We start from the raw sequence: 72,089 nt of genomic DNA, 5'->3' as shown, positions 1-72,089 counted from the left end.
ATGAAGAGATTAAAAATTGCATTTTATTATTGAAAGGTAATTATTTATTTTAACTTAGTATTTGTAAAATTTTAACCCAATGTTGCACAACAGCATAGCTCCCATCTATATTCCGCTCTTTTCTAGAAATTCATTATGATTTTAATTTTACTGAATCTGTTATTACTTTAGCTCCTTCCTCTGACTGTGAGTGCCTAAAAGTTGGGACTACATCTCCCTTAAAATATCAATGTCTAACACAGTAGCTCATCCCCAGAGCTAGTATTAATTGGGATTGTTTTAGATGCAAGGACAGCAAATCAATGCAAGAAAACAACCAAAGGGAAAATGTATTATAAGTGCACAATATCAGAAAACATAATGGTATGAAAGTAGCCAGGCCCTGGAAAATTCCAGAATTGGAAACTAAAATGCTGTTTGTTGTTAAAAACAACAAAACAAAATGAACAGAAGCAAACAAACTTATAGTCACTATCCACTCCTCATCTTTGTCTGTTTCTATCATGTCACTTTTTTCAATATTCATATCAGCTTTGGCTACACCCTAGCCCCCAGGGCAGAAAACTTGGCTGAGTTTTGACATTTTAATTATTCAATAAAACTTTCCAGGTATTCATCAAATCTTACTGCCAATTCTAAATTCATTATAATGGATTCTGAATGGCCCACCTTGGGTCAGGTGCCCACCTAGCATCTGCCAGATGTGGTCGAAATGTGGGGTCAGACTGCTCAACGACCGTGGGAGTGTGCATGAGAAGCAGCTCCCAAAGAGGGGGTACTGGAGATGTCCATGTAGTGCTCACATAGTTTTGATAAACTGAAAGAATGAATGAATGAACCACACTAAAGCATAAAATCCGTTTAAAAGTTCTCATCAATAATCTTTGATTCACACATTCTTGGAATGGAAAGTATTTTTCCCCTGGTGACAAGCAAAATAATAATTAAAGCAATATCTTGTGATTGACATCATTCTTTGATATTTGTTTTCCTTCCTTTTCCCTCTCCTGTATTTGTCTTGACTTCAGATTAGTCAAGAAGTTTTTAAAGTACAGAATTGGCTTTTCATCTTTTTTTCTTCTGTTCTGAGAAAATATGTAATTTTCACATAACAGGATGTTCAGTGTATGTTTTTAAAACCGCTATTTTTATTAGTATCCTCCAGTGATTCATGTTGAACAAAGATGTTTGTTAATGAAACATAGGAACTGTACAGAATACTGGAGTTCCCAGTTTCTACTTCCCTTAACTCCCTTTACCTAATTTAGTGATGTTTTCTCACACAGACTCAATAAGATATATAAACAATTTAATTAATAGTTCTATAAACATTCTATAATTTTTCAAAGCTGTTTCTTGAGGTTGTGGTGCACTGGGCCAGGATGCAGCATAGGTTAAGTAGGTTAAGTGACTTCAAAAGCAACATAAGCAAAACAAAACCAATAAGCATGCCAAGAAGTGAGTGAATAAGCAGGAAGTACAGGGCGTAAGCAGGAGAGTGATGCTGGGTGAATATCAGAATTGCATCACGAACCTGCAGCTTGTGATTATTTATTTGATGTGCCAAGGCGAATGTACGGACTACCTGGTCCATTTAAAGTTTTAGGCTAATTTCCTCCCCGCTCCACCTTTAGGGCTCATCCAGCAGATTTATACACAATCCAGGGCACTCCTGAGGTTACAGGCAGGTTTCCATCATAGTTTTATTTTACTATACCCTTTCCACAAAATCAAAATTAGGAGCTTGCAACAGTGTTCATGGGAGGGAAATACTTCTTTGATGATCTACTCAGATTCCTTCTCGGTAATTCAGTGCTGGTTGCTGGGGGTGATCACAAGCGTGGAAGCCTAAATCTTATCAGGATTGCAGGAAAACATTTATATAGCAAACACAAGTGATGTTGAATTTTTAAAGGAAAATTCTTAATTTTTTAAACAGTAAATTTACATATTTGCCCTGTGATCCTTTCTTCCTTTGACATCCTTTGTCATCATTTGAGATCAACATTATAGATATGCTACATCATTTTCAACTTTAAAAATGGGTTTACTTCATAAAACAGGAAGAATCATTCACTGCTGTTAATTTACCATGCCAAAAGTGGTCTTCAAACCACAGTTAGAAATTTCCTTATGGATTAAATGATTTTTAATGGTATCATACTCATAAAATCAAACTTTGTTGAATATATTGAATAGTTGTATTAACTCCATTTAAAATAAGAAAAAACAGTTAATTTTTAAACTTTTTAAAACAAGCTTCAATTTTTAAAAAAAATCTAAACCCTTCATGGATGTCAGGGAGTAAACACTTACTATCCAATTGTTTTCTGAGGTTTAGTACTAGCTACAGATTAGAAAACACTGTGTAGTGCAAAAGGGACTAATTTTAAAAAATCAGGAGATTTGAGTTTATTCTTGCCTTTCAGTAACTTTTGTCCTGTAGAAAAATTATACAATCTCTCTAGACATTCCTTTTCTCTTCCACAAAATTTAGGTGATTACATTTATTTCTGTGGTCCATTATATGTAATTCTTAGATTCTACAAATATATGAAAATTTAGTGTTAATTTTTTTCATTCAAATAATGGAATCTGATTAACCTGAAGAATTTGCGTTATACCTTTCCATCTTTTTTATTCCTCAGAGAGTTGTGATACTTGAATAAAAGAAACATTATGAATATTATTCAAAATTAAAAATCTTACTTTCTTATTGTCTGTAAATTAATGCATATTTATTGAACATCAACCACGTGCAAGCACTCCTGTTAAATACCAAGGCAGTTACAAATTCCTGCCCTCGAAGAACTTACACAGAAGTTTTATACTGCCTACTAATGAGCTCTACTGTTTACAGGTATATTTGATTTAGTCTTCAGTGCTGACTGCATGGTGTTTGCTATTTTTATATTTTTATTTATTTTATTTTCTAATTGTAAACTGATTTTACATAAATATATATATATATATGCATTTCTGGTTTATTTAAAAAAATCAACTTATGCCTTTTATTTTTGTGTGATGAAAACTGACTAAAAGTAAGTAACAACTTCTACTTTTATCATTCGCTAATTGACTATATGCATTTACCTAGCCCTCCTGGCTTCATTTAGTTTCAACCTTTGGTCTACAAACATAAAAGTAGTTGGGAAGATATCTCACTGAGAAGCCATACTGAGCTCAGTCTGCCATAGAGTTTCATGTTAATGCTAAGATAGCCAACATATATACCTAAGAGATGATTTGGCCAACCCTGGCACGCTCCACTTTAATGGCCCGGGTTAAGTTCCCCAGTGCGGACCTACACCACTCATCTGTCAGTGGCCATGCTGTGGTGGTGGCTCACATACATAACGAGGAAGTTTGGAAAAGAGATAATTTTGACAGGAGATAAGCATAAAGAATAGGATAAAGAGAAAGACATAATACAGTTGATAAGCTTGTGAGAATCCAGGACACAAGACAATTTGATAATTTGGTTTATAAGACATTTCACATCGTGTGGATTAATTTTTATGGTAGGCTATTTATCTCTGTATTGAGCCCAAGGAAATTCTATGCAGGCACTTTTCAAATATTAACAATATTGGGGTAAATACAGGCCATTTCCTCCTCTTTGAATTCTACCAAAGTGTTTAAATAAACCTTCAGGACAAGCTTAAAGAATTGATAGGACAGAAGGAAGAAGTGTAACGAGAATAGTAAATATTTATCTGAGTGAAAGGAGGAGGAGAGAAAGAGAAGGGAATGGTGTATGGAGAGAGAGAAAGAAAATAAAAATCATGACAGAGAGATAGTAAGGACTACTTTACATGCCCAGCTAGCACTTGATAGCTATCTGGTTTACCACCAGCTAAAAAAATGCAGGAAAATAAAATAAAACAATAATTTTAGTTTAGAAGGTGGTACCATTCTAAATGAGTATGTAAATATTAATTATGTTTGGTTGCATCTTTTTGTTTAATTTATGGTTTAGAAACTCCATTTACTATTAAACAAAAATCAAGAAGTTTGGAAACAACCTAAATGTTTATCAATGGGGAGTTGATTAAAATAAACTAATGCCCTTATTATGGAAAACTTAGTAGTAATAAGACCAAAGCTGACTTCTCTCTTAATTAGTCACAATAGGCAAAGTGCCTAAGGTTCACAATATTTTTAGGGACCCATGAAAATATTTTAATTTTAATTTCTTTTAAAATTAGAAGAAATAAATATAATAATAATAAATAATAATAGATCCAGCCTGGATTATATTCATCTTTATACCAACATAGTCATAAAATATAACTTTAATTTCTTTTTTTATGCAGAAAGGGGCCAAAGAAGGCAAAAGTGCCTAGGGCCCACAAAAATCATAATTTGGCCCTGAATAAAACAATATGACAAATCTCTTGATGTACTGATATGGAATGATCTCCAAGGTATAACAAAAACAACAAAAAAACAAAGTACCATTTCATTTGTGTTAAAAAGAAAATGTTTACATAACTTGTATGTGTACGAATATCTGTGGAAGATGCACAAAAAGCTGAAAACATTCTTAGGCTTTGAGAGAGGAACTGTATATCTGGTGAATAGGGATGGAAGAGAGTTTTTCAGTAAATACCCTTTTATACATTTTGAATTTTGTACAATATAAATTTAATATCTGTCCAGATAAAAATATTTAAAAAATAAACTAAAGCAGGTTTTCATAATATTGAGGCAACTGATCATTAGGAAGCATTTGTCGCTCTTGTATGGCATCAAGTATATCCTTCCAAATTAATGATCCATTTTATTTATTTATTTATTTTTGCTAGGAAAGATTCGCCCTAAGCTAACATCTGTTGCCAACCTTCCTCTCTGTTTTTTTCTTTTTTTCTTTCCCAAAGGCCCAGTACATATTTGGATATTTTAGTTGTAGGTCCTTCTAATTCTTCTATGTGAGTCACCACCACTGCATGGCTACTGACTGATGAGTGGTGTGGTTTTGCGCCTAGGAACCTAACCCAGGTTGCCAAAGCAGAGTGCATTGAACTTTAACCATTAGGCCATCAGGGCTGGCTCCCATTTTAAAATATAGTGATTACTATGCAGATATCACATGCTCTTTCTGGAATTAAAAACACAAGTACCGTGTCTCCAACAAATTCCGAATTTGGCCTCAGTTCAATTAAAGAATGGCAAGATTTGTTCACAAAGACTTACATACTCAATTGCCTTCGTGAATTTGGTTTTCTTTTCTGAGGTGCCTGTCCTGTTTCTTGGTTTTAAAATACAAATTTCACTTCTAGCCCTGCCTCCTACTAATATCAACCACCAAACCCCACACTGTATTGAAGAGGCCCATAGAAGTCAGCTGCAGACATATCTGTTACAGATTATAAACCCTATGGCCTTTAATCCCAATTGCTCTTCAGTTCTTCAGTAAATTCCCATTGCCCAATAAGTGCTGTTTTATACCCACTTTAAACACTCATGCTAAGGAAGATTGTGCAGTGCACACACAGAGCCAGTCATAACTGCCTTGTCTCACAAAATATTAATTTTTTCCATTTTCCCTTCAAACTTGATACTGACTTCTTTTAATTCACTGCCAATACACTATCCCTTGTCTTAGGAACACTAAATTACTCCATAGGATGAAATGTTCATTGATATAATCCTCCTGTATGAGGCCTAACCTTCTCCTGAGTGATGATGGCAGGGAGTGAGAGGCAAAGGTGATATTCCTCTACTCCATATCTGGCTCTGCTCTCAAACACTGCCCTCCTGTGCTCCTGACTGTACTTCGACCACAGTCTGGGGGTTACTTCCCACAGCTATTATTTGCTAGGTTGGATACTCAGCTACAGCCAATGAGAGCCATTCACCATTTAGTACTTGCCTCAGTAACATCCACTTCTGCTTTTCAACGGACACAACAAAGTTTCTTTTTAATCTTTAAGACAGAGAAACTCCATATGCATAATACCCTAAAATGAGGTTATTGGCACACATTCCTTTAAGAAATAAATCATTGGCAGAGATTCAGGGAATATTTAAATAAAATGATACCATAGGAGTATTTTTATTACTAGTATTCCAGCTAAAGGAGAATTGTCCAATATAGTAAATGTATATCATAAATTATTAAAATTCATGTTCACAAAGAGATTTTAGACAAATAAAATAAATTTATGATATAAAAATAGAATATAAATTATATACTCTATTGGTCTAAATATATAAGCAAAAATTATATATATACATAAACAGGCCCATATACAATATTGGAATATTGAGAGGAAATTCTTAGGGTGGAAGAATTATTGCCTCTTTACACTGAAAATTTCCAAACTTCGATAATATCAATATATCACTTTTATTATTAGAAAAATGCCATTTTCATGATCCACTAAGAAATACCTGACAAGGATATATTTTTATTCATAGTTATTTATATCATCTTTTCTTAGATATACCTCTTTTCTAATTGTTGGCTGGTTGCTGTAAGTCTAACAATATTCCTCATTATTTTTTTAATGACGTCTATTTAGCATCAATATTGTGCCACTTCAATTTTCACTCCTAATCTTTGGAGCTTCCTACTTCACAAATCCCACTTCACACCTGACATTTCCCACCTCACACTTCACAAATGTAGTAGCCTTACAATAGGTGATTCTATTTATAAACATCTCACTTCACACCTAACATTTCAAACTTCACATTTCATGTGTCATGTTTCACAAATGGGAAAGAGTATATTTCCATTTACTGCATCTCTCTGGTCCCTTACCTTTATGATCTGCTGCCATATTTTTATTTGTACATGCTTCATAAAGGTGGCCTTATAATATTATTTTGCAAAGCATTAAATTTTTTTTAAGAAAATTAGAAGAGGGTAAAACAATAGGTTTTTGTATTTACATATTGATTTTTCATTCCTGCTTGCTATTCTCTCCCTCCTGTAAATCAAAATTTCCATCTTGTATCATTTCAATTCTGCCTAAAAAATATCCTTTAGTATTTCTTGTAGTGAATCTGCTTGAAATGAGTTTCCTCAGCCTTCATTTGTCTGAAAATATCTTTATTTGGCCATGTTTTTTGGAAGATAATTTTACTAGGTATAGAATTCAAGACTGATAGCTATTTTTTACCTCTTTTAGCACCTTACAGATGCTATTGCATTATCTTCTGATCTCCATTGTTTCTGATGAGAGGTATGCTTTCATTTGTATTATTGTTCTTCTGCAGTGCATCTTTTTCCTATGGCTCTTTTCAAGATTTTCTATTTTTGACTCTGATATTTGTGACTCTGTGTGACTCTGATATGCTTAAACGTGGTTTGCTTTGTATTTGTCCTGCTTACTGCTCTCTGATCTTCTTAGAACTCTAAGTCAAAGTTTTTCAGCTATCATTTTTCCAAAATATTTTATTGACTCATTAAACTCTGATTTTTCTTTTGCAGCTCCAATGCATACATATTAAACTGTGTAATATTGTTCCATAAGTTCATGGGGTTCTGTTTATTTTTGTTGAATCTTTTTATATCTCTATTCTTTAGACTGTATAATTTCTGTTTATCTGTTTCCCACATCTCTCTAAATTGGAAAAATTCAATCTCCAAATTCTATCTCCTCTAAGAATCTTGTTAGGGCTTGGTTTTAAGCTTCCTTAAAGTGGTCTAGAGTGGTCCTTTCTCTGGGTGTGGTCTTTACCATAAAGCAGTGATTCATTTTGATTCTCACATTGTTAGGAGGTGTCACAGAGGTCTATTCAGTATGTCTGGGCCATAATTCCAAAGTCCCCAGCACTGCTTAATGTCTAATATCTCTGTCTGCACTCACCTCTGTAGCAGCCACTCTCTTGTAAGCCTTGAGTGGCCATGCCTGTGGTGGTACTGCCCAGCTATCAGTCAAGGACTTGTGGGGAAGCCCCACATGAACTTCACGACCTCCACAGACTCCTTCTCTTAATACCCTGCCCCACAGATCCCAATTACTTCAAAAACCCAGAACTCTGATCTCTGCCTCTTTAGATAAGAGAGACTTCCATATTCTGATTGACCTCCAGGTCACTGCACTGACGCTGGGAAATTTCCCCCACGTAGAGATCCAGAGCAACTATGGGGCTTACCTTGTTTCTTCCCTCTTAGGAACCCTAGCCCACGTGTATGGTTATTTTCTTATAGATATGTAATCCTAACATTTATTCATGTTCCTACTTGGTTATATGGTGCTACCCCAACAGCACTGTCTCCTTCTTATTTTTGAACTGTTGCTCTTTAGTCATCTCTCTGACATTCCAATTCTGCCTTCACATTCTAGCTTTTAGTACATTCTCTTGGCCTCCTGGTTTTGTGATCAGTTCATATTCTCTTTTCTGGACTGTTGAACTCTGTTTCCTTTTGGACTTCAGGGAACACAGACAGCTCCCTGACGCGGAAGTTTCCTGCCACTGAAAGTATAAGAGATTCCTTCTGTCAGATATGACTGTGAATGACCATTACAGTTGAGCCAGCCTCCTACCTTCGCTCATCTTTAATGGATAAGCAAGCGAATTCTGACACCAGGGAACACTGATTGAGCCTTGTTCTTTGTTAGAATGAACTGAAAATGAAATGCCTATCAATACAAACTTTCCTTTTTTTCCTTGCTAAACATGATTTCGCTAGAGACTAGAATATGTCTATCTAAATATTAAAATTCCCAGATTTCTGGAAGCTAGAAGTGGCCATGTAATATACCTTCTCTCCAATGAGATGCATGTCAAAGGCATCAGGTGGGACTTTGGGGTAACCAATTGTTTAAAAAAATGACATGGCCTCTCATTTTGCCTTATGCCTATTCCACATCCCCCTACCACTTACCCACTCTGCCTCAGAAGTTCTGATCTTAGACTTGAGAAGAACATGGCACAGACAGCTGTCTGATCCCAGAAGAATGAGAGGTGCCTGGAGTAAAACTGAATTAAACCTGTGGCCTGGAATCAAGTCTACAGAAGATCAGCTTAAATCAGTCAATCCCAGCTTGACCAAAGACATGTGAGAAATAAATGCTTATTTGCTGTAAGCCACTGAGATCTTTTTGGTTATTATTTTATGTAGCATTATTGTAGCAATAGCTGATTGAGACAATAAGCTAGATTCAAATCATGGAAACCTTTAATTAGGAGAAAATAAAATGTAGCAGAGAATAGCTCACCTCTGCTGCTAGACTGCCTGGGTTCACTGCCCAGATCTATTGTTTTTACTCATGTGGAGTTTTTGCCAAATTGATTACCCTGTGTCTCAGTTTCCTTCATTGTAAAATAGGAAAGATAATGGGGTTTTTTTTGGTTAGGATTAAACAAAGATAATTGTTTAATATTTGATATCTGGTACATAATAGATTCTAAATTAATATTCAAAACTATTATTCAATACCAGACTGAGGGGTTTAGATTTGACTCAGTAGGCCAGTGTTTTTAAATTATATATATAGATTTTTTTTTTTTTTTTTGGTGAGGAAGACTGCTCTGAGCTAACATCTGTGCCTATCTTCCTCTATTTTGTATGTGGGATGGTGCCACAGCATGGCTTGACGAGCAGTGAATCAGTCCGTGACCGGGGTTTGAACCTACGAACCCTGTGTCACTGAAGTGGAGTACACGAACTTAACTACTACACCACCGGGCTGGCCCTAGTTATATTTCCATGGAAGACTGTTGTTCTGTCAGCTGAGGTGCTCCCTGATAAATTAGAATAATGGTAGTCTTTTCATAGTATGCAGATAAATTTAAGTAAATTGATATAGGGGACTAAGTCAAGATGGCAGCGTAGACAGACTCTGAACTCACCTCCTCCCGCGGACACAGCCAATTTACAACTACTCGTGGAAAAATTACCCCTGAGACAGAACTGAAAACTGCATAAGAGGAACTTCTGCAACAAAGGACAATCCTAATTGAGGTGGAAGAGGCAGAAACTACCTTCTGGAGAGGAAAAATGCCGCCTTCACAAGCCACAACGCCTCACGGCCGCCCGGGGGCAGCCCACAGGTAGGCAGCCCTCCCTGGAGGCAGGGGGCCCTGAGCCGGGGAGTGCCCCTGCTCTGGGCATTTTGTGGACCCAGCAAAACCAAGACAAGTGGCATAATATCTGACTTTGCCTGCTACTAAAACATTGGGGAATACCCCCAGAAAAGCTGGTTCACAAAGAAATAGAGAATTTGAATAGACCAATCACTAGTAAGGAGATCTAAACAGTAATCAAAAACCTCCCCAAAAATAAAAGTCCAGGACCAGATGGCTTCCCTGGTGAATTCTACCAAACATTCAAAGAAGACTTAATACCTATCCTTCTCAAACTCTTCCAAAAAATTGAGGAGGGGGGAAGCTCCCTAACTCATTCTACAAAGCTGACATTACCCTGATACCAAAAGCAGACAAGGACAACGCAAAAAAAGAAAATTACAGGCCAATATCACTGATGAACATCGATGCGAAAATCCTCAACAAAATACTAGCAAATCGCATACAACAATACGTTAAAAAGATTATACACCATGATCAAGTGGGATTTATTCCAGGTATGCAGGGATGGTTTAACATTCGCAAATCAATCAACGTAATACACCACATTAATAAAATGAAGAAGAAAAATCACATGATCATCTCAATAGATGCAGAGAAAGCATTTGACAAGATCCAGCATCCATTTATGATAAAAACTCTGAATAAAATTGGTATAGAAGGAAAGTAGCTCAACATAATAAAGGCCACATATGAGAAACCCACAGCTAATATCATCCACAATGGTGAAAAACTGAAACCTATCCCTCTAAGAACAAGAACCAGATAAGGATGCCCACTGTCACCACTCCTATTTAACATAGTACTGGAAGTCCTAGCCAGAGCAATCAGGCAAGAGAAAGAAATAAAAGGGATCCAAATTGGAAAGGAAGAAGTGAAACTGTCACTATTTGCAGATGACATGATCTTATATATAGAAAACCCTAAAGAATCCACCAGAAAACTTTTAGAAGTAATAAACAAAAATGGTAAAGTTGCAGGATACAAAATCAACATACAAAAATCAGTTGCATTTCTATACACTAACAATGAAGTAGCAGAGGAGAAATTAAGAATACCATCCCATTTACAATTGCAACAAAAAGAATAAAATATCTAGGAATAAACTTAACCAAAGAGGTGAAAGAGCTGTACACGGAAAACTATAAAACATTGCTGAAAGAAATTCAAGAAGACATAAAGAAATGGAAAGATATTCTGTGCTCTTGGATTGGAAGAATTAACATAGTTAAGATGTTCATACTTCCTAAAGCAATCTATAGATTCAATGCAATCCCTATCAAAGTTCCAACAACATTTTTCAAAGAAATAGAACAAAGAATCCTAAAATTTATATGGAACAACAAAAGACTCCGAATAGCTAAAGGAATCATGAGAAAAAAGAACAAAGCTGGAGGTATCACATTCCCTGATTTCAAAATATACTACAAAGCTATAGTAACCAAAACAGCATGGTACTGGCACAAAAATAGACACACAGATCAATGGAATAGAATCAAAAGCCCAGAAATAAACCCACACATCTATGGACAGCTAATCTTTGACAAAGGAGCCAAGAACATACAATGGAGAAAAGAAAGTCTCTTCAACAAATGGTGTTGGGAAAACTGGATAGCCACATGCAAAAAAATGAAAGTAGACCCTTACCTTACACCATACACAAAAATTAACTCAAAATGGATTAAAGACTTGAACGTAAGACCTGAAACTATGAAACTTCTAGAAGAAAACATAGGCAGTACGCTCTGCGACATCGGTCTTAGCAACATATTTTCAAGCACCATGTCTGAACAGGCAAGAGAAACAATAGAAAAAATAAACAAATGGGACTACATCAAACTAAAAAGCTTCTGCACAGCAAAGGAAACCATCAACAAAACAAAAAGACAACCTAGCAATTGGGAGAAGATATTTGCAAACCATACATCTGATAAGGGCTTAATCTCCAAAATATGTAAAGAACTCATGCATCTCAACAACAAAAAAACTACCAACTCAATTAAAAAATGGGCAAAAGACCTGAAAAGACATTTCTCCAAGAAGACATACAGATGGCCAAGAGACACATGAAAAGATGTTCAAAATCATTAACTATCAGGGAAATGCAAATCAAAACTACAATGAGATATCACCTTACGCCTGTCAGAATGGCTATAATTAACAAGACAGGAAACAACATACATTGGAGAGGATGTGGAGAGAAAGGAACTCTCATACACTGTTGGTGGGAGTGCAAACTGGTACAGCCACTACGGAAAACAGTACGGAGATTCCTCAAAAAATCAAGGATAGAACTACCATATGATCCAGCTATTCCACTGCTGGGTATTTATCCAAAGAAATTGAAAACACCAATGCGTAAAGATACATGCACCCCTGTGTTCATTGCAGCGTTATTCACAACAGCCAAGACTTGGAAGCAAACTAAGTGCCCATCAAGGGACAAATGGATAAAGAAGATGTGGTATATATACACAATGGAATACTACTCAGCCATAAGAAACGATGAAATCCAGCCATTTGTGACAACATGGATGGACATTGAGGGTATTATGCAAAGTGAAATAAGTCAGAGGGAGAATACCATATGATTTCCTTCGTTAAGTAGTAGATAATAACAACAATAAACAAACACATAGAGACAGAGATTGGATTGGTGGTTACCAGAGGGGAAGGCGGGAGGGAGGAGGGTGAAAGGGATAATTCGGCACATGCGTGTGGTGATGGGTTGTAATTAGTATTTGCGTGGTGAACTTGATGTAATCTATGCAGAAATAGAAGTATAATGGTGTACACCTGAAATTTATACAATGTTATAAGCCAATGTTACTGCAATAAACAAAAAATAAAAATAAATAAAAATAAAAAAATAAGTAAATTGATATAAATTTCCTGTTCTAAGAATTTTTCTCCCCTCTTTTTAAATCTCTAGCACTTGGCACAACTTGTTTGCAAGCCAACTGAAAACAAGTAAAAGAACAAGTAGTAGTATTATTAATCAAAAAATTCAGAAACATCAATTATACTTAGTTTGACAACTTGTCTTTTAAATAGACACATGTGCCCCAAATTGTCATTTCATATTACACAAGCAAAATACAATATTTTCTTCCAGGAAACTTGCTTCTACTTCCTGTGATGGAGTTGAAAATATTGTTTTATGACACTTTATGAATAATATGGTATTCTGCAAAGAATACAATAATTTGCAGGTGCTTTGCCTGCTTCAGATCAGTGTTGTTGAGGACTGAAAATCTCTGGAAAAAAATCTATTTGTTTGTTGTTTGTTATTTTAAGAGAGATCTGAGCTTGAAAGTTTACCCTGGCAGTAACATATAGAGTTTAATTGAAGGTAGAAAGAGCTGGGGGCCATGCAGCCTAGTGTACAGCCCTAGCAACATAAAAATGATTCCTTGTCAGAAGCAAGGAACAGAAAAGAGTTGATTTATGAAAAAGACATTAGGGAAGTGGAGAAGATTTGACAACATATGGATACAGGTGGTGAGGGAAAGAGATTTTTAACCTTTAGTGTAAATGAAAATCACTCTGAGAGCTTAATAAAAATGCATACATAGTCCACATCACCACTCCCAAAAATTCCGGCTAAGAACCTAGAACCTGCATTTTTAAAAAATCCTATTTCTGATTCTAATTCAGGTGGCTGGGAGTGACATCTGGAGAAACATTAGAACATGATATGCTCCAATCTTTTGGAATGATAGTTTGACTCCGCTACTCAGAATTACTGAGCACTTGGCATGTCCCAGTTACTGGCAAGGACTTCTGCACACAGGAAGCCAAGTGTAAAGGATGCCTCCAAGATTTTATGCCTGAGCATGTGGAAGAATAATGAATTAATACCGATAATCAAGATGAGGAACACAAAGGGTAAAATGAGATATTGTAAAGAAAGACCATGCACTTTTTTGTTTTTCAACGTGTTGAATATTGGACTTTTTTGAGGGGTGATGGGGAGCGGCATTAAATACCCGGCCTCTTCCACGTATAGCTCTGAACAAGGTTGTGAATACGGGAGATATGAAACCCAAAGAGCCAATTTATTACTGATAAATGCCAGGTTGGAAGCTAAAATTAGGGTGTGTCACCAATGGTCTTCCTCACACTGGAAGTCAGCATTGAGATGCCTAGTCCCTGCAATTCTACCAGGCAGGAGCAACTGCATTACTCTGTTACCCCCAAGCAGCTAAAAGGCACTATCCCATCCACCCTACCTACAATAGTCCTTTACATAATTTTTGCTGTAGATCCTGTACTTGTCATTTGTAACACACTTCAGAATTCAGAACGAGTACAATTGTTTATCATCTCCATTTGAACCTAAGTGGTATGAGAACAAGGATCACATCTTATTTGTCTACTATTCAATACTCATAATTTAGCACTGGGCTAAGCAAGGAGTAGAAACTCTAGACAATTTGTCGAATAAGTTTTTTTAAAAGAACAAATATTAACTTCGGTTTCTGATCAGGTGGGTTTTTTGTCTGTTAGTATCTGCTCAAACCAAAGTTCCATGCTACTGATGTCAAAGTTAAACAGGCAAGGAACACTTTAATGTTTAAGAATATCACAATAGAGGAGAGAGGCCAGAACCGTGTCGGAACTCAACTCCCCAGAAAGAAACAAAGAGCCGGAGAAATTTTAAGACCTAGGGTAGGGAGCATCATAGGCTACCTATGTTTACTAACTGAACTTACCCAAAGGAAAACTTAACTTTTTCTCGTAGCTTCGTGACAAGAGGTAGTGTTACAGTTTGGAACACGGCGTCTGCCTAAGTTAGGCTCCTACACTTCCACAGAGAATGAGATAGGGGTGCTATCTTCTTTGTGGATTGTATTTCAAAAGGATGGCTCCAGGTCCTTAAGAAAGACGGGTCCTGGGTTGTAAAACTGGCAAGAGCTTTTAAAAAGATTTATATCTCAAAAGGGCAGAGAATGAATTTACAATTACAAGGTTTCTAAAGTAAATGCTCTGAGGAAAGGGAGGTCAGGGACCTAGATAGAGGCAGGAAGAGACCTGTCTAAAATTTGTACCCTAGCTGAGGGAAATGCCAAGCCTGTCTTCATCAATGATTAGCCGTGTTTCTGCAGTTTTGTACCAAGGAACTGAAATTATGAGCTTCCAATTCCTCATGGTTCCCTCATGCAAAGAGTTGCTGCACACTTTACACAATCCCTTGTTTACATTCTTACTCGTGACCCATCCGCAGACCTCTGCGCACGCCTTCCGGCAGGGCGCGTGCGCAGACGGTCGTGCGCGCCTGACGTCACTGAACGCGCCTGCCTCTACATGTTAGCAACCCAGGGCGTCCGTAGTAGCAGTGGCTGCTGAGATGTACGAACTTCCGGTTCTCGCAGCAGCTGTCGCCGCTGCCGCCTCTGCCACCTGCCGCGGCCGAGCCTCACCCCACGATTTGGTCATCTCTTCCTCGTTCTCCACTGCGCCCATGATCCCTCCTGGAGCCAGGGCGGCGGGCCCGGCGGCTCCCGTGTGGTGAGAGGGCGGTCGGGGACGATGGAGGCCCCGCACTGCAGCTGCTGCCTCAGCCGCCTCCTGGCCTCCGCCCTCCTGCTGCTGCTACTACTGCCAGGGTTCAGAGGGCCCTTGGCGGTGCTGCTGCAGGCGGCCGAGGCCGCGCCGAACACCAGGCCTCCGGACCGTGGGTCGCGGACCCTGCAGCCTCTGCCGCCCGGCCCCACCGCCGCCCACTCACCGGGCCGCGCTCCGGCCGAAGCCGCGGGGCCGAAGGGCGCTGAGGGCGGCAATGGCAGCAGCCCCGGGGCGGGGCTTGCGGCGAACGATCAAGGAGGGAAGGCGGGGGAAGAAGGCTCAGTGGGTGGCGGCCTCGCTGTGAGCCCCAACCCCGGCGATAAGCCCATGACCCAGCGGGCCCTGACCGTTTTGATGGTGGTGAGCGGCGCGGTGCTGGTGTACTTCGTCGTCAGGACGGTCAGGTGAGGCGAAGCCTCGATCAGCCTACCCCGCAGGCCTGAGATGGGCTGCCTGGTGACTTAGCAAGGCAGATTTTTGTGACCCGGCATAGTTGCCCCATTCCTGCCTCCAGTATCAGAGGTGCCTGCCTGAGTGAGACTGCAAAGATGACTGTCTTAAAAGTCTGTGGTACCTCTGGGAGAGATTTGGGAAAGTTTTTTCTTACTAGCAGTTTCTTAGTATTGGCCTTGTTTCTGCCACCTAAGTAATTAGGTTGTGCCATAAGAAGTTTCCTACATTCCACCGTTTTTGACCTCGAAAAGTGACAGTTTTGTATAGTTCAATCTATGACAGAGTCCCCGTTAATCAGAAACATTTAGCATTCATTTTGCATGGCACAAAGTGTTTCAATGCAAAGTGGTATCAGTTGCATGATAAAATGGAAAACTGATACCTATGCAGCAAAGGAAAAAAAGTCGTAAATATCCAGTTTTAATATTGGAGCAAATGTTTAATAGCCTAACAAAACTATATCTAACTTTAAATTTACAAAAATTTGAAGTAATACATGGATGAATTTGATATTTCACATACAAAAAAAAACTTTCTAAAATGAGTTCATCTGTAAATAATTCTAACATTCAGAAGTTTAAATTTACAGAATAGGTTTTTGAGTCTGTTCTTACTACAGAATACTAGATCATGGAGTTATTTAAATTTCAGATTTGGAACAGATATGATGACTTAAATGACACTTTTCACTTTACATCTAAGGAAATTGACTCAGAAAGTTAAAGTGATTTATCTGGTGTCCCATGGGGTCTAATGATAATGTATGATTGTACAATCCACTGTTTACTTTGAATTTTTTTTCCCGTTAACAAGATATCTGTGTCCTGACCTCTGATCAACCTTTTGAAGAAGTAAACTGGGTCATTATGTTGTAAGTACCAGGTTATGAATAAAAGCAGATGGTTGCCACTTATTTTTCCATTCCCCTTAATGTCTTATCAAGTAGAAAAGGAATTACATAATCCACTTAGTGATATTTGTTGTGGTTATCAGTAATCTCCATTTGATACATTCCTTTGTTACTGAAGTAAACTTTTTTTATGACATCAATCATGATGTTAAAATATTCCAACCATGTAATCAGATTGATTTGGAAAAATCTATAATAAAGCCTCTTTAAGCTAGTTAATTGGGGACCACTTCTCTGAAGAGCTGACATACAGAGCTAAGATGTTGCTTGTAGAAGGAGCTAGCCAAAAGAAGAGCTGAGGGACGACTGTCTAGGTAGTTTCCTCCTCTATAAAATAGAGTAGAGGGTAGATTTGCACGAATGCACTGTTTGTTGTTTTCCAAACTATTTCACATTTTTTTCCCATAACTACCTACCCTCTATTATTTCGTATATTTCTTTAAATGTATTATTTAAGCTAAAAAATTCCTTTTAAACAAATCTGTTTATTATTTTGTGAATGGAAAATAACATCCCTTGCTTACATAGCTGATTGAAAAAGTACAGTGTAAGCCACTGGTTCTAGACATGTGGTCCAGGGAACCCTGGGAGTGTGGAAGGTTCTCTGAGACCTCTTCAAGGGATCTGCAAGATCAAAACTGTTTTCAGAATAATACATTCTCTTACAAGCTTATTGGGTACAAGAAGTTCATTGATAAAGTTTTGAATTCTATATTGCAACTAACTTTTAAGAGACTACCTCTTGTTGAGTTCTGGTGTCGTATCAAAAAGGAATAAACACTAGTATCTGAAAGGGCTATTAAAATGCTCCTTATTTTTCCAGGTTCATGTCTGTGTGAACCTGGATTGTCTTCATATCCTTCAACCAAACAACACATTGCAAATGATTGAATGCAGAACCAAATATGGAAATCTTGCTGTTTTCTGTTTCTTTCTATTTTCCATCTAGTTCTATCTGTTTAAGCCATACATTAAAAGGATTTGAAAAAATCTAACTCAATGCCATTTTTCACCTTTTTTTGTTTTCCTTTTGACAATGTATTTTCCATACAAAAGTTATGTTAACATATAATGGATTTATTAATATTTTAAATCAAGTGATAAATATTTTAAAATTTTCTTAGGTTTAATTAACACATTAAGTATTAATATATATAATCCACATAAATATAAACTTTTTGGGGTCCTGAATAATTTTTAAGAATGTAAAGGAATCCCAAGACCAAAATATTTGAGAACCACTGGTGTAAACAATATTATTTGAGCTAGATACTATTGGTTCACAAAAGCTAGCAAATCTAGGCCCACTTTCTGTTAAAGGGGAAGTTAGAAAATGTTTGTGAGCTGTTAAAGACATTACCATCAAACTGAGACTTGCTTCTTGATAGAAAGATTAGAAGAAAATTGAAGCAGAAAGTATTTTTCTCACTATATAATTGGTATTTAATGCTGTCTGTGTATTCCTATATAGATCTAGAGTACCCTGAGTATTATGTTTTTTTATACGTTTAAATTATAGGTCTGATGATAACACTTTTGGGAAGATCCTTTTTCATTTTGCTTCCACCTTATTTATAATGTTACATATAAATGTTTATGCCATTGATTTTATCTTCATTTCTATAAAGCTTGGAAGGGTACAGTCCTTTCAGTCTGTTTCTAGTGGATGACTCACTAATGTGTTGTGTGTTAACAGCCAAATTCTGAACTATGGCTAACAAAAACTGCATCTTTAACCCGTGTCTGGTACATCTATTTAGTCGAAGTCCTAGATTTAGTTGGCTACCTGAGGTCAAAGGTTGATTGATGCTAACAATGCTGGGCAATGTTCAGAATTCATACTTTTTGCTTCCAGATTATGGGATGAAAACCATTCATTTTGGTGAATGCCCGTTTTGGCCCCCCACTTCCAAAGTATGTGTGACAGCATACCAACATCAGTTATTTGTGCCAAGGGGGAAGAATGGGCTAAAATCATCATTTTATTGACTGATATGAGGTAACACAGAATATTTTACCTGTAAAATACTTGACCGCCATGAAACTTCCAAATTGTTTTGTTTCAATCTAATTCAGTTATAATGAATATGTGACTAGAAATAACTTCCACTTTGAGCCTGGAAATATTCCAAAGAACAATTCGATTCTCTGTAGAAATTGAAAAATGTATACAAGGAACACAGTAGGAACAGAATAGGCTTCCTAAAAATACCTTATCTCTGTGAGAAGAGACTCATTGTCTGTCTTATTCTCTACTGTATCCCCAGTGCTAAACTTTATGTACAGCATATGGTAGGCACTGAATAAGTAGCTGCCTAATGAATGAGTGTTCTTAGTTAATTCTTTATATTGCTGTGTAGGTAGGTGGTGAAGATTTGGAAATTTAGAGCTAATTGCTACTTACTGATAGAACAAAGTGTGAAGATCTCAATTAAGACTTAGATTTCCTTCCTCTCTCTAGGGCATTCTTCTCACAGTAAAATCTATACAGCAAGAAAAAAAAATTACTCTATAAAATCATTGTTATTTTTTAGCATGTATGTTGATTATACAAAAGCAATTTCTGGTATAACTTTGTGAATAATGGTCCTTGCCCTTAAAAGTGGAGAATTATTTCTTTTTTCATACTGTAGCATTGCTGCTTTTTCATTTTGTATTCAGTATGATGTATTGGAAGGAGACCAAGGCTTAGATTCCAACCCTGACACTTTTTTCCTCTGTGATGTTTAGCAAGTCATTTAACCTTTCCAGTTTAAGACTCCTGTAAGTGGAGATAGAAAGCTATTTTATATGGTGGAGATGAGCATGGAATTTAGTATGCTAGCCTCTGTTCAGGTAGTGAGTATTTATCCAGCTGCTCAGAACTGGGCACTGGGGAACAGTTGTGAAAGAAATAGATATTTCTGCTTCCATGGCACTTACAGACTGGAGGATCAGAGAGACATTAATCAAACAATCTCATAGATAATAAAGAATGTACAAAATGCTCTGAAAAGGTATTAAAAAGCAGATCCTACTAATACTTAGTGTGTAGTAAATACCTGATATTAATTTAATTTTAATGATTACCACACCTATAAGCTAAGACACAAAATTAGGTTTCATTAAAAGAAGGAAACTTACTATGTAACTTAAACATTATTTTTGAGGTTTTACCATTATAATATCATTTATTAATTGCTCATTTGTCAGATACAATGCCGCATACTTTACATGCATTTTCCAATTTAATTCTTGCAAAAACCTTCAGAGTAGGTGATGCTATTCTTGTACAGGTGAAGAAATTAAGGCTGAGTATAGTTAAATAACTTGTCCAAGGGCACACATATCTAGGACTTGGCAGAACTGCATTGAAACCCAGCCCTGTCTGAACTTTCTCAACATACCTAACCACGATGCTGCTTCCTGTGATTATTTAAAGTAACCAATTTAAAGTGATATTGCACTTAAGGATGGCTATGGAGAAAAACCAAATGGATATTATGTGCACAGTGCTTTTCTGTTTAAAACGTAATGGTTTTTGTGAATATTAAATGCCCCAAATTTCACTTTTAAAAAGTGAGTCAACCTTAGCATTTATTGATCATTAAGTCTGTGCCAAGCTGAAATAATTTAGTATTCTACCTCATCCTCCTACCTCCCTTTCCTCATCCAAAAATTTTCTTGATGTCTTAGATGTAGTCAGTGGTGATATTTTAAAGCAACTTCTGTTAATCTGATCATACGTATTTCTACCTCAGCTCCTCCTGGAGCAAGTCATTATTGGATTATGAATGTGCGAAGTTAATGATAGCTTTCCCATCTGGTTGCTTAAGAAGAAACTCAGTTAAGAAATTTATTTTCTTTTTCTCCCAGAAGACATTTTCAGCACTACTTGTAAAATCATAAGACATCAATAGAATCATTCAGTTTAGGCAAAAACAGGGAATACTTTGACTATGTAACATTTATGTATTTACTGCCATTTATTCAGTAAACACTATCAAGCACCTACTGTGTGCCAGTGCTTGGCCCTGTGATGAGATTAGCAGTGCTCAAGATGGGAAAAGTCCTCCCTGTGGACAAGTTATCATATGAGCCAGCTTTAAATTCAGTCAAATCAGTTCGTGATCAATTTTAGTAACACTTCTGTCATTCAGACTGTTCTGGGTATTGAGACTTCAAAGATAACTAAGATGTCATATTTTTCCTCAAGATGCTAATGGAGGAATGCCATTGCTTTTTGTAGTAATAGATTGAACTTTGAGGAATATGGTGGCAAGAGATCAAGTTAGTCAGAGGAGGCTGCTTGGGAATCTCATTCCCATAGATAAGGCTATTTGGAAAGTCATTTAATATGGCAAAAACTGTTATATTTGCATAGAAGACTGAAATCTTTATCTCTAATCAACATGAGTGATCTAAGAACTTTCCCTGTAACTGAATCCACTTTTCATTTGGCCTTTTCTCTTTGGTTATTTTTTGGTCAGTCTTTTTTTTTTTTTTTTTTCACTGTTAATATATTTTTTATTGAGGTAAAATTGGTATATAACATACAATTTTCAGCTGTACAGCATTATAATTTGATGTCTGTATACACTACAAAGTGATCAGTCTTAATCTTAGATGTGCAGTCAGGGAGAAATATTGGTTGGGAGAAAGAGGAATGTCCATTTAAGAACAGAATATCCGAGTATATTCAAATGTCAGTAGTAGGGAAAGAGCCAGTAGAAAAAGAAATACTGAATTAAAGGAAAGAAAGGTCCTTGAGAAGATATAGAGAGAATCTAAATAAAGCCCATGTGGTAGGAATAGCATGGGCAGGAGAGGAGAGATATCCTCCACTGAAATGTCCCTATTACACATGTTTCATTCCCTCCTCTGCTTGTCAGTCTGGTTTCTACTTCCACCACTCTAAAATTGCCCTTGCAGGGCATAGTTAATAACCACATCATCTCAATTTTATGGACATTTACCTCTCTTTCCTGTAGCAATCAATGTGTTATTTCTTACTTTGGATTCTGATTTTTTTCTTAACTTTTATGATTTTCTTCTTACCTCATCTTCTCCACGAACTTCTTTTTCTCCATAGACTCTTCCTACTATTGGGATTCTTCTATAACTGTAACCTGCTAGAGAGCAGGGCCTGTGTCTTATTCCTCTTTGGTCCCTAAAGACCCTGCCCAGTTCCTGCAAGATAGAAGGCATTTATTAAATGTTTGTGAAAGAGAATGACTTTCACCTCCTAAATTTCAATTTTCTCTGGGCCTTTTCCTTAACTTTTTGTGCTTTGACTGTACATGTTCTCTGAGTGAGGCATCCAAAGTACAAACTTCTTTAATTACCTCTAAGCTGTTAATTGCCTTCTGAGTTTCCATCTTGTATAGCCAGCGAACTTCTTACAGGATAGCTGATTCAAAGTCATAAAGTTTAAGCTTTAAACCATCATTTTTATCCCCAAACTCCCTGCATTGCTCTCTAAAGGTAAATGGCATCAACATATGTACAGTTTCTCAAACTAGAAACCTGAGCTACCTCAAGTCTCTCCCTTTTGCTTACCGTCTACATCCAATCATCCATTTTCAATTTCTAAATATTTTTGATTACATTACCACTTTGTGTGCTCCAGTGACATCACGTTAGTTTAGGCTTACATCATTTGGCTACTGTTGGTCTCATTTTAACTTGTTTCTCTGCTCCAGATATGTCTTTCTTTCAATCTGCCTTCCATACTGAACAACTAGTGTTGCTTTAGAAATATCTATCTGGTCATGCTCTGTGTGTGCTTATAATCCTTTATGGCTGTCCAATATGGTGGCTACTACCTACATGTGGCTTTTTAAAAATTTAAGTAAATTTAAATTAAATAAAATTAAAATCCAGTTTGTTAGATGCACTAGTCACATTTCAAGAGCTAGAAAATCACAGTCTGGTGGCTACTGTATTGGACAGCGCAATATAGAATATTTCTACCATTTCAGAAAGTTTTATTGGGCTGTGTTATTCTATGGCATCTGATGAGATAAGGTTTATACTCCTTAGCTTAGCATTTAAGGTCCTCCTCAATCCGACTCTTTTTCATCGTTTCTGTATATATCTTGTGTTCTAGCCTCAAGCATGCCATATTTTTATGGAGTGCGTTTTTTCAAGCAGAGGGATTGCATACATTCTTCTTTCTTTTATCTAACTCCTAGTTGTCTTTGAAGATAAAAATAAAACATCAACTGTACCAGAAAACCTCTGTGATCCCAGACCTCCTGTGAATACCTGTTGTCTTAGTCTGTTTAGGCTGCTATAACAAAAGTACCATAGACTGGGTGGCTTATAAACAATAGAAATTTATTTCTCACATTTCTGGAGGCTGGGAGTCCAAGATCATGGTACCGGCAGATGGCAAATTTGGTGTCTGGTGAGAGCTCTCTTTCTGGTTCATAGACAGTGCCTTCTAGCTGTACCCTCACATGGTGGGAGGACAAGGGAGCTTTCTCAAGCCTCTTTTATAAGGGCCCTAATCCTATTTATGAGAGCTCTGCCCTCTTGACCTACTCACCTCCCAGAGGCCCTACCTTCTGATACCATCACCTTGAGGGTTAGGTTTCAATGTGAATTTTGGAGGGACACAAACATTCAGGCCATAGCACTTGTATTATGACATTATTTCTAGTGAACTGTAATAGTTTCCTTGTCTGTCTCCTTTTCTACATTATTTGTTCCTTAGGGCTTTTTGGAAAATAGTAGATATTCAAATGTTTCCTGAATAAATAACAGGAAGAAAAAGGAAGGATGTATGGAAACTAAAGCAAAGCATGGAAATGAAGATTAGAAATATGAGGTAGCTGTGAGAGAGGTATTAACATTAATTCTGTAGTAATCTAATCATTTTAACTCATTTCAAATACTCTCCATACTTGAAAAGCTGTGGAACTCATGATCTGTGGCTGTGCAGAAAAGTCAACTGGAGTTATTTAAAATGCATAAATTATTTGCATGTATTTACCCAAGATAATATGCAAATTATTTGTTAGTGTCTATCTAAGATAACTGCAATAATCAGGATAAATTGTAATAGAGGGCAACCAGGAGATGCATTCGCTGGTAATTTGAGGGAGGTTGGATTTGGAACAAAAAGGAGAAAGTGGGTTGAGATGCATCTGGTTAGTTATTATAGAGTTTTTCTGAAAATAAAATAGTCAACAAATGTGAATTAGGAAGGTTCAGTACTAATATCAGGATGGTATATACCAGTACACTCCACCAGTATACCTGGACCAGTTGTTACAGCTAGTGTGTATTTTGATTAGTTGATCCTTATGTCTTGCAGTTGTTAAATAGCTAAATATCTTGAATATCACCTCTGCTTCTCCTACTCTTCAAAGTTCTTGAGTTCTTTTGTCATGAGCTCCATTGCCCATATTGGTATTTCTCTTCTATATTACAACATTTGTCTTTAATTTTAATTTTGGTAAAGATACTGTTAAATCTATATTTTTAAAATTACTTATACTCTGTCTTTTCTCAAATATGAGAAATACAGTAAAAGGTTGAAATTGGGTTGAAAGATATATTGGTAAGTTGCATTGTTCAGTATAATATAGAACATAGCATGAAAAATACTTCAGTCATAAATTGGGAATCTTATAGTAATTAAAATCTTATGAAATCATTTAGGTTTTCCTCAGTTACTTTTGAGAGATATTTATTGCTGTTTTCTTTAATACTCTTTTTTTCTATTAAAAAAAAAGCATAGATTTAATGATTCTTAGAATAACATGAAGATATTGAGTCTTCTTATGAGATTTTGATTGGCATGTAATATTATTTCTTCTATGTAGCCAAATTGTGTTTTCTAAAGTAAAAGTGTTCAAATGTACTGTGGTTTGACTTTAGTTTATATTGTAATTTTATTATTCACCAGTCTTCTCAATAATATGACAAAAGATTAAAAAAAGTTTACCTTTCTGTACTGTTAATTTACATATATATGTGTACATGTGTAATATTCTATATAAGCCCCTACTCTCCCAGTTAATATGATAGTTTTAGTTTTAACTTTCTTTTATTACTGAAGTCTGTAGAACATTAATTCAAGTTAGGAACATGTTATATTTTGAGTAATTATAACCTTATGTTATCATTTATACATTATTTTCTCTTTCATTAGGCATATTAGACACACCTTGAATTTACATAGACTTATACAGAGTTTTTATAAAGTTTTTTGATAAACATTATCTTACGTTTTCCTCACCTCTGAGGTAAATAGATGATTTTACAGATATCAGAACTGATATGAGAAGAAAAGTATTTTAACTAGGGCAATATAGATTATGCTGAGGTAGCAAACAATCTCAATCTCGATGGTTTGAAGTAATAAAAGTTTATTTCTCTCTTATGAAAATTCAGCGGCAGGCTTGGACTGTCCTCCAGGACAGCTGTCCTCCATGTGGTAACTCAGCAGTTTGGCTAGCCTTAATCTTATGGTTTTGCCATTTCAACATAAGCCCTCCACAGTTGTGAGAACTTGGTAAGAGAGACTAAGGGGCACAGGGTTTTTGACTGCCTCAGCCTAGAAACGAGCCTAGCTGTGTGAAGAGCTGGGAAGTGAGTCTCTGTGTGTGGATGTGTTCCAGATTTGGCGAACACTAGGAATGTCTGTCATGTGAAGTGATACACCAAAGGTCATACAGCTGGATAGTGTCCAAGCTCCTGCAGAACTCAGAGTCTGAATTCTGCTTTTGGCATTCTTTCTGTATTGCTCAGTGAGTTCTTGAAGTGATTGATTATATTTTTACTCTTTCATTGGGATGAATTTGCGTTTTACAGAATAGTAGAACAAATTCTTATTGATACTGAAAATAATAAGCAAGTAAATAAAGTTTTTGCAGTTAGTTTGGTCTGCATGATTTCCTGATGCTTTCTTATATATTATACACATTATAATGGATGCACATCTATACCGATTGCAAAACTATCCCGGCTCTTGAAAAAGTAATGCTGCTATATAAATTAACAAAATGTATTTACTGTTTAATTGCCTGTCCTTTTTTCTTCTTGATCTTAACTGGCTTACTTATTCACAATGTATATATTTTCCTACTTCATAGCTTCTGGCTTCTCCTACGTTTTACTTTCTTATAATTTAGGTCTGCTATGACCCATCATTTCCTTTGCTATGCCTTGGAGTATCTTCATGAATCCTTTTCTTCCATCACCCCTTCAAACTGCCTCATGTTTGTGTTTGCATATATGTGCCTTTGTTTTCTCCATCAACTTCCTAAAGCAGACATTCTGATTGGTTTATCTGATTGGTTTAGACCAGGCCACATCATAGGTCACAATCCAATCTAGAGATTGACAGCCCTGGCTTAGTGGTAGGGCCCCAGTATGTAAACTAGCTAAAAGCAGCACTGCACTGATTGGCCACACTTCTACTGAAACCTGGGACTCTGAGGACACCAGTTTAAAAACAGTCATGTTCATGAATTTGGGTTGCTGAATCTCTGAGGAGAGAAAAAAGTGAAAAGGATGTGATGATCTAGATGGAGATGGGACTGCTGAGCTAAGCTGGAAAAACCAGTGCAGAATGAAACTAGGAAAAGTTAGTGGGCTTTTTTGTGGCACTGTGATTTTTTTATTGAAAACTACTAAGAAAAAAATGTGATTAAAAAGTTATTCAGAGTGAAGTGTTGCTAGTAGAACATGCCTGAAAGATTCTTAAGAAGAGAATCAGAAGGAAATATACATCTGAATGATGGAAGATTGGCAACCTAACTCAGAAGTTAAAATGTTAAGAGCCTTTATCAATTAGGAGGTTTTTACCTATAAGTAATAGAATATTCAATTAAAAGTGACTAACATAAGGAAATTGTTGTTGTTGTTTACTTATCGTGAATATGAGCAGGCTCAGGCTTGGTTCAGTGTCTTGGTGAGACTATCAAGAATTCTGGCTTTTCTATCCTTGTCTTCATAGGGTGACTGCCTCACCTTTAAGGATTGTGTTCTCACACAATAGTGTCTCAAACAGGAAAGAGGGAAGGAGGCCTGAAAAGAGGCCTTCTTTTCCTATGTTCTTTTTTTATCAGGGAGAAAAATCTTTATCAGAAACCCCATTACCAGAGTCATCCCCTTCTGTCTCATTTGCCTGAACTGCTTCATCTGCTCAGCCCTAGTCAGTGACTGGCAAAAGGAAAATTATGTTTTCGTGATTGGTTTACACCGATTTTTTTGATCATTATGTATCTCTTAGAGCTGGGCCCAGTTGCTCTCTAAACAAAATCATGGTTCTGTTAAAGCAGAAGAAGAGGGTTTCCTTTTAGATAAACAAAAAGCAGATTCTGCTACTGTGATCAACACTAAGAGATGGCCTAACTAGAACATGAAAGTACATGTTAATGCACGTAGCTACCAAGTTATTAATTTTTACCACAAAAGGATGAACGAGAAAATACAGTTCACTCAAACAATATATCCAATCTGTTATAATGTAAGATCATTGTATTGGGGATCAGAAGACTGGGTAACTAATTTTGTGACCTTAGTTAAAATTACTTTGATTCGTTAGGGAGACAATATAGCTTAATGTTTAAGAACCCAGGCTTGGGAGTCGAGTTGCTTGTATTTGAATCCTAGCTCTACCATTTACTGTCTCAAATTTAATTTTTTCCAAGCTCTGCCTCTCTATGTATAAAATGAGGGTACTCACAGGATTGTTGTGAGGATTATATCAGGTAATGCTTGTAAACTGCTTCCTGACATACATGCACACTCGGTAAATACTAACTATTATTAGTAATTTTCTATATCTAGAGATCCTTTGTAATATATTTTGGGGGTTTTACTATAATATATTTTCTAATACCTCCCCCACACCATACTCTGTGTGCTATCTGACCTCAGAAACTATAATCAATAAGAGGGTAGGTCTGACAAAGCTAGAGATGGGGTGGGAGCTGGGGAGATTGTAAGAGAAATCTGCTGGAGGGGTTGGTCATAGAGCCAGTCAGAGGCGAGGTGGAATGAGTCTTGGGTTGCTGGGTTGTAAATAGGACTTTAAAGTTGGTAGAGAAATAAACCCATGCTGAAGTCTGAGAAGTGGAGGTCAAAAGAATTATTGAGCCTCACATCTCAAGCTTTAGGGTATAAAAGAAAACACGGAGATCCATGTAAAGACAGAGAGGAGAGATGACAAGGGAGCTATGTGCTATGCACTTTCATATAGGATACTTCATAGCTAAGCTATATGACATTTACTTAGGATTTACTTCACCTGGGCCTCTCCACCAAAATACCATCAAATAGGAGACAAATCCAAGAACTGATTGTACTGAATTGCAGGGAGCTGGATGAGAAAAGGGGTCTATCAGAGAAAGCAACATTACAAATATCCTAAACATAGATGAACATGCATTTGATCTCTTCTTTTTTAACTTTTGTGTGTAGCAGTGAACTTTTACTGGAGATGAGCAGTGACAGGATACCTTTTTGGGGGAATCTTCTCTTTAGTGCTGCACTTGGTCAAGGTTGTGATGGTGACAGAGCTTGGTAACGGATAGGCCAATAGAGAGGACCCGAGAATAATTATGAAAAGAAGCCGAAAGAATTCAAAAGCACAGTAGTCCGAGAACTTCAATATAGGGTCAGTAGCTCCTGAGAGCACCATTGCTTTACATCAAAGTTGAATAATCAGGATGATCCTGAGAGATCAAAAGGTAGAATTAACTCTAAATTTAATCCTGTATGATAAGGCAGCGGTATCTCTAGCATTGGGTGTGGTTCCATTAGAATGCTGAGAATTTGAAAGAAGAAAAACAGAAAGTCAGTTTGGCTTTTGAAAGGATCAACTTCAATTATTTAGAGAGTAAATGAAGGATAACTGCATGCTATAATATGGCAAATTCACATACCCACAAGATGAAAATGAAACTCCTCAGCACAGGATGCAAGCTGAGTATTGGTGGCTCTGACTTGGGTAGCATATGAGAGTTACCTAAGCTTTACCCAGAACATCCTAAATGAGTCTCTTAGAGGTCCTGGAGTGAGTGTGTGTTTAATATGTTTAATTGTTCTAGTACTTTTTTTTTCCTGAGCCAGAAAGCTATTATCCATATTATGATTTAAAAATTGGCTAGCTCCCCTAGGTTTTGCTACGGTATGTTTCTGGAAATGATGTTCTTTCAGGCTTCTCTTATCCTAGAGGTGATGCTTCATATATAAAATTATAGGTATCTTTGTTATACAGAGAAAATGTAAGATATATTGTGAATCCATACATTTCAGTTAATTAATTTATTTAACAGATATTAGGCAGATATCTGCTTTATACCAGTCCCTGCGTGCTATAGATATAGTGGTGCACAAGAACAGATCTTTTTCCTGCTCCCATGAAACCAGTAGCTTATTAGGGAAGACGAATAGTTACACAAGTTACTATACAAGTACATCGTTGATAAATACTTTAAAGAAGATTTACATGGGTGCTATGGGAGCCAATAATACCTGTTTGGAACCTAGCTAGGTAGATTTCGGAAGGCTTTCCTAAGGAAGTGATACTTGAGCTGGAGCTGAAAGATGAATAGGCACTAACACGGCAATATTGTGGTGGGTGGGGAAGAGTGTGAGGCTAGCGACAGAGAAACCATGGCCATTATAAAGGAATGAGAGAAGGCTTTGTGTCTGGAGTGCAGAAAAAGGAAGTAGAATGTTGGGTGAAGAGGAAGGTGAGGCTAAAGAGATAGGTATGAGCTATCTTGTGTTGAACTTTGGAGGCCATATTGCGGAATCATTACTTAATGCTGAGCAGCAGGAAAGCATTGGAGGTTTTAGAGGATGGAGGAGAGGTCAGTGGGTGACCAGGGTAGATAGTGGTAGACAGTTACAAAGCTATTTTAATAGTCAAGGCAATTGATGATAGCAGTGGTGAGCACTATAAGTGAACTTTAGTGATTCTCAGGAAGTAGAATCAATAGGACTTTGTGATTGTGGCAGACATGGAGGTACACTGATCAGACCTCCCTTTAAGAGACCATGCTGTGGGAAACATAGTTGACTGACAGCGTCCAGCTGCCACAGCTTTGGATCCATCACAGCATCCATGTGAGGGCCATGATTCCTAGGCATGTTCCCAGCCAATTACTGAGTGTGGCCAAACTCAGCCATCCTGACTGACAGAGGACTCCCTCCTCTAATGGGAACCTTTGCTTGAGGGCATCCCATTGGCTTGGTCAAAACTTTCTTAGAATTGCATTGCATTCTACTGCTCTTCCTACCCAATCATCCTTCCTTTCTACTCTCTTTCACACATGTCAGACCTGCATCACCCTCTGTAGGATCTCCTTATCTTCTCCTGCTCCCTCCCTCTTTATCCTTCAGAGGCCTTTCCCCTAATACGTCTCCTGCACTCTGTATTAGTTTACCAGGGCTGCTATAACAAAGCACCACACACTGGGTGACTTAAACAACAAAAATTTGTTGCCTTACAGTTTTAGAAGCTAGACATTCAAAATTAAGGTATTGGCAGGGTTGGTTCCTTCTGAGGGCTATGAGGGAATGTTCTGGACTAAGTATTTATGTCCTCCCCAAATTCATATGTGACTGTATTTGAAGATAGGGCCCGTGAGAAGATGATAAAGGTTAAATGAGGTCATAAGGGTAGGGTCCTCATCCAATAATTCTGGAGCCCTTACAAAGAAGGGAAGCAACACTACAGCTCTCTCTCACTGCACACACAAAGAAAAGGTCATGTTAGTACACAGTGAAATGGCAGCTGCCTACAAGCCAGGAGAAGAAACCTCAGAATGAAATCTACCTTGCTGGCCTCCAGAACGGTGATAAATAAATTTCTGTTGTTTAAGCCACCAAATCTATGATATTTTGTTATAGCAGCCCAAGCAGGCTAATATAAGGAAGGTTGTGTTCCAGGTTTCTCTCCTTGGCTTGTAGATGGTCATCTTCTTGTTCACCTGGTATTCTCTTTGTATGTGTGTCTGTCTCCAAATTTGATCTTTTTATGAGAACACCAGTCGTATTGGAATAGGGCCTACTCTAATGACTTCTTTTTAACTTGATTGACTCTGTGAAGACCTTATCTTCAAATAAGGTCACCTTCTGAGGAACTAGGGGTTAGAATTTCTACATAGGAATTTGGGGGGCAGACACAATCCAACCCATAACATACTCTTAGCTCTTATTGGTGTCTGATTCTTGAAGAACTTGGAATGACAACTGATGGATTGGTTTTTGGGAATGGGGGATAAAGATGAGAGAGATGTCAGATAAAAGAATTTTCACAATAAATTATATATCCAATTGGGTTGGATTTCTTAATGAAAATAATGAAAATCATAGAGAGCTAAAATTGTGGCTCATTAATTTTTATTTGTTATATTACAATGGCAAAATAATTAGTTTCAAAATCATTCTTGGTCCCTAATTCACTTTTTTTACCCAAAATAGTCAAGATAAAAAATTCTGTATCAGTAGTTGTGCATTTATTTATTAAGCTTTACTTTGCTTTCTCATTATGTCTAATCATATAGGGGAGTGTATGTATCTAAAGTATACAGTAAATAATATATTCCTCAGTTTAGTTTTAAATGTGCTATAGAAGAAATTAAGGAATAATATTACTCATTTTATTTCATACTTAATAATACTCTATAGGCATTCAGTTAAAAGAAAACAAAAAGAATAAAATCAGATAGGTACAGCAAGTTACATTGATCAGTTTTCTCCCTTTCATAGAGTAGTGAAATGAAATGCAGTTTTACTCTGTTGTGTTTATTTTATGTGGCATCATACATTTTTATATAAAATTTTATCAGGCTTACTTAGTAGTTTAGTTTTATTTTTCTACTGTAGTTTTTACGTGTTATTTAAACATATTCTTACCAACCTGAGTATAATGGATCATTGAGGAATCTGCATCTATATTAGACAGCTGTTTGAATAATAACTTGAATACCTAGAAGGGATGTGATCAAGATCATTTACCTGTGCGTGCCACGTGATGAGTGAATGTAATTCAATGTAGTAAACCATATAGCTGTTTTCTTTTGCCCTCTTAGGCTTCCGTATTTCCCTCTCTACCCATTTATAGATAAAGTGCTTATTTTTTTTTTTTGTTAACTGAGAGCCAACAAAATTTGTTTTAAGATTGCAATATGGGGCTGGCCCCGTGGCTTAGCGGTTAAGTGCGTGTGCTCTGCTGCTGGCGGCCTGGGTTCGGATCCCGGGCACGCCCCGACGCACCGCTTCTCCGGCCATGCTGAGGCCGAGTCCCACATGCAGCAACTAGAAGGATGTGCAACGATGACATACAACTATCTACTGGGGCTTTGGGGGAAAAACAAATAAATAAAATTAAAATTAAAAAAAAAAAACATTAAAAAAAAAGATTGCAATATGCATTTACTATGTCTAGTAGAAAAGTGTGTGTATCTGTAATTATTTTTGTAATTATCAACACACAGACAAGTTTGGGTGTCATAAGCTTAATAAAAACATTCATTTGTAGGAAAAGAACCATAGCAGTTAAAATCACATGAATTTTAAAGCCTCCTTTACTCTTTTGTTTAAAAATAATGTACCCTGCATATTAAAAGACAAAAGTAGTCTTTTTACTTAAAATTTCAGTGTATTTTTATATGTATTATATTTTACACCTAGTATTTGTTAGTTTTAGGTAGATGGTTCATTGAATCAGCCCAATAATTTTAAAGCTTTACAAGTGTTTTTGGTGTTTCCTGAGAAAAATCACTGCATATGGATATATGTATATGTTTTATTATATTTGATGTTTTTATGGCTATATAGCTGTCACAGACATGTAGCCATCACTGGCTATATATCTTTGGACTTAGGGAAGACGTTTTTGGGGAAATTGCATTTCAAATTTAAATTCAATTTAACAGTATACAGTTTTTTATTTGACTTATTCTTATATAAATTAGTAACATTTACTAAAATACTAAATTCATTTAAATTAAACTGCATTCCCCAATTTTTTTGGTGCCTAACAATGCACTTTCTCTGTATATGAAATAGGTTCTCGTTTTTAGAGAGTTTGGATTCATGTTTGGAAGATAGTATTTATATACATGATTAAAGGACAATATAAGCTAGGATAAATAACAAAGTGCTCACACCAATGCAGTCAAATGTTTACACTATATGCGGATAAAGAAAATAGCATTATTAGTCAGATTAGTTTAACTACTCATTGAAAGATTGGGAATTCATTCAAGATATAATGAAAACCTTGGGAGTAGAGGAGTGTCAGCTGAGATAAACTTCAAATGCCCTGAATTTCCATGTTCGTATCATTCTGTTTTTACAGACTTGCCAAGGTATCCTGTGACTGGCAATGACCAGGTTATTAGCATATTGACTATTTGATATACAATATATGACCTGGAAGAATCTGGTCTATTTCCAAAAATAATTTCACATAGCATTAATTTCTTCTTTGTTAATTGAAAATGCCAGAATGTTTGGAAAGCCATATGGTTTAGAAAACTGAGCAACAGACTGGCAAAAGGGAAGAGGAGAAATTGTAACTCTGAATATCCTTAACTTATGCTACCAAGTGTATTCACTTGTGTATTCACTTTTTTAAATCAAAGGAGTGCATGCAAATGTGGTTCATAAGGATCAGTAGTGAACTATGACTCCCTGTACTTTCTATTCCTACTTCCAGAATCAATACTTTTGTCATTTCTGTTCCTAGTTTTTCTGTGAATTCTTTCATAGGTCTAAATCAGAGATTGGCAAAATGTGGCCCATAGGCCAGATCCCATCCACTGACCTGTTTTTTTAAGGCCTGTGAGCCAAGAATGTTTTTTTTTTACATTTTTAAATGGTTGTAAAAAATCAAAACAAAAAAAAAAAGTTAAGATGAATATGTGACAGAGACCATATGTGATCTACAGAATCTAAAATATTTATCTGTTCCTTTCCAGAAAAAGTTTAGACCTCTGGTCTACATGTGTGTGTGAGTACATTTGTGTGTGTGTGTGAATGCACACACATAAAAACATGCACACATATATATGTTAATTTAGCAACCTAAACATATTTAGTTTCTCACTATATAAAAAAGACCAGCTTATATTTCATACTGCTGCCAGTCTACCTCATTTTTGCTAGTTCTGATATTAGTATTAACTTTTACATTAGTTACATCTGTAGTTTTAAATACTGTACTTAAACCTCTGTTTGCTGTTCCAGCACGTTTGGGTGGGCATATAGATAGATCTATAGGCAGTGATTAGTAGAAATTATCTTGATTTTTTTCCTGGCTTAGTAATATTTTCTAAATTTTGATCACTGAAACTGGGTACTTTACACCCAGAAACTAGCACAATGCCTGACACTTAGTGAGACTCAAATATTTCTTGAGTGTGTGTATTGTATGTATGTATTGTATGTATGTACGTATGTGTAGGACAGTGTGTCTCCCAGGGGTCCCCACTGTCATGTTTGCAGAGGCTTGTATTGCTCTTTATAGTTGGTGCTGTAGTCATAGTATTTCTTACCACATTATGTGTATTTCTTATTATGTCAAACAGAGTGAATCAGAATTTAAGTAAACTTATTTGTTATTATTTGCTGAAATATGTTCTGTTTTTTTGTGTTTTTTTTGTGAGGAAGATCAGCCCTGAGCTAATATCTGCCAGTCCTCCTCTTTTTGCTGAGGAAGACTGGCCCTGAGCTCACATCCATGCCTATCTTCCTCCACTTTATGTGGGACGCCGCCACAGTATGACCTGACAAGCCGTGCGTCGGTGCGCGCCCGGGATCCGAACCTGGGCCGCCAGCAGCGGAGCGCATGCACTTAACCGCTATCCCATGGGGGCGGCCCCTGTTCTGTTTTGTTTTTAAGCTCCTATAGAGCTTAAAAATATGTGTAAAACATTTTCCTATGGGTGGAGTTGAGGTTGTTGCATTGGAGGTGACTTAGGCATTGATTGCAGGGTGAGATTTGGATCACTGAGCTAGAATATGGTATTACTCAGACCCTGAACAAATATTTAAGGAGCATCTTAATCAGTCGGACACTGTTACAAAGTAGTAATACAGTGGTGAAGAAGACAGGCATGGTTGCAGCCCTCGTGGAACTTAGTGGGAGAGAGAGGCAAATAAGCACTCAAACAACCATATAGATAAGCAAATAAAAATGCAAGTTGAGGTAAATAATTTGAAGGAAAAGGAAAAGTTATTTGAGAAGCAGAGTATAGGGTTCTAAATCATGAGACCCTTTCATATATATACAGATAATAATTAATGTTTAGCACCCTGAAATATTTTCATTCTTCTAGAGCAGTGGTTCTCAAACTAGAGCAGTGGTTCTCAAACTTTAGCATGCATCAAACTCACAAGGAATGTTTGTTGAAATGGGGGTTTCTGGGCTTCATGTTCAAAGTTTCTTATTCAGTAGGTCTGGGTGGGCATGAGGATTTAGGTTTCTAATGAATTCCTAGATGATTGTGATTCTTCTGATCCAGGGAACCATATTTCAAGAACCAGTGATCTAGGATAGTGGTTTTCAGCACGTTGGAATCAGTTGTAGAACTTTAACAAAATGTTGATGCTTAGGTCCTATCCCTGGAAATTCTGATTTAATTGTGTGGAGATTTGGCCTGAGTGTGGAGCTTTTAAAAATATCCTAGGTGATTCTGATGGGCAGCCAGGATTGTAAGCTACCTGGTTAGAAGTTGAGTACGTATATACATAGAGTTTCGTAGTGGGGAAGAAAATACCTCATCATGCACAGTGGTAAGAAGGCATGGAGGAGGTGGGGAAAAGGCTGGAATAGAAGGCTTCAGTAAAAATATAGTACCTGAACTAAGGCTTAAAGGATTATCTGTCAACACCATAAGCTGAAAGAGAGAAGACAGTATGTCAGACAAAAGAAATGGTGATGGCTCACAAACATGTAGGAGTAGGTTTTGTTTCATAAACAATCACAGGTGGTAAATCAGTTGCTTTTCTGAAATATAGCCATTCTGATATTGAGTGCCTCCTGTGTCAGAAATGGGGATAACTTATTTTTAATTTACAAATAAATATAAAATAAGGATCATCTATACCATATTCAAATAATTTTTTTATTCATTAATTGTTCTATTTAATAGGATGAGAAGAAGAAACCGAAAGACTAGGAGATACGGAGTTTTGGACACTAACATAGAAAACATGGAATTGACACCTTTAGAACAAGATGATGAGGATGATGATAACACATTGTTTGATGCCAATCATCCTCGAAGGTAAGTGTTGAGCAGTTTAATTCCATGAATCAGGAGGCAAGTCCGTGATAAGTAAATTGAAAAAATATAGTAGAATTTCATTTAAACAGTTTTTATCCTAACAGATTTTATTCAATTCTGTTTAATAAAGTTCTTTGCGCTACCCAACCAATAGCTCACATTCACATTGCTTTGCTAAAATAGACATAAATAATAGAATACCATCCCAAAAAGAAATCTTTATTGTAGATCTCTTTGCAGAGCCTTGTCCTGTTAACTGCTGCATACTGGTGAGATGCATTACCTGTGTGTGTGTGTGTATGTGTGTGTGTGTGTGTGTGTGTGTGTGTGTATGTGAGAGAGAGAGAGAAATCTTAGTAAACTTTATTTTCTTTTTGCATTCTGAAGATATTTTGATTTTAGTCTGGGTTATTCTATTTGTAAACAGTGCTCTCTGTCAAAATTGTGGGACTAATGGTCTATGTTCTAATAGTGTAGTTATAATGTCTACTCTCAAATCTATTCTCACTTTTAAGTTAAGACCTTTCTCACTTTTATAATTATATAAATATCATTTATAATATTAATATTAAAATATTAATAAGTAGTAAACATATAAATAAAAATATAATAATAAGTATCACTTTTTATATAATTATTATTTTCTGAAAAGCTTTTATAGTATTTAACAAGTATAGTATTTGTAGTATTTTAAAAAGCTAAATGGGTATGAGGCACCTCTTCTGTACATACGCAGAAAGGGAAGACAAAAAAAGAAGTTGTTAGCTTAGGAAGTCAGGATTGTTTCCAAAGAAGAGCTGAATTTGAACCCCAGTTAATCTATTTCAAATGTGCTTGACTAAAGACACAGGCGTTATAGGCAGAAGCAACTACTCAAAGTTTAGTAGTTGTGAACGATGATGTTTCTTTAGGGAATGCAAGCAGCAAAAAATGTCTAGAACGCAGCCTGGAACGTTGTGTGTGCATGTGTATTTACACGTGCAAGGTTGAGAGGATACAGGGATGTGCAAGTTTTTTGAGGGAGATACAGAGTTTTGTAATATGTTAAGAAGTTTATTACCCTTCTGTTGTTGGAGACCTATTGATACCATTTGTCTAGAGTGTATGGAATTAGATAATCAGATTTGTGTTGTAGAGTGATACTTCTTGTGGTAGTGGGGAAGGTGGCCCAGGAGAGATGAAGAGGGACAGAACTAGGGAAGGTAGGAGGGGCATAAAGAAGGGGACAATTTCCATGACATATAATTAGCTGTAGCTATCTTTTATTCTATATCCTGCCTCATCACAGACCTTTCTTCAATATGCATCCCTCTCTTATGCCCCACTTTTCATGAATTTTGCGTTCCATTAGGGAACGAGACATTAATCAGCGTTATATAAACAGAGAAAGAATAAGTATAGGGTGATGTGAGAACTTATAGCGGGGACATAAAACACTTAACCAAAAACTAATGGTCCAGAAAACCTTCTAGAAGTGATATGTAAATTGAGACCTGAAAAATGAGTAGAAATTAGCAAAATGAAAGGTGGATATAGGGGCAGGTTGGAGAGAGAACAGCAGGCACAAAGTACCAGAGGCAAAAGAGAGTGTAGAATATTCAAGGAATTAAAAAAGTTAAATAGATGCTATATTAATATACGTGAGAATAAATGAATGAGTGAATGAATGATTTTTGAGCTTTGAATGCAAAAGTAAGAGTGATGGGTAAGGTAGAACAAAGAAATCAGAAAGCAGATCCTGATCCATATTAATCAGTTTGAAATTATTCTACATGTTACGAAAAGCCGCTTGGAAAAATTTAAGACAGAGAGAACATAATCCAAGTTGTTTTTTGAAGATTACTGTGCATGGATTGGAGAAGAGTAAGATAAGAAGTAAGATGATCAGGAAGAAGACCAGCTAGATGGTGCAAGTACATGGGGTGGCCTGTACTAGAGTGATGATAAGAAAAGTAGAGAGGAGTAAATTATTCTAGAGGCTTTGAAAGGTATTATATGAACAAGATTTAGGCATTGTGTTTGGAGAGTAATGAAGGGAGAAATCGTAATAATAATGGAGAAGTAAATTTCAGGGGTAGTGATGATGATAATTATCCATGATAATTGATAATGAAATCTTCTTGAGTTTTTAGTAGTATGACAGCATTTACTTAAAAAAAACTTTAATATAGATATGTCTAGATAATATAAGGAGAACAGCAAATTGTTAACTGTGCTTACCTATTCATTCATTCATTCATCCAATAAATGAATGATGTAGCAGCTATTTATATAGCAACTCTTTAGTGCCAGGCACTGGTCTAGGTGCTTGGGACACCTTAGAGCAACAAAACAGAAAAGGAAAAAAAAAAAGTCCTGACTTTGTGAAGCTTAGCTTCTAGTGGGGAAAAGGTAAGATTGGGAGATTGACAGTTCATTTTCATTTTCACTTTTCCTTCTATATCCTTCTATGTTGTTTGATTTTTTTCTTCCAGCAAAGAGAGTATGTTCATGCATTACTTTAAAAAAAAAACTTTTTGGTGGGGAATAATTTCAAATCTTCAGAGAAGTTACAAGAATGAAAATAGTACAGGGCCGGCCCCGTGGCTTAGTGGTTAAGTGTGCGCGCTACTGGGGCCCGGGTTCGGATCCCGGGCGCGCGCTGACACACTGCTTCTCCGGCCATGCTGAGGCCGTGTCCCACATACAGCAACTGGAAGGATGTACAACTATGACATACAACTATCTACTGGGGCTTTGGGGAAAAAAGGAGGAGGATTGGCAATAGATGTTAGCTCAGAGCTGGTCTTCCTCAGCAAAAAGAGGAGGATTAGCATGGATGTTAGCTCAGGGCTGATCTTCCTCACAAAATAAATAAATAAATAAATAAAACTGTTAAAAAAAAAAAGAAAAGAAAATAATACAAAGAATAGCCTATAATTTTTTTTATCTAGATTCATCTATTCTTAACATTTTACTTCATTTGTTCTCCTGTGTGCTCTCTTTCTCATAATAAACAGAAGAATGTATCTCTTTCGTTTTATATTTATCTGATGTTCTGATGTTTCCTTATGATTAGATTCAGGTTATGCATTCTTAGCTGAAATATACATAGGTCATTCTGTCTCCTTCTCAGGATATCATATCTGGAGACACACGATGTCCATCTATCCTTCATTAGCAGTAGTAATTTTGATGCACCTGTTCAAGGTTTTGCCAATTTCTCCAGTAGGTTACTGTTAATTTCCCCCTAGGTCTAGCACTCATTCTTAATGATTCTTGCCTGATCTAATCTTCACTATGGTAGTTGCAAAATAATGATGTTCCAACTTCAACATTTTCTCATATTTACCAATCAGCATTGATGTTGTACTCTAAGCAAGAGCCTTTCCTCATTCGTTCTGAATTTATCTCTTTATTTATTGACACTGTGGAATCAGGATTTTCTCTTTTTTCAAAGGTTTATAATTCATTGCTGTGCTTGCCAGTGGGAGCCTCTTCAAGCTGGCCTCTGCGCCCTTGTGACTTAGTCCCATTTTTTCTAAGGACTCCCTTACTTTCTGGCCTAACAAGATGTTCCATGCTCATTTTATGTTTACACTGCCCCAGCCGTGGAATCAGCCATTTATCCAAGGAACCTTTGTTCCTTTGAGTGGGCACTAAGTGAGCTCTTTGCTAATGGGGTGTCCTTGCTTCTTGGCCGTTTCAGCAGACAAGTCTCTGAAATGTATGCATGCACACACACACACCCGTATACGTGAATACTCACATGTATATGCATACTTTAGGTGTTATTACTTCGTATTTCCAATTCTGCCATTCCAGTCTATCCCCACTGGGTTCTTTCTTGCCTTCTTCCTTTTCCATAATTGTGTTCTCCTTATTCTGTCATGAGAATGACTCCCAACAGCATTCTGGCTCCCAATAACATTAACACTTTTGCTTCATTTGCTCAATCCTATAATAAAACTAATACAGTTTCAGCATTGCTGTGCCTATAACACTGAAATAAACAAACATACTAAGAAGAGTTTAGGATTTTGTTTGCAGTTTTCTCCTCACAACCCCATCCTGCCCAAGACTAAGAGTATACAGTCAGATACTGTAAGTGATTTGGCTTAGTTCTTGTTTTCCTCCCCTCTTCAATGTGGTTATAGTAGTCATTTGAAATATAATTTAAGTCATTTGAGTTTGCTTTCTGTTTTAGATTTCCCTTCCCCTTCTCATTTTTATTGTTTTTTTAATATGAAAAACATTAATATGCTTCTAAAAGTAAAAACTACAAAAGATGTCTTTAGATATATAGACACACACTCAGAAAAGTAGACACATACACTCAGAAAAGTATCACTCCCACTTGTATCTCTTCCACTGCATTCTCCCCACCTCACCCCTTGTTAATAATCAGTTTCATTATTTTCTGGTCTATCTTTCCTGTGGTTCTTTTGATAAAAGTTGGCAGAAATATGTATTTCTTATGTTTATCTTCTTTCTTACATAAGAGGTAAGCATACAGTGTATGCTCTTTTTTACTTTTTTTGTTGCACTTAGTAATATCTCTTATAAGTCATGCTATATAAGTTCATAGAGATATTTTTCATTTTTTACAGCTGCCTAGTACTCCATGGTGTGCAGATACTATGGTTTATTCAATTAATTGCCTAACCTTTGACATTTAGGTAGTTTTCAATTATTTTGCAATTACATATTATACTACAATGAATAACCTTGTATATATGTATTTTTGTATTGTTGGAGTATTTTGTGTTGTTATGTATTTTCAGGGTAAATTTTTACCATTGGGATTATGGGTCAAAGGCTGTGAAGTCAGTTTTGACCATGAGAATTGGAGATACCTCTGAGATATCTCAGTGGACATAGCAAATTGAATGGATTCATTTTCTCATTAAAAAAAATGATCAACTGCCTGCCATGTGTCCCAAGGCACTCTCCTAAGCTCTGGGGATACAATAATGAACAAAATTGGACAAAATGCCCAGCCTCATGTAGTTAACAATTTAGTAGATATTCGTAGGCCAGAAGTAGAGAACCAAGCAGTATTAGCTGGACTTGGGATTCCCCATTATTGTTTTTGACCTTGCCAAAATCAGGGTAACATTCTTCTCTAGGCTAGAACTACTTTTGCCTCTTTTAAAATGAACAAGATGGATATTTCAGTACATCAAGAATCAAGACCAAACAGTTTTTCTATTCTCTTTTTATATTCTTCTTCAAACAAAATTACACATCATTTAAATAACACCTACACTGTGTCTAGACCTCTGCTGTGATTTTTTTCAAAATCTATGCAGGTATGGACCCCTTTTTATGTCTCTCATTTTGGGGAAGGTGGACACATTTCTTTTCTACTAATGGACAGCAGTTTCAAAGAAGTGTGGGTAGAGGTGTGTTTATGTTCCTATTACCTTCTGTAGCTTAGAGATTATTTCCTGTGATGAGATATAAAATCCAAACTCTCTTACTTCATTTGAAGCTGATTCAATGAGCAGGACTCTTTTGATCTTCTAATGTTGGTGTTAGAGATTAAGCATGCATTATACCATCAATTTATTCAACATTTCAAATTTATCTTATGGGAAAGATGCATATAAATCTTGTTGTGAGTCATTTTAACAACAGGTGATAATCACATATAATGCCATTTGTTTCTCCCAATAAAGGGGAAAAAATCAATACTTATACAGAGAGTGTATTATGAGTCTTTTTAGGACCTGAAAGAGGACTTTCATCAAGAGCTTCCCAGAACAGCCGTGTAAATGGTAGAAGAAACCAAGGGAATTGAGGTTAGTGGTAAAGAGAATGTCTTCAGAGAGATAAGTTCAGGGGTCCTATTACTGAGCCCAGGGGTGGAGCCTGGACGGAGTGGAGTAACAGAACTACAATGGGAGTGATTGTAATAGTCACTTGTTAGTAAATACCTACTCTTAGTGCAGGATGTACCAGACACTGTGCTAGTTCCTTGTACTGTGAAATCAAGACAGTCTTGCAAAGTAGTTCCTATTGCTCTTATTTTTTTTTATAAGGGGGTTTTGTTTTGTTTTGTTTTGTTTTGCAGAGAAAGATTTGCCCTGAGCTAACATCTGTTGCCAATCTTCTCTTTTCTTTTTTCCCTCCCAAAAGCCCCAGTCCGTGGTTGTATATCCTAGTTATGAGTCCTTCTAGTTCTTCTTTGTGAGCCACTGCCACAGCCTGGCAACTGACAGAGAGGTGGTATGGTTCTTTGACCACCGGGAAGCGAACCTGGGCCTCTGAAGCAGTGAGAGTGCTGAACTTTAACAGCTAGGCCACCAGGGCTGACTCCCTATTGCTCTTATTTTAACGATAGGAAAACTGAGGCTCAGAGAGTTGAAGTAATTTAGGCTTCTCTACCTGCTGCAATCTCATTCCGTTTTTTAAAATATTTATTTGACTTGCACCTATAAAGAGAATAATTCTAAATTCTGTTCATTCTGTCTTCTATAACCATCCCTTGCTATTACTCTTTATTTTCAAATGAGGACCCTAAAAATGAGGAATATAAAGATTATGATTTGCCTATCTTGCCAACTGCAATGTAGAATCATATTAGTCTACGGTATGACAGTTGGTAATTCTTGTTGGATCATCTCTTACTGATGATGCCTTCATTGTTTAAATGCTTTCTAAAATTAGTTCCTCTTCATTTTCCAAATTCCATCCACAAAATAACAGGAAGTAAGTCATTTCCAGAGAGGTAAACGAATTTCCTTGCTTACAATTCTATCACCGTATAAAACTACCCTTTGGTAGTCAGCTCTTTCTGAGAGGGGTATTTTTATCATGCCTTTTAATACATCAAAATTTTAAAAATTGTTATTAGTAGTTGGGATTTGGGGTAATTATTTTCACTGTTTCTTTGTATTAGATTGAACCATATGAAACTGTCAATATATGGTTTAATCTTGATGTCCTAAAGGAAATTTATTGTTTCATATAACAGATGTCGCAGCTAGGGCCGACTCCAGGCACAATACATCAGGGCCCTGGCTCCTGTTCTCCATGATCCCGTTGGTTCTTCCCATCTTCATGTGTTGGCTTCATTTTTAGGCTGATAATAGAATGGTGACAGCAGTTCGTATAATCACACCCAAAATGGTAACTCAATGGAAGTTAGGGACTAGCTCTCTTGTGTGTCTTTCTTTGGATTTAGAAAAGTTTCCTCAGGAACTCTTAACAGAGTTTTTTGTTTTTATTTTTCATATCATTGGTAATCAATTCTAAACTAAACCCTGGGGAGAAAAATGGAAGTACCATGATTAGCTCAGAATTATACCCCATTTGGGGTTGAATGGATATTGAAGAGTTAACCACTCTTACCACTATATCTAGTAATTGAAGCACTGAGGTTAGTACAGTCAAATTGGGAAAATGTGTAGGTATGTGGAAAAAAATAACTGGAACAGCTTGGTTAATATAACTTCTCTTGAATTTGCTATTGATATCCTAATTTTGTATATTAGAAGTGATTTTTTGTTTAATTAATGAAACCTTTTGCACAAAGGAATTATAAAAACTGAAAAACAATGATTAATTCTTTAACCATTGTGTAGGATGTTTCAGTCCTTTTGGATAGAAAAACTGATGGGGAATCAGAGATAGCATATACTGATTAAAAATTACCTTCATTTTTCTCAAAGAAAAATATTAGAAACAAATACTCATAACTAGTCTCAAAAATGCAGTTTAAAACAGTCCTTTACAACACAGAACAAGTGGGAGCAATACTTTCTTGCAGTTTGATATCTACTGAACAATAAAATTATTATTTTATAATGATGTACACTAAAGGACATTTTGACAATCTTGGTAGCAGCTTTTAAAAGCTAGTACTTCTGTTACTTCAAGGCTGTTCTAGTAGTTTTTTGCCAAGTATGTAATTTAAAAAACTTTAAATTTGCTTTTTAGTTACTTCTGTTCTGCTTCATTAAATTTCATTACATTTGTGCTCAATGTTACTTGGCCACAAAATATTTTCTGGTTATTAACGTCAGGATATCAGAATCAGAAAGCAGATTTGATACAAGTGTTTAACTAAAAACCCTCATTAAGAAGATCTTATTCAAACAGTTATCAATTTGAAAATAGTTCTAATTTCTAAAACAGTACTTTCAATGTAGAGTATATTATCAGAATAAGTAAGTTTATTCAAAGTAAATAGAATATAGGAATGTGTCAAAGCACTGATGTTTATTTTAGATAGAAATTGGTATTTTAGGATGTCCAGTGATGTGTTACTAATAAGATGGTCTGTATATCCACTTAAAGGGAACGATACTGTCTTTCTCATTACTTAAACAGGTAATAAAAGAGAACCTTCATCAAGGGTTTTTTTATTTTTGTATGGTTTACTTTTCTGAGGACATTGAGCCTTAGAAGAAAATTTGTCTTGCTCCATTAATAAGTAGACATCATAATGTGCTTATTAAGAATGTGAATCATTCGTATATTATTTTAACAAATGTTATGTAACATCAAATTCTGTTTGGTAATGCTATTTTCTCATGTCAGTGCATGATCTAGAGTTGTCCTATCTAATTTGATAGCCACTAGCCACAGGTGGCTCTTGAATATTTGAAATGTGACTCATGTGACTGAGGAAATGAATTTTTAATTTTATTTAATTTTAACCAATTGAAAGTTTAAATTTTCAGATGTGGCTAGTGACTATTGTGTTAGACAGCACAGACCGAGAGCAAAAGTGTTTGATTGATCTCGTTTAAACTAATTCTATTAAATGAAAACTCTTTTAGAACAGTTGAATTACAAGTTTCTGTTCAAATAGTATTTGATCCATTTAATAAATTGCTTACTGCTTTGGATCAGGTTTTATATTCCACTGTGATTGTTTGGATTGCTGACTCTCTAAGGTATATAGTGGGATAGATGGACATGAGAGGTGAAGCATAACCACCCATAAGGTTGATTTATGTGAATGGGGTTGAGGACAATACAAGGACAAAGACCTCAAGTTTTTGGACAGGAAAAGTCCTAAACACAATTATTAAGGCATTAACCTTTCCCAGCACTCTCAGATGGTGTTCATTCTCTAAAATCCACAGACATTGTGTCTTCTTTAAAAGGACCTGGGAAAAAAATTTTCAGGAATCTAATATTGGCAAATTTATTTAAATGAACAAAGAGTAACAATACTTTTGACTGCACTAGGGACGGTTTTTCCTTTCAAACTTGATTTGGATTTATAGCCATTTTGATAGTTTAAGATTTTCTGGGTTAGCTTTTAAATTGTCCTTGAAAATAATGTCTATTTTTTTATTATTGTATCATTGTATAATGTGTAGAGACAGAGTATTCTTATGGCTTGAGAAATACTCTAACTGAGGTTTCCATAAAATGTATTAATACTACATACTTGCTTTATCTCATAGAAAAGCATGATAATTTTTTTTCTTGTAGTAATTATATTTAATGTGAGACCTGCCCTCTTAAATTTTTAGGTGCACTATACAGTGTTGTTAACCATAGGCACAAAGTTGTACAACAGATCTTGAGAACTTACTCATCTTTCATAACTGACACTTTATACCCGTTGAGTAGCAATTCTCCATTTTCCCCCTGGCAACCACCATTCTACTGTCTGCTTCTGCAAGTTTGACTATTTTTTACTACAAGTAATAGAGAACCTAGAATTACAGAGACTGAGAAGTTTTTCTCACATCATAAGAAGTCTGCAGTAGTTGGCTCCTGGTATTGATTCAATGGTTGATGACAGGGTCTACATTTATGCAATTTTCTTGAACCTTTCCTCTTGCTTTTCTTATCCTGGTTATATGGCTGCTATAGTTTCAGCTGTTACATCTGTGTTCCAGGCAACAAGAGGGTGGAGACAAGAACATACCACACGTGTCTCTTTATCAGGAAATCAAAATTTCTCAGAACTGTCTACTTCCTCTCAACGGATTTACCCTCGTCACTCACACGCACAAAAAAATCAATATTTTTATTAGCAAACAAAAAGGAGAGAATAAATGTTGAGTAGACAGCTTATAATATGTCACCTTGACTATTCAAAATATTTTCTGAAGGTTAAATTTGGCTACTGGGAAGAGAAAAATGTCTGGGTTTGGAGAGAGTCACTGAATGAAGGCATGAATTCTGAGGAATTATTGTTCATGAGTAGCAGTTTTGCAGAGTAGTGAGAGATATCCAGGACAATAGGATTATAGGGTAGAGCACAGAGCTTGCCAAAAGTACGCTGCTGCTGCTGTTATTTGTTTGTAGGAGTAGGAATCTATTGTCATAACCAGAATAGTTTTTTCTTAGTGCAGTGGGAAGTCTGTAAATGGTAGAACAATAGAGCATTTGACATATGATTTAATCTTTAGATTCCAATGACTAAACCTTCATGTATGAGAAGTATTGTGGTAAAAGAAATAGCACCAGAATATGATTATATAGACTCAAGTGCTTCTTGAGCTTCTGTCACTGATAACTGAATGACCTTACTTCACTCCATTGTATCTTGACTCTTCCGCCTTACCAAGTCACTCGACAAATAATGTGGTTGCACTGCATCTCCAAACTCTCTCCCAGCTTTTGGGCTCTGTAGGTTGTGGTTTCATCTTGAAGACTTCATAAAAAGACATCCTTAATCTTCTCTTGGAAACTGTTTTATCCCCTTATTAAGAAAAAGGACTTTAGATCATCCGGTAAATAACTGACCGAGATGATACTAGAATTCAGGCTTCCTTCTAGGCCAAGTTTTTTTGTCCTCTGAATGATTTCTATGCTTTATTTGTGGTTCTGTAATAAGAGAGCAGGGGATTATGTTTCTTATTTTTCATCTGTTTTGGATTTTGTCATAACCATTATTCCCAGTATCAAACAATTTTCCTGGCAGATAATAAGATCTCAATATATATTTGGTGATTAAATGAATGAATGTCATTTTAAAAAATATAGTTAGCTATTAAAGTTAGTAGCACACACAGCCCAATATGTTGCATACCCTATTTTAAATACTTTGGAATCCACGAAGGCATTAAATGTTGTGGGTACCTATGTCTGTTTTCATGTGAGACTATACATTTAAAATAGATTTGTCTGTACTGGTTCTACATGTCACTACCATAGAGTGTGGTTGAACAAGGATGTAACATTCTTAATTTTTTTGAGATCTTAAATTCTAATGGTGAAGAACTTGAACTTGTCAATTTCAGTAGTTATTTCCAGTTTAAACATTGTGAATTCAAGATTTAAACATCATTAAGTAAGGATTCTCCACACTCCTTTCCCCATTTATACCATTATTCGTTTAATCCAAGACACTATTAATTTTAAGAAATAAAAAAACACTGTAAATATAATTATGAAATAATATATTTTTATATAACAATAGAATCATGCACACCAACCTGTCAGTACTTTACATTTTTCAACCGTTCTAAAGAAGAATTTGGCAATTTCTTCTGCCTTCAAATGCATTTCTTGGTGTGTAATAGTTTCTCAGAACAGAAATTAGCGAAGTTTCATCTGCCTGGGACATCTTCCCATTTTTAAAGACATGATTGTTTCTTTGCAAAAATATGGAACAACACCATTGTTCCAGTGATAAGCATTTGTTTCACTGATACCAAATTATAACCTACTATACTCTTTCATCTCTTTCTACATATACAATAACTTTTGCTTCAGTGATGATGCATGATATTATCTTTTTGAAGGCATTTTAAACATCATTAAACTCATTCTTTATAATACCAACCATGCATATAATTCGGTTGAAGTGACAACAATACAAAGAGCTTTGACCAACTTTGTGCACATATAGACAATGGCAACTATGTAAGAACTACCACTTATCTGACAGCAATTCTAAGATGCCTGCCATCAACTGGAAGATGCAGCCCAAGTTCGGAGATGTTAAAATAGGAAAAATGTGTGTTTCAGAAACTATGAAATATAGTCCTGTCCATAGGGGTACACTTGCAGTCTTGCTTGGGTTTGGAGCCTTACCCTCTATCTCTGCCACTTCTGCCAAAAGAGCCTCTTGTTAAAAAGGTCCACATAGATTATACTGTGTGCTCCTGGTTCTGTCTCCAAGCTTCTTTGTGTCTGCCAGTCTAACTTCTACAACTTCTCTATCACCTCTCCAGGTAGTAGGAACTCTTAATTATTTTCCCCATGCCATACTATTACTCCACATGTTTCAAACTGCTGTGGGATCTCTGAGAAACTGAGTTAGGGATAAAAACATAGGAGATTTCAATGAGGAGGTGATACTTGAGTTGTAGTGTTTTAAAAAAATATGTAAGATATTCAAATAAGAGCCTTATGAAAGGGGAGAAAGTTGCATTTCAGGCAGAGTTGAAAGCATGAGCCAAGGGATGGCCCTCTGTGAGAGTGTGTACATGTTATGAACCTCTGTAGGACGTAGGATATGTACTAGGGTCATGAAACATCAGTCAGATGTGATACCAAACCTAAAAGGGCATGTTAAAAGAACAACATATTAAGGATTTAGATTTTACTATTTGTGAAAATAATCATAAATCATCAACTGCTATGGAGTGAGGGAGTGATACCATGACATTTATGTTCTAGGAAAATGATTCTGGTGACCTTGTAAAAGATGCATTACAGTCGGGAAGAAACTAAGTTCCAATATTTTGACGGTGTTTCAGTTGTTCAGTTGAAAGGTGTCAAAGCAGAAGCAAAGGCTAGTTTAGGACGGGAAGGAAATGAAAAACATTGACAAGATAATAGTGCTCAGCAGAATGCAGGGCATGCGAAGTAATCGGAGAGGACCTGAGTGCTTCCACGGGAATGATGACTAGGTAGATGGCATTATTATTGTTTGAGTTAAGAGGATACAGAGGAAGACCAGGTTTAAGGCTGAAAGATGATGGGTTTGATTCTTGATAGATTAAAAATACTTCCTATGGGGCATGTAGGGAAAGAACATCTTCAGGTTTTTTTGGTCTGTAGTTTAGTCATGCCAGGGAGAGATTAGAGAATGGTGGTTCCACACAACACAGCACGTAGTAAATGTTAGACAGGGTGACAACATCTGGGTGGAATTCTGAGGAAATCCCAACTCAAGAGATGCAATACTTTAAGTAGGAAAGCACCTTGTACAATCTGGAAAAATATAAATAGATAAAGAAAATGTTGGATATATGTAATGTAATATAATAGACAGGTATGCTTATTCACATATGTTTTGAGGTTGATTATGAATCTCAAAATGCATTTCTGAAACTGTACATTAAGAGATTCTTCATGAACTAGGTACTTCTTGATCACAAAACATCTTATAGTACCATTGCTAAATGTTCCTTAAATTCTCGTAAGTGGTCAAAGTTCAAAAGGCTATTTAATGATAGAGTTGGGATTAGGGACCTGTCATTTTGTGTTCTTACTCTACTAAATAAAAATGCAATTTTGATTTTACTGATTGATTTTTTCATAATCCACAAATTCATTTATCAAAATGATCAAGAGTTTCAAGCATGCAAAGGACAAGGGTTGTGTAAGATGAGGACTGTTACATTGATTTTTAGTAACCTTCAATATCTTTTTTAAAAAGCTTCAATTTACCCTTAAATTAAAATATATTAGAATCTCATTAGCTTATAATTATCTAATAATCATTTAGAGATCTATTATAGATTGCTTACTAAAGATTAGGATAAAACTATAAGTTGGAAGAGAGTATTATTCATTCTCATATATTACCTCCAATGAAGTTCTAAATGTTAATCATGATTATAAAGGGAGATTTATTAAGTTAGTAAAATCGGCACACCTTTGGCTATTCTTTTGGTTTGAACAAATGCTTTTGGTTTAATGGCTCTTATTAGCAGAGGTTTTTTGGTAGCTGTGGTTTGGATTAAGTAACAGTAAAGCCTGATGTATGATTAGAATTAAGGTCTATAAAAATGTGTATGATGAAAATATAACCTCATATTACCATAAACTAGTCAATAAGGTAAGAAAATGGGCAAACTTGCCTCATTATATATGTTTATGGAAAACCTTATCCATAAACATATTTTATGTGTGGGTAAATTTTGTAACTGTGTTATAAATATTAAAAGCATTTTTTTGTTTCATAGAGTATACTTCCAGGCCTGCAAATTCAATTAATCCTCATTTTGGAAAGTGTAGAAATATCAGTTAAGAACTATATTTACAGAAACTGTAGAAACAGATAACTTTATTGTATACTTAAGTAAATTAAAATCATTTGTGAATATTATATGAGGCTATAATTTTAGTATGACTATTACATAGACTTTAATTGCCCACATTAGTTATATATAAAATCCCTTTGAACAAATTAGAATTACGATTCAAAAGATAGTATCTGATATAATTAATATAGACAAAGTAATCATGTGTTTTAGCAGTGCCAGTCATTACAATGCCCTTAGATTAAATACTTTCATTATCTTCCTGCCACTCCAAATCTTTGGGAATATTTTAAAATGTGTTTAAATTTGTTCCAGGATAAGATTTATAGTATTTTTTTTTCTTACAGATAAGAATGTGCCTTTTGATGAGAGGACTTCATCTTTCTACAATGAAGAGCAGAATTTCTATGTTTAGGGAATAAGAAGCCACTTTATCAATGGGGGGGTATTTAAGTTACATATATTATGACAACCTTTAATTTGTTGTTGCAATAAATACTGTATCATTTTGTTATGTCTTTGTATGTGTAGAAGTGCTCTTAATGGGCTCAGAGTTGTTGGGAGTAAACTGTACTATAATAGAAATCTGTTTGAAAATTACTTTAACACCAGGTCTTTTCTGATCAGTTTTTGCCTCTTACTTACCATATTATTGTGAACTGTTTTATCCACTAATCAGTTAATGTTTTTTTGTTTTTTTTTTTTTTTTGCTGGTTAATTATTTTTTGCTGGAACTGTAAATCCCAACAACCACTGGTGTGTAAAAATAATTTAAAAATTTCTTTAAAAAAGATATGTTTCCCATTTTTGTGGGGAAAAGAAGCCAAATTTATTATTTTGTGTTTAGGTTTTTAAAATATTAATAAATGTCTGAGTTGTGTGCAAAACAATAAATATGATTTAAAATTCTTTTAAAGTGGTACAGATAGAATATGTTTACAAAATAAACCCAAAGACTGTAGAATTATATATTAACATATGTATTTTATATGGTTTCTAGAAAAATCTATCAAAAAAGGGTTATTGTATTTTAGCAACTTCCTTGCTAAATTAAGATATCTGCTTTGATGAGATATTTCAGAAACAGTGAATTTCAAAGCCATTTTATTTATTTACAGGATTGTGAGAGATAGAAATAATGACAAAAATGTACTGGTCATATCATGATATAGGAGAGTAAGGAATTGAAGTAAGTGCACAGACTTTAGAGTCAGACAGACCTGGATACAGAGACTGAGTTCATTATCTCTGAAAAAATTATTTAACCCCCTTGAGCTTCAGTTTTTCATATTCTAAAAATTAGAGAAGAACCTATAGGAAAAGCATGGGTCACAAATTCAGTGGCTTACTGGGGTCAGGTAGGTAATTTAAATGTGTATGTGTCAGTCAGAATAGGCTAGGTAACACAGTAGTAACAGATGGTCCCCAAATCACAGTGGGTTACAACAAAAATTTCTCACGCATGCTATCCATTTGTTATGGACTGTGATTCTGCTCTTCGTTGTCTTTTCTCCAGGGCCAAGGCGTGGAGAAATCTCTGCTTGGAATATTGCCTCGTAGCTAAATGTTCAGACATGGTGAACTGCATGCTAGTTCATAAGCTTTGGACTAAAGTGATATATTTCACTTCCATCTACATTTTATTGGGCAAAACAAATCTCAAGGCCACTCCAGAGTTCAACAAGGCAAGGATAGGTAATCCTCTAGCAGTGAGGTAAGTTGGAGTATTTGGCCACCCAAAATGCCAACTTAGTTTTACCTGTATGCTAACTGGCTTACCACGGTGAGTCACGTCCCCCTGATGTCAGTGTATTTGTGTATATTGTACAAGCAGGGACTAAAGTGAAAATACATTTCTTCTTCTGAAGGGATCAGCCTCTGTTCAGCTCCCGCTGATAGTTATTGTGAGGAAATACTTGCCCATCGTTGCTAAGTCTTTTAGTTTTAATTTCCAAGAGAAGCCAAGACTCCAGATTTCCTATAAGAATTTTCCTCATTTTAACATGTTATTAAAACAGAACACATTTTTGGATTAAATTTAGCCTCATACCTACCATTTTGTGATATTTGAAAATCATATACTTTAGTATCTTAGAAATAGTGATAATTCATTTAATAACTCCTGCTATTTATCAGCTGACTTTTGCATTAAAACTCAGTGGAAGTAAGGATCAAATCTGCCAGAGAATAAGAATTCTAATTATGAAGATAACTCAAAGTAATGATAATTTTTTTAAATTATCTCCAAATTGCTTTTAAAGAGGATGTTACCAAAATGTTTTAAGCAGTGGCAGCAGCTTCATTGGAGATACACAATTTCTCTAGGTGACTACTTTAAAAAGAATACCTCTCAACTGAGTATGAAAATTCTGGCATGTTTGTTAAAAATGCTCATATTTTATTACTTTCACATAGTCATTCCTGAACTGTGAATCTACTGTTATAATCATCATAATAAGCCAAACTTTGATTGAAGTGCCAGATAGTACACCGTAATTTAGCTTCATAGATAATGTAACAAGCACGCTGATGAAATGGTTAGGCTTTTCACCTACAAAGCTATATGTACATTATAAAATAGCTGGCGATATCTTAGATGTAGTGAAAACATGTTACTATTCTCCTTTCCCATTTTATCCTTCCTTTTGGCTTTTTTAATGGTAAGAGCCTCACCTAAGAATTAGAGATCCATGGAGACTAGTGAAGTGTGTTTATAGCTCAGGAGAAGAGTAAATGGAGAGAAAGGATGGGTTTGGAGAATTTATAGATGTTCCACACTGAACTGGAAGCTTCTGACCAGCCACTGTATGGGGCTAGAAAATCAACGCACTTCTTTCTGCCTAATTTCTTGTAATTATTAGGTCCGTAACCACTACTGTGAAAACAAACTCTTGGGCTGGAGACGAAACCTGCACCTTGTCAGCTTATAGCTGGTTTTGGGTTTAGTTGCCTTACCAAGGATATAATCTATTACCTTTGATCACCTATCCTCTCTCTCTTTTTTTTTTTTTTGCTACTTCAGTTTAAATTTTATTCATTTTCACTTATTTGGTATAGTTTTGCCTAATTTACTTTTCTAAGTGAAGCAATAAAGGAAAGATAGTTTGTTTCTCTCATGTTGGGAGGAAAAAAGAACTTATTAGAGAAATGATGGAAGGGATGACTGTAGTGAAATAATCCATTCCGTAAACATGGGTGATGGTAATACTTATTTCCCTGAATACTCCTCTGGCTACCCCACCACTTGCAAGGATGGCTTTCATAAACAGCTTTGCCTTCGGGGACTTACAATAATCAAGCAAATTATTCTCAATACAGATGCTATGCTTGATTTACTAAGATAGATGTTCAATATTTCCTTTCATTTCACACTGTCAGTCCCTGCATCAGAAGTTGAACTTTTTAAATCCACAGTCTCCAATATATTTTGCCTGCTCATGACAATGGCGTGATACAAGGCAAGAGGAAAAGGTAGAAGGGAAGAAATTGGGGGAGGGACCCTCCCCAAAACTTTCATGGCTGGTTGAGAAACCATGGATGTTGTATGTTCTATTAAAAGATTCTATTATAGAGCCATAGTATGGGATCTACAGCCAGGTTTCTGGTTCTATTGTTGCATCTGACTCTAAATATATGTATTTTTATTTGGATTTCTCTCCATTCCTCTAATATGAGTTCCTTTAGTACCCATGCCATATCACCAGGGATAACGCAAAATTACTCAGGTAGTTTTTCTCAAATAGGCGTTTGAAGCAAGGTAAGCTAAACATCTCTGATAGTTATTTTTCTTAATCTGCCAGGGTCCTTTTTGGGGGCAACCTGGGCCCACACCTGTTGTTATCCCTGAAAAGGATTAGAAGTTCATTTCATCCTTTGACTCTGCTCCCCTCCTTGCCTGAAGAAAGTTTTTGACATAGAGTGCAGCTTAGGCTGTTTTTTTTTTTTTTTCAATCCTTTATCTCCTAACAGGAGGGATGGCAGTCTTTAAGCTTCTAACTTTAGTTCTTATCCTATTGTTTTATTTATTTTTCCCACTGAATCTGTTATTACTACTCATCTGTGCAAGGTCTAATCTCCTTCCCTAAAATTCCAACTATATTTTGCCCAGTAAGCTTCTCATAGACCAATAGCTTCTAATAGATAAATCAGCTAAATTTTAGGTAAACTAGTACCGATGTTGGAGGTCCAAGAAGACTGCAGATTTACTTGTTTCCAAGCGACAGACATATGACTTTTGATTAGTTGCCCTTGGCTTGTCGGATTTACAGTACATCATACCCAGAGCTAAGATCTAAGGTAAAATCAATAGGTGCAATCTTTCAGAAAAGACAAACTTTGGATCATTTCTGTTGATAATTATTTCTTTCTTGGAATGTGGCAAGCTAGACCCCAAAAGTAATACCTTCTTTGGCTTGTCTTTTCTAATAATTTCAGTATTCTGTTTTCAAGATATGGATCAGTAAATTTTATTTCACAATAGTTCATAGTTTTTTGTTTTGTTTTGTTTTGGTTTCTTCCCACTCTTTATGGTAAAACAGACTTTGACAGATAGGGATAGATTAATCAAGCTTATTTCTTGCATCCACAGGTGTCTGCCACTTATTGCTCCTGAATTAGTTGCCTAGCAAGGTACTTAACATTATTCCTAGCAAAAGCATCTACTCTGGATATCTGCTCACAGTTTTATTTACTTTTAACTCCTTTATGATGTACATTGTATAAAAAACAATTATATCTAGGGACCTGAAAACCAAAACTGTTAGCAGGACCCAAGGCACTCTTCATAGAAATGTTGAGGAGCAACAAGATTTTTTTTCTGCAGGAAGTATAACAGTTCCTAGCCTATGGAAATTTTTAAAAAATATACAAGTGCTGTACATTCTCACTCTCAAGAATTCGTGTTATATTGCCGTAGGGAGTGGCCTAAACATCTGTACAGTTAGAAAGCTCCGTGAGTAATTCTGTTGTAACCTCAGATTGAGATCCTCTGCCAGTCTGAAGATTAACCACATCATGATTAAGAGCAGAACTTCAGAAACTAACAGACGTTGTATGTTAGTTATGTTGTCTGGCTCCATCATTTTCCTCAACTTAGTTATCTTCAGTATTTCTTTTTCCACAATCTCCTATTCTCCACGTATAAGTAATAGTTCAGACTAATTGAACACTAGTGTGCTAAATGCTTTAGATTTGTTAATTCATTCAATCCTCACACTAACTCTTTGAGGGCAAGATCATTATCCTCTTTTTGCAGATAAGGATACGGAGGCTCAGAGAGATTGAAGAATTTGCTCCAAATTAAACAGCTAGAAAGTAGCAGAATGGCCTACTGAAAATGAGCTCAGGAAATTTATTTTTATGAATGTAAATCTCAGCTTGTTTCCAAAGAAAGGATAAGACTGTTTATAAAATGTGCATAGAATAAAAAGATAAAGTAAATTTGAGGAGGTGAGAAAATTGAGGCACAGGGAAACAAAAGGTAGGAAAACAAGGTCATATTATGATTTTATTGTCTTACATCTATGCCATGAAATTCCATACACTTGCTATAAATGTGTCATACATGTCACTCAAGAGAGAGGCAAAGCTATTCAGTTATTGCTAGTACAGAGACCAGAGGGAAATTTCTTTTCCCAGGGTTCTCAAGGAGTAATGTAATGGAGGTCCTTTGGTAAACAGTAGTGAACACTTTCCTTAACATCTTTACAATAAACCCTCAGAGTATATTAGGCACATCTTTCTTATAATTGGCATCACACTACAATATAATTCAGTAAAATTAATTTCATAGGAAAGCAAAATAATCCTGTTTATATGCAGCCATCTACTGATTTATATTAACTGAAGGGTAAATTTTAATGGCATCTAAGGCAGCCTTTCCTGAAATAGTCTATAAAACAACCTATTGAAAAAACCTCTCTCTCCTTCACCTCTCTGATATCCTCCTTGTTTTATTGTGTGTTTGTTTCTTTGCTTTTCCTCTTCTCTTTCTTTTTTTGTTTGTAGTTCTCTCACCTCTTAGCTTTCTCCTAGATCCTTTCCTCTTCACACTCTGATCTCTCCCTAGGCATAATTACTCATGACTTCAGTTATCAGATGTAGACAGTGTCAAATTAAAATTGCACCAAGCAAAGTAAAAAATTTCCTGCTGGCAAGGCAGACTTTATTCATGGCTATTACAGTAGTGGAGAGAGTCCAGAACTAAATCTAAACTCAACTCCACTGAAACAGAGCAGAAGGGTTTTGAAGCTCTCGGTTAAGCTGGTCAAAAAGTACCGGAAGGTGTTAGGAGAAGTCATAGGCCATCAGTGTTTGCTAATTGGCTTTATCCAAAGGAAAGATAAACTTCTTGCATCTTTGTGATAGGAGATAGTTTTGCAACTTGGCCCCATCAAAGTTAGGCTCCTACTCTCCCACAAAAACTGGTAGATAGGGCTACTATCTCCCTTGATGTTTCTTTATGCTTCCAATAGATGCTCCCAGGTCTCTAAGAATAACATGCCTGGGTTGTAAAACTGTCAAGGGGTTTTTAGAAAGATTTACATCCCAAAGGGGCAGAGAGAGAATTTACAATTAGAAGTTTTCTAAAGTAAATGCTCAAAAAAAAAAAAAAAAAAACAAAGGTGAGGCATCTTGAGTTAGGAAGAAACCTGTCAGTTCAGTCACGCTGAGGGGAATGGAATGTTAAGGCCATTTTGGTCTGCAGATTACTCACAAATATGTATGTCCTTAAATTTTCTCTGACTTTTAGGACCTATATATTCAAACCCCCGTGTATACTTCCTACCCCCACATGGATAGCCTGCAGATCCCTGAAATTAATGATCATCTTCACACAAACTAGGCCTTGTTCTATGTTCCGAATTTCAGTGAAGGGTGTCAACAGTCATTCAAGTATGCAAGCCGGAAGTCATGTAATCTTCCTTAGCATCTCCCTCACCTCCTATATCCAAATCAATACTGTGTTCATGTGTACATACAATCATAAAGCGTATTTGGAAGTACTCAGTTGTTTTCCAAGTTAAAATTACTGGGCATATATTCTATGGGCTAGACCATTAATATCTCAGTTTGCCATTTTTATTGTGAAATGAACAGAAATGTTCTATGAGAAAATCCTTACTCTGTTACTGGCTACTATCTCAGCCAATCTCAAGATTAAATTAGAGTCTTCCATCCAGGCACATATACTAATTAGGCTCTTCAGTTTCCGTAAGAGAGTGCTAACTGTATCTCCATATCAGCATTTGAGTCTATCTTTAATTATATGCAATAGTTACACTGCTGAATTTTATCAGGTTGATTTATCAAAAGCATACTAGCCAGAAGTTTTTATAAAGATTGGTAGTAGAAATCACTGGCCACGATTTCCTCTATATTCTGAATTTTATTCTTGCATTAATTTGAACTGCCAACTGCTGTAAAACTTGACTTCATTGTTTTTTATTTTGAATTGCTTTGGACTGTCTGGCATTATGCCTTTGCTGAAGAGAGATGTTAAAATATATAGCTGTAAAAGAAAAGATTATATTTAACTTGTTAACAATGAGTAAGTTGTATACTACATCATACCATATCTTTTTTTTACAAGAATCTATGAAAAATATTTCCTTGAACCCAGTATCCAAAATGTTTGGGTTCCCACTGAGCAGCTAGCTTGATTTTTACTTTATACACTCTGGCAATTTTTTAACTATATGACTGATGCTTTTTCTTAGCCCACAAAACCTGAAGCTGAACCAGCAGCTGCTGGTTAGCAAAGTACAAGTGTTGCACTTGTGTGTGAACACTTGTGTGTTCACCTCATCTCTGGAGTATCAGTTTGTTTACATGGCTGCATGTGACCAAAAACCCAAATAGGAGATTCTTTTTTCTAATATCTTGAAGTCAGGAAGTTTTTGGTTTCTAGTGCTTCTTTTATATCTCAAGGGATTTAGGGTCAAGGTCTCTAAAAATGTCTTGGTATTTCCTTCATGGTCTCAGGATGATTGTTCCAGCTGTAGGCCTTATGCTTTTGTTTACAAAAGGAAGGGGGAAAGGACCAGAAGAAAAATGGTTGGTCCTGATAACATGTGTTCCTGCCATCTATTATTTCATATCAAACCTCCTCAAAACTTAGTAGTTTAAAACAATTTATTATCATCACATATGGTTCTGTGTATTGACTGGGCTCAACTGGCTGTTCTTACTTGGAATCTCTCATGTGATTGCAGTCAGACTGGTCTGGGGCTGGAGGCATCTGAAGGCTTAATTGAGCTGGAAGTCCACTCACTTGTGTGGCTGAGTTGAAGCTGGCTGTTGGCGAGGAGCTCAACTGAAATGCCAGCATGTGGCTTTGGCTTCTCATAGCGTGGCAGCTGGGTCCTGAGAGGGAGCTTCCCAAGAGTGAGTGTTAAAAAGGAAAGCGGCAAGGCTTTTTATGGCGTGGTCTCAGATGTTTGAGAATATAGCTGTTGTCACATTCTGTTGGTCAAGAAAATAAGTAAGATGTACTCAGATTCAAAGGAAGGAAATTAGAGCCTACTTTGTCATGTGAGAAGCAGCGTGTGTGGTCATGGAGATGAGGAATCAATGGTGGCCATTTTTGAGACTGTCTACCACAGTCTGCCCTCTGGCTACCAGTATTCATGTCCCTTGCACATGCAAAATAAACTAATCCCTCTTCAATATCCCCCAATTTGTATTCCATTATGGCATTGGTTTAAAGTCTAGGATTCAACATTTAAATCAGGTTCAAGGGAAGATGAGGACTAAAATAAAATATGCAGTTTATACCAGTTTCTCAGGTGTAGTTTCTCAAGCGTGATTTCTCACTAATGGAAGATCTTTGAACTAAAGACACAAGTTATCTGCTCAATAAACTCAGTAAGTTATCTGCTCCAACACATTTAATATTACAGTGGTCATACAAGGGTATGACATTTGCAAAAAAAGAAACAACTCCAATTTTAAAAAGGGATGGGGTCTGACAGGAGGCACATAGCAGTCACTCATCCACAGGAAGTCTGAAGTCTAGCTGAGCACGTGTCACTAGTTCCTTAACTGGGGCTGAGTCCTGCTCCCTGAGAATGAGTCTCTGTGCCACTTAGGTCTTCCCTCTAGGCTTCTCACTCTACACTCTAACGCTTACCTTCTTTTCATTTAGAACTGGCCTGTGTTTGCTGCTGAGTAGCTCTCTCAGCCTACTTTCAATGCCTTTAGAAGGTTGGAGACCCCAAGGGCTCCTTTTTATTTTGCACTGCGTCTATCACTTTTAGTCCAATCTTATTGGGGTTCACTTCATTAGACAAAAGCCACCCCACAATTTTTTTTTTTCCCCCTGAGAGACTCCTCTCTACTTTGGACTGAGAGTCTTAATGGTGTGGGGTCATATCCTTAAGATTCTTAAGAGCCCTATTTTCTAGTTAAGAAAGTCTGTAAGACATTCCATGATATTCATAGAAGCCTTTTTGTTTGGTTGAGGCCCTGCCATAAATGTTTCTGAGGTGTTAGTAAAGCGTGCTCCAAATGCACCATTGAACTGAACTTTACCCTCCTGTTATGTGTTACTGAAAATATTCTGGGTTTGAGTTTTGCCCTGAGGCCATTTCTTATTTTGAGAAACCTTTTGCTGCCTGCAAAGACTAGAGATGATAAACAGTTCTATTTTTGATCCCAATAAGTCCTAATTCTTTTCTTTTTCCTCTAACTTCTTCTATAAAACATTGAATATTGTCTTTTTTAGCTCATTCCTTCTGTGTCTGTATCTTATCCTTTGCATCTAACAGAAACCAATTGGCTCTTTCAACATTCTGCCTGGAAATCTCCTTAGGTTGATATATCAATTCATTAGGACCATTTTCTACTTTCTACATTACTGTAGCATGTTGTCACTAAACTCTTTCCCACCAAAAGGTTTCACATGACCTAGTTTCAAAAGTTCCTGAATATCACTTCTGCTATATCCTATCAGTCAAATCAGTCACTAAGGCCATCCCAGATTCATGAAAAGAGGAATTAGACGTCACTTCTTGATATGTGAAGGAACATGCATATAAAGAAAGGAATTTATGGTGGACATCTTTGGAGATTATCTACCACATCAAGAAAGTAAAATTTCCCAGAAATCCTTCGCATACTTTAACTTTTCTCATTGACCAGAATTGTTTCATACTTTGGTAAGGGAACAGCACAGAGACTAGAAAATATGAGGTTTTTTTTTCTGGGTTCATTGCTAAACCACAAAAAATAGAAGTTCCCATAATGAGGAAGAAGGGAATGGGTATTTGCTAGGTTACTAACAACATTTGCTATATTCCATACCTTGGCTAGTTAACATTCTCTACATACGCTTCTTCCAAACGGTGGAATATAATCACCTCTTTTCCACTGGAGACTTCCCAAATTCTCTTCCAGTTGCTGCATCCAGCTCAAAGTTCAAGATGTGTAATCTCGATGATGGATAATCTCACCAATAGGACCGCTTGTGGTTCCTGGTTGTCTGGCAATTTATTAACTAAAAGACAAATTATCTGTCTCCAGAACATGCACAATGTTAAAGAAGACATAGATTAACTGTTATGAAAACTTCCATTTGGGAAAAGAGAAGATTAAGAGAATACAGAGAAGTAACATCCATACCAGTTTTTAGATCCTGCTGATCAGGAATAGCAAGGACTCCCTAGACTAGTGGGCGAGTGAGCTCTGGGTCAGCCAGTTTTTCACTCTCATTCCATTTTTGTGGCCCCTAACTCTGCCCTGTGAGGTGCTTCACAGATCTGATACCTAACGCTCTTGTACAGTTTTCAAAAACAGTTGCCTGTGATTGTGTATTGAGGGAGCCTGGGAATTGTTTCATACTTTTTTTAGTGGAGCAATGATAGTCACAAGATTTTGCAATCCAGACTGGGTATTTGGTGACCATACAGTTCTATCAGAACATTAGTAGGGTACTTGTGTCCAGTCAGGTGTAACTATAGCTAAAGATCTTATCTAATCAGGGTTTTTAACCTTGAATATTCTCTTTATTGACTGGCCTTTACATTCTGCCCTCTCTCCCTCTCTTAACTTAATGGCCATTGCCTTGGGGTGGTTTAAAATAATGTATTTGGGGGGAGGCTAAACCCTTAATCTCACTTTTGCCTTCATACTGGCTGCATTTGCCTGGCTGCCTACCAGTTTTATCTCTTGCTAAGGTTGCTGCTTTGCTGCCCTTGTAATGGCTTCTATTTAGAGTATGAGACATGTTTTTATTTTTTAGCCTTCTAAGCCTCCAAACTGTAGGATTCCCTGGCAATATAGATATCAGACTGTAGGGAGAGAGTGCTTCTCTTACCAAAGTGGCATTTCCACCCATCTGTGCTTCCCTGCTATCTACCTCTCACCTGGGTTCATCTAGCTCTTGTAGAATTTTCCTAAAGGTGGTAACACTAGCCAACGTTCAGATCAGTCCTCACTCTTTTCAACAGTACAGGCTTGGTCAGTGTATAGTTTGTTTTACAACATTCATCAGGTCACAATTTGACCAAATATTTCCCATTGTATATAAAATGTGACCAGTTTTCCAGTGTCAGGTATCTAAGACCTGAATTTTCATCTCTCCCCTTTCTCCATTAAGTCAATTCTACATTATAGTTCCTGTTACTTATAGCAACCTATTTCTAGTAACGATTAGTGAATCAATTGCAGTACTTATGTGCAAGAACAATGCATTTGAAATAATTTAATTAGCAACAGTTAGTTCCTAAAATCCCCAGAAGGCCCAGAGAAAAAGCTGTTCAAAAGGAAACATCACTGCTGCCACGCTTATGACCTAACACTTATGACACTAGGAACTAGATAGCAGAAACTGCTATAGCTGCCCCAGAAAAACATACCTCTGCGATTATACATGCCAGAAGATCGGATCTCCCTGCCCAAGGGCTGACTCATTTTGCTTCTTTCTATCACTAGATCTCTGCTTGGTATTGAAAAGCAGTCTGGGTATTGCAGTTTTTAGCTTTACAGCCTCTATTTTACAGAAAAGCAAGATAAAAAGGGTACAGAAATCAGTGTTGAGTACATGGATACATAGAATCTGCCACGCCTGGTTTTTAGTGTATTTTCCTTTCTTATTGAGAAGTAACATAGCATAGTGTCAAGTAAAGCATAATAGGTTAAGTACTCAGACTTTAGTGGCATCTGTACTCTACTAGTTGTCTGGCCTTGGGTATTACTAATTTTTATAAACCTCAGAATCCCTATTTTGAAAAACTGGGATAATAATACTGTATCATAAGCTTAGTGTGACAACTATATAGGATAGTGCAGACAGCTATTAGCATAGTGTCTGTATAAAGCCAATTCTTACTAAGTAATGGTTATTGCTATTATGTATTATTTTCACTTTGAAGCAATCTCCTAACTTAGTTTTTCTCATTTTGAGATTTTTACTGTATTTATTTTGAAAAGGTACTTCAGGGTTTGGAAGTTTGTTTTTGGAATGAAATATGGCTTCTGAGTATTAAAATATTGAAAAGTTGCATGAAAATTTAAGACAGAAATTCAGGATTTTTCAGGGAGAGCTTTAAGAGCCTCTGTAAAAAGTTTATCACCTCACATTTCTCTTTGGATTGTGGATAATGTTATTGAGTCTCAATATTTAGTCACTAATTCCACAAAGTTTTCTTAAGCACATACTATGTGCTAGTCACTCTGCCTAAAGGTGAAAAGACTGACAAGATCTCCACCCGCACAGAGTTTCTATTCCAATAAGTGATCCAGACAATAAACCAGTACACAAACATAGGTTAAATGATTACTGATTATGATAAGTACTATGAAAGAAATACCTAGTTGCTATGTTAGAAAAGTATTGGTAGGGGCAGGGTAAGCTACTTAACATAGAATTCAAAAAATGCTTCCCAAAGTGGGTGCATTTAAAATGAGACCTGGAGGAATGAAAGGAGACACAGATGTGTGAAAAACCAGTGGGAAAGCATTCCAGGGAATACAATCTCAGAGTTCCCTAAATGGAAACTAATTTGAACTATTATAGAAACTGAAAGAACAGCAGGGTGCCTGGGGTTTAGTGAGCTAGTGGGAGAGACTAGTGCAAAGTTAGAAAGCCAACATGGGCCAGATTATGCAGGGCTATAAAGCCCTGGCAAGAAGTTTGAGTTTTATTATAGCTGAAATGCAAAAGGGAAGCTGTGAAAAGCTGTAAAGTAGGGAAGTGGTCTAATCTAATTTGTGTTTTAAAAGATCCCTCTGGCTGTTGTATAGAGACCAGACTGGAGTGAGTTAAGAGAAAATTGGAGAAACTAGTTAGGAGGCTTTTGAAATAGGTGATGTATGGGACTAAGGTGGTGAGAGATGAAACGGATCTAAGTGGATAAGAGTACAAAGTTTTCTTCAGATGTAACAAGAGAGAAGGAGAAGTTGGATGCAGTCACTGATAGGATTGAAAAATTAGTACAGTCATGCACTGCATAATGACATTTCGGTCAATGATGGACCGCATATACGATGGTACCATAAGATTAGTACCATATAGCCTATGTGTATAGTGGATTATACCATCTAGGTTTGTGTAAGTACACTCTATCATGTTTGTACAACCCATAAGTCACCTAACGATGCATCTCTCAGAACATATCCTTGTCATTAAGTGATGCCATGAGTGTAATGAAAAAATGAGAGATTTCACATTTGATTTTTTTTAATTTATATTTTTTATTGATGTTTTAATAGTTTATAACATTGTGAAATTTTGGGTTGTACATTTTTGTTTGTCCATCACCGTATATATGTCTCCCTTCACCTCTTGTGCCCACCCCCTACCTCCATTGCCCCTGGTAACCACAATACAGTTTCCTCTGTCCATGTGTTGGTTTATATTCCACATATGAGTGGGATCATACAGTGTCTTTCTCTTTCTGGCTTATTTCGCTTAACATAATACCCTCTAGGCCCATCCGTGTTGTTGCAAATGGGACGATTTTGTCTTTTTTTATGACTGAGTAGTATTCCATTGTATATATATACCACATCTTCTTGATCCAATCATCAGTCAAGGGACATTTAGGTTGCTTCCACTTCTTGGCTATAGTGAATAACACTGCAGTGAACATAGGGATGCATAAGCCTCTTTGGATTGTTGATTTCAGGTTCATTGGATAGATTCCCAGTAATGGGATAGCTGGATCATAGGGTATATCTATTTTTAATTCTTTGAGGAATCTCCTTACTGTTTTCTATAGAGGCTGCACCAGTTTGCATTCCCACCAGCTGTGTATGAGGGTTCTTGTTTCTCCACATCCTCTCTAACATTTGTTGTTTTTGTCTTGGTGATTATAGCCATTCTAAAGGGTATGAGGTGATATCTTAGTGTTGTTTTGATTTGCATTTCTCTGATGATTTGTGATGTTGAACATCTTTTCATGTGCCTATTGGCCATCTCTATATCTTCTTTGGAGAAGTGTCTGTTCATTTCTTCTGCCCATTTTTTTGTTGTTCAGTTATGTGAGTTCTTTATATATTATGGAGATTAACCCCTTGTCAGATATATGTTTTGCAACTGTTTTCTCCCAGCTGGTGGATTGTCTGTTCATCTTGATTCTGGTTTCTTTTGTCTTGTAGAAGCTCTTTAATCTGATGAAGTCCCACTTGCTTATTTTTTCTTTAGTTTCCCTAGTCTGAGTAGGCACGTCATCCGAAAAGATTCCTTTATGACCAATGTCAAATACTGTGTTGCCTATATTTTCTTCTATGAGTTTTATAGTTTCAGGTCTCACTGTCAGGTCTTTGATCCATTTTGAGTTAATTTTTGTGAATGGCGATAGTAGGTGGTCCACTTTCATTCTTTTGCTTGTGGCTGTCCAGTTTTCCCAACACCATTTATTGAAGAGACTTTCCTTTCTCCATTGTATGTTCTTAGCTCCTTTATCAAAAATTAGCTGTCTGTATATGTGTGGTTTTATTTCTGGGCTTTCAATTCTGTTCCATTGATTTGTGTGTCTGTTTTTGTATCAGTACCATGCTGTTTTGATGACTGTTGCTTTGTAGTATGTTTTGAAATCAGGGATTGTGATGCCTCCAGCTTTGTTCTTTTTTCTTAGGATTGCTTTAGCTATTTGGGGTCTTTTGTTGCCCAATATGAATTTTAGTATTCTTTTTTCTATTTCCATGAAGAATGTCACTGGGATTCTGATTGGTATTGCATTGAATCTGTAGATTGCTTTAGGTAATATAGACATTTTAACTGTGTTTATTCTTCCAATCCATGTGCATGGGATGTCTTTCCATTTCTTTATGTCATCATCAATTTCTTTCAATGATGTCTTGTAGTTTTCATTGTATAGGTCTTTCGCCTCCTTGGTAAGATTTATTCCTAGTTATTTTATTCTTTTTGATGAAATTGTAAATGGTGTTATCTTTTTGAACTCTCTTCCTGTTAGTTCGTTATTAGCATACAGAAATGCAACTGATTTTTGTAGATTGATTTTGTACCCTGTCACTTTGCTGTAGTTGTTGATTATTTCTAATAGTTTTCCAGCGGATTCTTTAGAGTTTTCTATATATAAAATCATGTCATCTGCAAACAATGAGAGTTTCACTTCTTCATTGCCTATTTGGATTCCTTTTGTTCCTTTTTCTTGCCTAATGCTCGGGCCAAAACCTCCAGTACTATGTTGAATAGGAGTGGTGAGAGTGGACACCCCTGCCTCATTCCTGTTCTCAGAGGAATGGCTTTCAGTCTTTCCGCATTGAATATGATGTTGGCTGTGGGTTTGTCATAAATAGCCTTTATTATGTTGAGGTACTTTCCTTCTATACCCATTTTGTTGAGAGTTTTTATCATAAATGGATGTTGTATTTTGTCAAATGCCTTCTCTGCATCTGTTGAGATGACCATGTGGTTTTTATTCTTTGTTTTGTTGATGTGGTGTATCAGGTTGATTGATTTGCGGATGTTGAACCATCCCTGCGTCCCTGGTATAAATCCCACTTGATCAGGGTGTATGATCTTTTTAGTATATTGCTGTTTTCGGTTTGCCAATATTTTGTTGAGGATTTTTGCATCTATGTTCATCAGCGATATTGGCCTGTAATTTTCCTTCTTTGTATTGTCTTTGTCTGGCTTTGGTGTCAGGGTGATGTTGGCCTCATAGAATGATTTAGGAAGTGTTCCATCTTCCTCTATTTTTTGGAATAGTTTGAGAAGGATGGGTATTAAATCTTCTTTGAGTGTTTGGTAAAATTCACCAGAGAAGCCATCTGGTCCTGGACTTTTATTTTTTGGGAGGTTTTTGATTACTATTTCAGTCTCTTTTTTTGTGATTGGTCTATTCAGATTCTCCGTTTCTTCTTGGTTCAGTTTTGGGAGGTTGTTTGAGTCTAAGAATTTATCCATTTCTTCTAGATTGTCCAATTTGCTGGCATATAATTTCTCATAGTATTCTCTTATAATCCTTTGTATTTCCATGGTATCCATTGTAATTTCTCCTCTTTCATTTCTAATTTTATTTACTTGAGTCTTTTCTCTTTTTTTCTTAGTAAGTCTGGCTAAGGGTTTGTCAATTTTGTTTATCTTCTCAAAGAACCACCTCTTTGTTTCATTAATCCTTTCTACTGTTTTTTGGGTCTCAATTTCATTTATTTCTGCTCTGATTTTTATTATTTCTCTCCTTCTGTTGACTTTGGACTTTGTTCTTCTTTTTCTAGTTCTGTTAGGTGAAATTTAAGGTTGCTTATTTGGGCTTTTTCTTGTTTGTTAAGGTGGGCTTGTTTCGCTATGAGTTTCCCTCTCAGGACCACTTTTGCTGCATCCCATATGATTTGGTATGGCATATTTTCATTTTTGTTTGTTTCCAGATAGTTTTTGATTTCTCTTTTAATTTCATCAATGATCCATTGGTTGTTCAGTAACATGTAGTTTAATCTCCACATTTTTGTCACTTTCCCAGCTTTTTTTCATGGGTCATTTCCAGTTTCATAACATTATGGTCTGAAAAGATGCTTGTTATGATTTCAATCTTCTTAAATTTATTGAGGCTTCCTTTGTTTCCCAACATATGGTCTATCCTTGAGAATGTTCCATGTGCACTTGAGAAGAATGTGTAGTCAGATGTTTTTGGATGGAGTGCTCTGTATATGTCTACTAGGTCCATCTCGTCCAGTTTTTCATTTAAGTCCACTATTTATTGACTTTTTGTCTGGATGATCTATCCATTGATGTAAGTGGGGTATTAAGATCCCCTACTATTATCGTGTTGTTGTTAATGTCTCCTTTTAGGTTTGTTAATAGTTGCTTTATGTACTTTGTAGCTCCTATGTTGGGTCCATATATATATATTTATAAGTGATAAGTCTTCTTGGTGGAGTGTCCCTTTTATCATTATATATTTCCCTTCTTTGTCTCTCTTAACCTGTTTTATCTTGAAGTCTACTTTGTCTGATATGAGTATGGCAATACCTGCTTTCTTTTGTTTGCCATTAGCTTGGAGTGTTGTCTTCCATCCTTTCACTCTGAGCCTGTGCTTGTCTTTAGAGCTGAGATGTGTTTCCTGGAGGCAGCATGTTGTTGGGTCTTGCTTTTTCATCCATCCTGCCACTCTGTATCTTTTGATTGGAGAGTTCAATCTATTTACATTTACGGTAATTATTGATAGATGAGGGCTTAATGTTGCTGTTTTGTCACTTATTTTCTGGTTCTTTTGCATTTCCTTTGTTTCTTGTCCCATTTGTTTCGGACTGCCAATTCAGTTTGGTTGTTCTGTCTTTTGACTCTTCTAGTTTTCTCTTTGTTTATCATATGTGATTTTGTTTTGATTACTTGTTTAGTGGTTACCTTCAGGTTTGTATAAAAAATCTTGTGTATGAGATAGTCCATTATCTGATGACTTCTTATTTCCTTATACTAAGTCAATTCAATCACTTTCCTCTTCCCCTTCTAAGTCGTTCTTGTTATACTTTATTCTGTCTTGTGTTGTGGGTGTGTGTTTACAGTGATGCGGTTATATTTATTTTTGGTGAATTCCTTCCTTTGATCTTTGATTTTGGTATTTAAGTGGTTGCTAACCTATTCTGGTAAAGATCTACTATTTTTCTGATTTTGTCTACCTATCTTTCTCCTTGCTCCAAGCTTTGTATTCCCTTTCTTTTCTTTTTTCCAGGCCTGAGGGCCTTCTTTAGTATTTTTTGTAGTGGGGTGTCTCGTGGCCATGAACTCCCTTAGCTTTTGTTTATCTGGGAAAGTTACTATTTCTCCATCATATTTGAAGGAAATTTTTGCTGGATAGAGTATTCTTGGCTGAAAGTTTTGGTCTTTCAGTATTTTGAATATATCATTCCTGTCTCTCCTAGCCTGTAAAGTTTCTGTTGAGAAATCCGCTGAGAGCCTGATGGGAGTTCCTTTGTACGTTATTTTTTGTTTTTGTCTGGCTGTCCTTGATATTGTTTCTTTGTCATTGACTTTGGCCAGCCTTACCACTACATGTCGTGGAGTGGGCCTTTGCCTGTTGACGTATTTAGGTGACCTATTGGCTTCACTTACTGATATTTCCTGATCCTACCCCAGATTTGGGAAGTTCTCAGCTATTATTTCCTTGAATAGGCTCTCTATTCCTCTTTCCCTCTCTTCTCCCTCAGGAATACCTATAATTCTTATGTTACATTTCCTAATAGAGTCAGATATTTCTTGGAGACTTTCTTCATTTCTTTTTAGTCTTAGTTCTCTCTCCTCTTCCATCTGGAGCATATCTGTATTCCTATCCTCTATAATGCTAATTCTTTCCTCCATATTGTCAGCTCTGTTCTTTAAAGATTCCAGATTCTCCTTTATCTCCTCCATTGTGTTCTTCATCTCCATCAGTACTGATTGGTTTTTCTTTATGATTTCCATCTCTTTTGTGAAGAAACTTCTAATCTCATTGAATTGTTTCTCTGTGTTATCTCATATTTCGTTGAGTGTTTTTATGATAGCTATTTTGAAATCTCTGTCATTTAGGTTATGGATTTCTGTGTCTTCAGGGTTGCTTTCTGGGTGCTTGTCATTTTCCTTCTGGTCTGATGATTTCATGTACCTTTGCATTGTGGTTCCTGTATTGGCTTTATTTTTCCTCATCCTGGAAATATCTGGTTTCTATTTCCACCGCCAACACCATGTTGGGGTTAAGGGCTGTGTAATCTGAGCCCCCTGCACTCTGCCCCAGCTGTTCGCTGCAATCGGCCAGCCACTTGGTCTGGTCTGGTCGGCTGAGCTGCATTGTCCGGCATGTGGGGAGGGGGAGGGCTCTCTCTTATGCCCACTGGGTCCCTGGTGTGGGGGGCTTCTCACTCTCCCCTCGTTATCCGCTCTCCTGGGTGCTCAGATGTTGATGGTAGCCCTGTAGCTGTTCTGAGTCCTCTGTGTGGGAGTCTCTGAGAGAGCCCGAAGAGCTACAGTTTCCCTGCAGCGGGCTGCCCCGCCCCCCTCTCTGGGAGCCGCATGGACCGGGATCACTGATCTGATGGGGAAGGAGAGGAGTTCTCCTTGCCTCTCCCTACTTCCTCTGGGGGCCCAGCACGTTCCTCTCTCAGATGTGCAGCAGTGTGGATCTTTCCAATCTTGCTTTTCACTGTCTAGGAGTCTGTTGTTGGTCTGTGACTGTTCCTTTTGTTGTATCTTATCAGGGGAAGAGTTTACAGGAAAGCTCACTCTGCTATGATGCTGATGTCACTTCACATTTGATTTTGACAAGACGATCAGTGAGAATGGAGCTAAGAGGGCTGGCCCAGTAGTATAGCGGTTAAGTTCGTGCACTTCGCTTTAGTAGCCTGGGGTTTGCAGGTTCGGATCCCAGGCGTGGACCTACACACCACTTATCAAGCCATGCTGTGGCAGCGTCCCATATAAAGTAGAGGAACATAAAGATTAGCCCAGAGCCAATCTTCCTCAGTAAAAAAGAGGAGGATTGGCAACAGATGTTAGTTCAGGGCTAATCTTCCTCAAAACAAACAAACAAACAAAAAGAATGGAGCTAAGAAAATGATGAGGAAATCTTAAAAAAAAACAAAAGGGGAGATGGTATAAAATAGCAATTTGAGCCAATAGAAAAGCAAAATTACTAGGGAGGATATGGAATTACTCAGTGCTCAGTGGTATATAGTGTCTATTCAAAGTTACTGATCATAATTTGCAAGGGAAACCAGGTATGTGATTAGTTGCTAGTTTAGTATCTCAGGTTTCTCAGAATACTTTTGGACACAAGTAAGACAAGATCCCAAATAAACCTAACAAGTAAGGTAGATTTATTTTCTCAAGTGAAAAAAAATCCCAACATAGTATTGTTCCAGGGTTGGTTAAGCCAATGGTTCACAGTAACCAAAGTTCATGCTGCTTCCCCTGGCTAGACCTTTTCTATGACTAGCTTCCCTCATAGTTGCAAAATGGCTGCCACAGTTTTAGGAGCCATATGCAGATATCTAGGCAAAGAAGATGGACCATAGCACCAGTATGTCTTTGTAAGGGTAAAGTAACTGTTTCTGGAAGCCACTTAGAAAACTTTCTTTCGTTGGCCAAAAGTTTCATGCTTCAACCACTCCACAATGAGCGGAATGGGAAAACATGGTTGTCTTAGTCTAATCAGAACCTACATCTGCACTTGAGTCAGCCTTACCTAAATTAACTGGTCATGAAAGATAGTATGGCTAGAAGAAAAAAATTATGTACTTTTGTCTGAAAGGGAATGGGGAATGACAGTTGTGTAGGTATTAAGCTATTTATGTTATAGTTGAGTAGAACTAGGCTTAGGTTTTGCCAAGTGAGTGCAAAAGAAAGAGTGGAAGACAACGCATTTGGGAGTATTTGCAAGTGAAGATTAAAATGATTAACAATGAGAGAGATGAAAACATGACAGTCTTGATGGACCGAAGAGATCAATGGGTTGGTGATCTTGAAATCAAAGTATTGCAGAAATAATGGGAATATTATTAAAGATAAGTTTTCCAGATGGAAAATGGTTTGGGGTTGTAAGATATTTGAAATTATGATTGTGAGGATAGTAGACTTTCTGGTATTAATTCTGGTTGACCTTTTAATGTTTATCTTATTATGATAGGAAGTGGTTTTAAAAAATGAGTCATAGGGCCCAAGACTTTTTTTATTCTATACATTACAAAAATTGGGCTTAAAGATAAGTTTCAGAGTTACTGAAACTTAAATTAAAGAGTTGAGATCGCTACTGAAATGCAGTGCATTAAGGTTTTGGAAGTATCTCAGTTAATAATGGTAGGGAATAAATAGATATTTCATGGGAGAATCTAAAAATAAAAGGATATAAAGTATATAATATATAGAATGTATGAAAAATGTTTATCTTTTGTGGACATAAAAAATAGAGTATATAAAGAAATCACCTTGGCCTTGTTGACCTATTCTGTAGTTTGTCACCAATACCTTGCCTTTAAAAGATGAATGCCATTATCCAAAATTTTTGGTTAATTAAAGAGATTTAGAAATAATGAGGGATGATATTCGATGTGACAGATCAGAAAGGGACCTTTAACAAGTTGTGCTCCTTAGTGGAGATCTAGATTCTGTTTTCTGGTTATTTCTTTCTTTTGTCTTTGTACTCTAGCAGCATGCTTTTGGTCCTTAGCATGCTCTATCGCAGAGTGAATACCTATGTATGTTAGCCGAAACAACATGAAAACCTGCCAAGGGTGGTGTTAGAGTCAGACTCTACGTTACAGCTGTGT

General features: G+C 36.5%; 1 protein-coding gene across 2 annotated transcripts; it reads left to right on the top strand.

The window, feature by feature from the left end:
* The first annotated feature begins 15,394 nt into the window (after positions 1–15,394).
* FAM174A (family with sequence similarity 174 member A) lies at positions 15,395–50,908 on the top strand. 2 transcript variants are annotated; one of them, XM_014796973.2, is made up of 3 exons: positions 15,399–16,016; positions 36,085–36,219; positions 50,738–50,908. In XM_014796973.2, the coding sequence occupies exons 1-3, from the start codon at positions 15,577–15,579 to the stop codon at positions 50,739–50,741; spliced, it is 579 nt and encodes a 192-aa protein (XP_014652459.1). In that variant the 5' UTR covers positions 15,399–15,576; the 3' UTR covers positions 50,742–50,908. The 2 variants fall into 2 exon arrangements, with proteins under 2 accessions (XP_004420401.1, XP_014652459.1); XM_004420344.3 differs by lacking the exon at positions 50,738–50,908 and having other exon boundaries at positions 15,395–16,016; positions 36,085–36,223.
* Positions 50,909–72,089: the final 21,181 nt, after the last annotated feature.

Source organism: Ceratotherium simum, chromosome 4 (genome assembly GCF_057802395.1).
Source record: "Ceratotherium simum simum isolate JZ-2026a chromosome 4, ASM5780239v1, whole genome shotgun sequence".
NCBI lineage: Eukaryota > Metazoa > Chordata > Mammalia > Perissodactyla > Rhinocerotidae > Ceratotherium > Ceratotherium simum.
Note: the sequence above shows the minus strand (reverse complement) of the source record. Positions and strands in the feature narration are given on the sequence as shown.

Excerpts from the sequence above, each read along its gene's own strand:
- FAM174A (XM_014796973.2), top strand. The coding sequence starts at position 15,577 with ATGGAGGCCCCGCACTGCAGCTGCTGCCTCAGCCGCCTCCTGGCCTCC. Across the intron at positions 16,017-36,084 it reads TTCGTCGTCAGGACGGTCAG|GATGAGAAGAAGAAACCGAA; the intron begins GTGAGGCGAAGC and ends TCTATTTAATAG.